Below are 65204 nucleotides of genomic sequence, written 5' to 3'. Positions count from 1 at the left end.
ACTACTACTATTTAGCATTTCTATAGCGCTACAAGGCGTACGCAGCGCTGCACAAACATAGAAGAAAGACAGTCCCTGCTCAAAGAGCTTACAATCTAATAGACAAAAAAATAAATAAAGTAAGCAAATCAAATCAATTAATGTGAACGGGAAGGAAGAGAGGAGGGTAGGTGGAGGCGAGTGGTTACAAGTGGTTACGAGTCAAAAGCAATGTTAAAGAGGTGGGCTTTCAGTCTAGATTTAAAGGTGGCCAAGGATGGGGCAAGACGTAGGGGCTCAGGAAGTTTATTCCAGGCGCAGGGTGCAGCGAGACAGAAAGCGCAAAGTCTGGAGTTGGCAGTAGTGGAGAAGGGAACAGATAAGAAGGGTTTATCCATGGAGCGGAGTGCACGGGAAGGGGTGTAGGGAAGAACGAGTGTGGAGAGATACTGGGGAGCAGCAGAGTGAGTACATTTATAGGTTAGTAGAAGAAGTTTGAACAGGATGCAAAAACGGATAGGGAGCCAGTGAAGGGTCTTGAGGAGAGGGGTAGTATGAGTAAAGCGACCCTGGCGGAAGACGAGACGGGCAGCAGAGTTTGAACCGACTGGAGAGGGGAGAGGTGACTAAGTGGGAGGCCAGCAAGAAGCAGATTGCAGTAGTCTAAACGAGAGGTGACAAGGGTGTGGATGAAGGTTTTGGTAGAGTGCTCGGAAAGAAAGGGGCGGATTTTACGGATGTTGTAAAGAAAGAAACGACAGGTCTTGGCAATCTGCTGGATATGAGCAGAGAAGGAGAGAGAAGAGTGAAAGATGACCCCAAGGTTTCGAGCTGAGGAGACAGGGAGAATGAGAGAGCCATCAACAGAAATAGAAAACGGGGGGAGCGGGGAGGTGGGTTTGGGGGGGAAAATGAGAAGCAATGTAAGGAAGACAGAAAGGGAGGGATACCTCGAATATGGGTGGCAAGAATGGGAAGAGATGGCAGACCACGGGGGCCCCCTGGAGCTGTGGTGCCCAGGGCAACTGCACTGTCCCCCCCCCCCCCCCCCCCTGGCTAAAATGCTGGTCCTGCCTCTGCCTCTGGCCATATGATTGTGCTTTCCATGGTTTTCATAACTCTGACTCCATTGGGCCATGTTTTTTTTTAAGCATCCTAATGTGTACCCTATACAAAGTATGTGTATTAGTCTGGAGAAAGCGCCTCTCTGTGGCTGTTGGTGCAATAGTACAAACCACATAGCCCCTGACAGACACTATCAAGTATATTATTTATATAGAAGATGCCTCAAACTCAAAGTATTATATAACAAACATTCTGAAAATAACTATTTTCAAAAGTATCAAAACTTGAAATAACTTACAGACCTTGATTTCAAATAGCAATTTACCCCAAATCCTTTGCTTAACCTTTTCATTTAATACATTCTTAACAGAGCAGCATGGATGTACTGTGCTGTATAGCATCAATAGCTGATTATTTTCACATAATCTGCAGATTTTTCCAGTCAGCTGAGGTTAGGCAAGAAACCACAATGCCTATTTATGCTTGCAGTGTTTTTCTCTGTGGTGAGCTTCTGGGATTTGATAATTGAGGGAAATCATAAATGATCTGAAGGGCTTATTTCATGGAGTGAAATCTAGCATTCTTTGTTTTATCTGACTTCCAATTAACCTTTTTTCATTCTAGGGGGCCAATGCAGAAAACGTACATTAATTGTGCACTGATGGCAGAGCCCATGGTTTATAACACAAACATAATGCCAGGTTTTGCTCACTGATTTAGTAAATTACTGTAATCCTATGTAAATCTGATGCACATAGAATTTGTGTACTAATCAGGGAGAGCACACTGAATGTATGTGTATAAGGATGTGTGCTAAGGGCTGCTAGTACAGTATGGAACTTTGGAAGGCTAAGTGCTTTGAAAATATGCCTCTATGTATGCCCGAGCAAAACAAAAAGCATTGTTACACGTCTGCTCATATGCTAGAATCTTGCACTGTTATTCCAACTGATAGGCAGGCTTTTTCAAACATATTCTGAAATTGGATGAAAGCAGTATATACTAAATGTACTGCTAAAGTAAATGGAACTGAAGATAGAAAGGGGGCCATCAGGCAGAACTATCTACTTTATCAATTTCTATTTTTCCACTGCCACAGAACATTTGACCAGTAAAATAAGAAACCTCAAGAATTCACAGAATAATAATCAGAGGCATGTGAACAAGGGATGCTGCAGCACTCCCAAGTCTGTGCTGGGCAGACTTATACGGTCTGTGCCCTGAAAATGACAGATACAAATCAAGGTAAGGTATACACAAAAAGTAGCACATATGAGTTTATCTTGTTGGGCAGACTGGATGGACCGTGCAGGTCTTTTTCTGCTGTCATCTACTATGTTACTATGTATGTATGTATGTTTGCTGGCGTGTGAAAACATTCTTGCGGCATGCATTGTTCTACTGAATCTGTGAAAAAAAACCATAAGCTTTTCCAAACTTGTCAGGCTGGCACTTCCTGGCTGTGCTAATCCTGTTATGCAAAAGATCAACAAAATTTATGCTAGCCTTCAAGTTTTGAAAATGTTTACTGTGCTTATGCACAGATTTAGTGGATGGATGTGGCATACTGTCAAGAAGCAGGTGTTGGTGCAACATAGGAAGTACTGTATTAATTTGCGAGGGCACTATTTACACTATAAAATTATTTCAACATCTTTGCTTATGATTACTGTAATAATACTTCCTTCTATGCAAATGATGTTCCATTGTTATTATAATCTTCATCTATCATGGGTTAGACCATCACGGCAATAAAATTCTCTTTAATGGAAATGATGTACTATTGTTATCATAATCTATTTCTATCATGGGTTAGGCAAGATGTTCAGCGTCATTACTAATTACCTTTAGTTCATCTTTTTCAGAGTGCTCTTCTGGTTTATGTCAAAATTTTGAAATGTATGTGAACAGGTTACCAGCCTGTTGCACAACCCTCAACAAAAGCAACGTAATTTGTCTCACCCATGACAAATTATTGACAGAATTAATCTATGAATTAAGCTATAAATCTGAAAGAGGAGTCTTCTCTTGTATTCCCCTCCCACAATTTCTTTATCAGTGTAATACACCAACAATAGGTTAAATATATGTATATAACCATTGATGCTCACCTCACCTGTAACAGATAATTAGGCACACAATGGGTGATGTTATCATACATGCCAGGACAGAACAGCTATTCTAAACTTAGAGCTCTTCTTTTTATTGTCCATTTCTCAGAAACAGCCTGCACACAAAAACATTGCAATTGTTGCAAGATCACACAAACAGATTGGTCACTACAGCTGTACTAAATGCTATTTGTCTGCCCTGAGCTGCTCCCGAAAGCTTCTTTGCTTTCAGCCTGTTCCCAAGGGCTGCAGCTGCCGCTCCTTCTTCTGCCTCTAAGAGTACTTTCCCTGCTTGAGTTCAGAGATTCCTACTCTTAAGATGACTATGTAACCCTCAAAAGCAGCATTTCCCCATTAGAGAGCTATCTCCCCTTCCAGCCAGCACCACCAGAGACAGTTTAGCATGAAACAAATACCCTCCAGAAGTAATCATTTCTCTCAGTGAATTCCCTTTGTGCCACCAATCTACCTCTCCCCTCAATTCCCTCATTCTAATTCAGCTCTTTCCATACAGTGTGTGTGCTTAGTTGGTCCCACAAGCTTTATTCCAAATGTGTGAAAAAGCTCCCATCAACCTGTTTGTCCTCATTTTCATGCAGGAAAAGCTGAAAGACCCATCTCCCCTCCTGCAAAAATGTAACAAAGTTCAATCAGCTACCTTCCTGTGTAGCTCTACTGCCATACCCTTATTTTAAAATGTACATTTGTGCTAACCTATTTTGGGCACTAATACTTTCATTTTTTTTTAAACAAGTCTTCTAGAAGGGAATTTGATCACAAGAATGTTGACTTAAAGTTTCTTTGCTTTTTCCCCCTATGTATGACGCCCTCCACATTTTAGACGCTTTGTTGGTAGATAGATGCTTGAGTTCTTTTGACTCACTCCCTTGAATTTATTAATTGTGTCTTTAGTATTCTTCCGTTTATTGGTATTCCTAAGCTTTGTAACAACAGAGCAACAAATGGCAAGAGAATAAAAACATCTATAATGAAGTTTGTTAATTTGCTAGTGTAGACTTAACAGAGTTTGCTCTCAAGAGCATTTGGACATGGCAGTACGTGTGAGAGAGAATCTAATGACGCGTGTCTTGGTACATCCCATGAACCAAACTTAAATTGGCACTGTTAGACTAAGTCATAACCTTAACAGTACCTTAGTGAGTGCAATAATCTGTGGGTTGTATTAGAAAAAGCAATGTTAATTTAAATAAAAATGGCTAGGAGACTAATTTTCATACATATTATAGAGATAGTGACAGATTTGGATATATTCATCGCCACCATAGGCACTGACCTGTGGGGTACCACAAGGATCAATACGGTCACCTATTCTGTTCAAAATCTACCTCAAGTCATTAGCTGAGCTGATTCGGTCAATGGACACTCAGCTCTACATCTACGTGGATGATGTGCAGCTACTCATACCCATTGCTGACTTACCTACAGCCTTGAATAAACTGATTCAATTCAAGAATTGGCTAAACACAACAAACTTTGCCTGAACCCAAGTAAAACTGAGCTTCTCTGGGTCCCCAACACAACTGGATACATACTTGACATCAAAATCTCTTTGGGGAAGTACGAACTCCCCCTCAAATCACAAGTCAGGAACCTTGCCATACAATTAGATTTAACACTTACTCTGATTCCCCGAATCCAAGCAACCTTCAAGAGCTGCTTCTACTATTTGCGACAGCTACGCTGCCTCTCTCCTTACAATCGAGAAGGTAAATCTTATCTCAGTTGTGCATGCCATGGTAACATCAAGACTGGATTACTCCAATGCACTATATAATGGTCTGACTACAAAGGGCCCACACCAGCTTCCATTGATTCAGAATGCTGCAGCAAGATTCGTAGAAGGTTGCAAACAGTGACCACATCACACCACTCTTACAAAAACTTCATTGGCTACCAGTACAATACAAGGCTACATTTAAAACTCTATGTCTGATCTTCAAGGCCCTTAAAGGAAATGTCCCCGAGTACTTGAAGAACAGGATGACCCTCTCTACACACTGCCAAGGACACTAAGGTCCTCTCAAACACTGTCACTAATCACACCCTCCCCAAAAGACATTACACGACGTGATACTTTCTTTTTAAATTAGTTGCCTTACTTTCTAACTCTGCTTACACCCTTCACTGTCAATTAAAATGTTCTATTATGTATTGTGTTGACATAAGTAGTATATTATACCATACTTTATATTATTTTAATATTTTTACTGCTGTAATTGCCTATTGCTCATGTTTGATCTATTCTTACTGTACACCGCCTTGAGTGAATTCCTTCAAAAAGACGGTAAATAAATCCTAATAAATAAATAAATACATACATACATGCTAAGGCAAGCAAACTGACAGTTCACCTTAGATAGAGTAAACATGTTTGTGTTTTTAAAAGCACTTTAGCAGGATTTCTTCTTTTTGCATTCCCTTTTTTTTTTTTCGTGCTCACCATCTTCAAACCAAGGTACAGCACTGTATCTCTCTAATTAATCCACTGAGGAATGTTTGCTTTCCATAAGCACCACCTAGATCATGTTTTTTTTCTTTATTTTTTTTAGAGATCTCCCGTACTAGACTGCTTTTCTTTATTCTTATCCCAATTTTTTTCTTCTTATAGACTGCTCCACCTTACCACTTTGTATTGCTTTTCACATAACATACAATCATTTACAACAATGATCTTCAAGTTTCATTCTTATGTCTGTTTTAAGAGTCCAAAATAATGTAGCCCTTTTCTGGAAATTAAATACAGTTTAAATTTATATCAGAGTTTCAGCTATAGTACAGATTTTTATAAGTGCACCATTCCACTGTCGTCTCCACATTCATGCTATTTAGATATTTATATAATTTGTATTTTTTTTTGTTGTTAGTTTGGCTGCATACCTAATTACTAATTTGTATGTATTTTGAAGATACTTTATTACTTATTTTGTATGTTTTTATAATTTAAACATTTTGTAAACGTTTACATATTTGTTTTTAGAGTCCTGGGGCAGGCACTCTTGCCGAAACAAGGTGTTGTGCCGAGTCTTTTCAGGAATAAACCTGTTGTTTAGTAATTTTGATCTCCCTCATCTTCTTGGAAACGTCCTGTTGGCTACACTGCTCCTTCGCTACTGTATTATAAAATGTTGGTAACTAAGGTGCCCTTTTACCAATGTGCCGTGCGTGTTTTTGCTACATGCCGAGGCCCCTTTTACCGCAGAGGGTAAAAAGGCTGAAAAAAGAAACAGCTGTGTGGTATGTTTGCATTTGTCGTGCGGCCATTTCAGGGGGAGCTCTTACTGCCACCCATTGAGGTGGCAGTAAGGGCTCCCGCACTAACCTGGCAGTAAAAATATGGAAATAAATTTCTGTAGTGCCGTAAATGACGCATGCTGGGGGTTGAATTACCACTAGGCTGCTGTGGTAGCACGGCAGTAGTTCCGGACTGGCACGTGGCAAGCCTATTGCTGCATGCCAACCCTTTAGTAAAAGGGCCCTAATTGATAGATTGTCAAATGTCCCTTTAAGTCTGTATTGTAAGCCACATTGAAACACCGCCTTTCTGTGGTTACAATCAAAAGCGAATTACATATTATTTTATGGAGCAATGGAGGGTTAAGTGACTTGTCCAGAGTCACAAGGAGCTGCAGGAGGAATTGAACCTGGTTCCCAAGCCACTGCACTAACCGTTAGGCTATGGTTATTCCTCCACTCCTAATGACATTGAGAGTCCTGCTTTCCAATCAATTCTAGTTTGATGACTACCTCCACTCTTTAAGATTCATAGAAGGGGTAGGGGGTGGACATGGTGGGACAGTCGGGCAGTTCGGTTAGAGGGTAGGGTAATATGAGTCCAACTCCTCCATAAGATAGTACATTCATGGTTGTTATAAAAGCACCATAAGCAGTGTGTGTGTGTCACTACCAGGTTGTTCTGGTTGGGGCAAGGTGAGAGATGGAGAAAATAATAAATTGTCTGGGGAAAAATATCTTAGAATATTGTTCTTTTTGTTTCCCATATATAAGATGCAGTTTTTAAGCACTTGTTTACTGGGTGTTTGTCTAAGCAACATTTTCAATAAATAGATTTCATATAACGTACCTCTGCTCCAGTCAAGGCCCTGGCCCAATCTCCTCTTCTGCTGTTGCCGCCCTTAAGCTGTGGTTCTATCGTGGCTGCGCTGCTGTATGCCTATGGGCGGTGGGCCCACCAGTCACCAGAGAAAGCAAAATAAGAAAAGAAAGAACACCTTGGAGCAGATTAATGTTAGCTCCCAAAAAGAAGGCCCTTCTTGGTCTCACAGATCCCACCCATTCTGACATGTGCTTCCCTCTGACTCAGGGCCTGGGCCAACCTGAGACCTCCCTTCCCTTAATGTGCAGTTGGTTATTACCACTACTGCAGCCCTTGCCTTAATTTGAGGTTATTACTGCTGCCTCTGCTCTGACTGTTCCACCTTTGCAGGCTGCAAACCAGCAGCCAGGGCCACCGAGAGACTGGGCCAGGCCCGGGACAAGGCCACCCGCGGGCCCCCCCCCCCCCCACCAGACGTCGCCGGGCCCTCTGCACTGACCTTAAGTGCCTCACCTTCGAAAGCGCAGCAACAAGCAGTGGCAGACCACTCCTTCCTTCTGTGTCCCGCCCTCGCGGAAGTTACGTCAGGAGAGAGAGGGACACGGAAGGAAGGAGTGGTCTGCCGCTGCTTGCTGCGCTTTCGAAGGTGAGGTGCTTAAGTTCAATTTGCTTACTTTATTTATTTTTTGTCTATTAGATTGGAAGCTCTTTGAGCAGGGACTGTCTTTCTTCTATGTTTGTGCAGCGCTGCGTATGCCTTGTAGCGCTATAGAAATGCTAAATAGTAGTAGTAGTAGGGAGTGACGGCGGGCGGGCCGGACTGCAGCAGCGGTGCCGGGCCGCCTGGGGAATTTTGTCCCCCCTGCCCCCCCCCTCTCGGCGGCCCTGCCAGCAGCACTCAAACTTTCAACACTTCCAGTGTGAGCACAGCAGCCCTTGTGTTCTTAGCTCCAGAAGTTAAGGCCCTGCTCATCCCATCCTCCTCGGGTGGGACAAGCAGGGCCTTACACCCTTCTGAGTTAAGAATACAAGAGCTGGAGTGCTGCTTCCGCTGGTAGTGTTGATAGTTTGAGTACTGCTGCAGTCCCACAGTGGCAGAGGTGGAACAGAGGCAGAAAAGCTGGGGGCAGCGGTAGTAACTGCAAATTAAGGCAGTAGCAGGAGTCGAGGTCAGCCACTCGGCCCACCACCCAAGCCCGATGTGCCATCTCTTGCAGCTACCCTTCAAGCCCATGCAACATGTGCCACTTGTCACTTAGAAGCCCTTTTCCTCATGACCATCATTTCAGCAACACGTCAACAAACTGTAAGTGCTCATTCCATATCATCAAGCTGATCAATCCATAGACTGGTGGGTTGTGTCCATCTACCAGCAGGTGGAGATAGAGAGCAAACTTTTGCCTCCCTATATGTGGTCATGTGCTGCCGGAAACTCCTCAGTATGTTCTCTATCTCAGCAGGTGGTGGTCACACACAGCAGCAGCTCTGGCTAGGCCTCCAAGCCTAATCCTTAGGTTTTGTTGAGGCCTGGGGTTGAGGGCTCTTTTGAGCAAGTGCAAACCTGGTGGTGCCAGGTCCCTCCTTTTCTCCCCCCTCCCGCTGGCTCCGTTAAAAAAAAAAAAAAAGAAAATTTTAAACGTCCTTAAAGGCGTTTATTTCGACGTTTATTTAAACGTTCATTGCAGCTACTCACTGGGACACCAGTTCGTTACAGCTCGGAGCGGCAAGCAGGTAATTTTACCTTTTTATAGCGGGCAGGGGGTTCCCCGATTCTTCTCCTCGTGGCATATGGCGTCGGAGGGCGAGGGCGCAAAGGGTCGCTCCCCGGATCGCTTGAGCGCTTCTAGAGGGGATGCGGGGGTCTTACAGCCTGATTCGCCCTTGTTGGGTGACAGTTTCGTGACCGAGGAATGTCCCGGTCCTTTCTCCGGCGTGGCGGTTTTTCCCGCCATAAACGCCCATCCCCCGCTCCTCGCCTCCGCCATCTTGGCCGGCCACGCGGCTCGGACGGCTTCTTCGTGGGCCGCCCTTGAGGTTGGAGACATTAATGCCATGAACGCCCTTAATTTGGGTGACGGCACAAAGCGGCTAAAGATAAGCGCCGTTCTTCCCGCGCGGCTCCTTCGCGGAGTGTCGCGCCGGACGCCATTTTGGATGCGCAGCATGTCTCTCCCCCGCTCTTGCGAGCGCCGGTTGAGGGTGCGTCTAGGGCTGTTGCCCAGGCTGCGGAAGTGCACAGTCTGGGGGGGTTTCTCCCCCGAGTTTGTTTTGCTGCTGCATCAGGCTTTCCTCATGCAAAACGCTGCCCCTGCTCCCTCTTCTGGTAAAGAGGTTGAGGTTCCCAGAGGTAAACGCCCTCTGGTTGATTTCCAGGCCTTGGAGGACTTTGTCTCCTCCGATGTAGATGAGGGCAGCGTGTCTGAGGTCTCCCAACGGTCCTTTGCGGATTCCTTGGAGGAGATGGATTCCCGCTCGGATGGAGCGGATGACCCCTCTGCAGCGCGGCTTTGTAGCTCAGAGGATTTGCCCAACCTGTTAGTGCAGGCCATGGGCATTTTGAAGATTTCCTCTCCGGAGGACGTCTCTCCCTCAGCCCCTGTTGGCTCTGCCATTATGCTGGGGACGAAGCGCCCGCCTAGAACCTTCCACGTGCATGATGCCATGCACACCTTAATTTCGGCTCAATGGGATGTCCCGGAAGCGAGCCTCAAAGTGGCTAGGGCTATGTCCCGCCTCTCTCCTTTACCTGAAAGTGAACGTGAGGCCTATCTGTGGCCTACCGTGGATTCTTTAATCACTGCGGTGACTAAGAAAACGGCTTTGCCGGTGGAAGGTGGCACGGCCCTAAAGGACGCCCAAGACAGAAGATTGGAGGCGGCCTTAAGGTCGTCCTTTGAGGCGACTGCTTTAAGTTTGCAGGCCTCGGTTTGCGGTGCCTATGTGGCCAGGGCGTGCCTGACTATGGTGCAGCGGGCTTCCCCCTCGGATCATTCCTTGAGGGCTGATTGGCCGGCCCTGGAATCGGGCTTAGCCTATTTGGCAGACTTGCTGTATGTTGTCTTGAGAGCCTCAGCTAAAGGCATGGCTCAGACAGTCTCTGCGCGGCGGTGGCTTTGGCTGCAACATTGGTCTGCTGACCACGCCTCTAAATCCCCGCCTGGCTAGATTGCCTTTTAAAGGCAAGCTGCTCTTTGGGGTTGAGCTGGACAAAATCGTGACCGATCTCGGCACGTCTAAGGGCAAGAGGTTACCAGAGGTCAGGGCTCGGGCTAGTACCCGTCCCGGTCCCTCCAGAGGACGGTTTCAGGAAGCCCGTCGGTACCGCCCGGGCAGGCCGGGCTCCTCTGCTCCCTCTTCCTTCAAGAGGAATTTCTCCCCCAAGCAGCATTCCTTTCGCAGAGACCGCCGTCCCGGAGCTGCTCCCTCCGGTCCTCCCCCAGGGTCTTGTACCCAGTGACGGGGCCTTGGTCCACGCCCCAGTGCAGATTGGAGGACGGCTGTCCTCGTTTCGGGGTGAGCGGACCACAGTAACTTCACACGCTTGGGTGCTGGAAGTCATCAGAGACGGCTACAAGCTAGAGTTCTGCCGACCCTTAAGAGACGGGTTTGTACTCTCTCCCTGCAAGTCTCCGGTCAAAGCTGTGGCAGTGCAGCAGACCTTGGACAACCTGATCCGCCTGGGTGCGGTCGTTCCGGTGCCAAAAGATCAGATTGGCAAGGGACGTTACTCCATTTACTTTGTGGTACCAAAGAAAGGAGATTCTGTCCGGCCTATCCTCGACCTCAAAGGGGTCAATTGGGCCTTGAAAGTGCGGCACTTTCGCATGGAGACTCTCCGCTCTGTTATAGCGGCAGTGAAGGCAGGAGAGTTCTTGGCTTCCTTGGGCATCAAGGAAGCGTACCTGCATATTCCCATCTGGCCTCCTCTCCAACGCTTTCTGCGTTTTACAGTCCTGAGACGACACTTCCAGTTCAGAGCCCTCCCTTTCGGGTTGGCTACTGCTCCGCGGACCTTTTCCAAAGTAATGGGGGTCATAGCGGCCTTCCTGCTAAAGGAAGAAGTACAAGTCCATCCTTATCTGGACGACTGGTTGATCCGAGCCCCCTCTTATGCAGAGTGCGGCAAAGCTATGGACCGGGTAGTTGCTCTTTTGAGCTCCCTGGGATGGATCATTAACTGGAAGAAGAGCCAGCTGCGCCCGACTCAGTCCCGGGAGTATCTGGGAGTTCGATTCGACACCCAAGTGGGCAGAGTGTTCCTGCCAGACAATCGGATTGTCAAGCTTCAGGCTCAGGTGGACTAGTTCCTAGTAGCCTCTCCTATTCGGGCTTCGGACTACGTGCAGCTGTTGGGCTCTATGACGGCCACGATGGAAGTAGTGCCCTGGGCCAGGGCTCATATGAGACCACTACAGCTATCTCTGCTGTTGCGCTGGACTCCGATGTCGGAGGATTATGCTGTGCGCCTTCCCTTGGACCCAGCAGTGCGCAAGCCGCTGAGCTGGTGGACGCAGACAGACAAGTTGTCTGCAGGAATGCCTCTGGTGACCCCGGAGTGGATTGTCGTCACGACAGACGCCTCCTCTTTGATGGGCTGGGGAGCCCAATGCTTGGGAAGGACAGCGCAGGGGCTCTGGTCTCCTGCAGAGGCAAGTGGTCTATCAACCTCCTGGAACTCAGAGCCATTCGGTTGGTGTTATTGGAGTTCATTCCGGTACTGGTGTTGAAGCCTGTACGGGTCCTGTCGGACAATGCCACGGCTGTGGCCTATATCAACCGCCAGGGAGGTACCAAGAGCGCCCCTCTAGCCAAGGAGGCTATGAATCTATGCCAGTGGGCGGCAGCGAACCTGGAGCAGCTTTCAGCGGCCCACATTGCCGGAGTCATGAATGTCAAGGCGGACTTTCTCAGTCGCCATACTTTGGAGCCCGGAGAGCGGCAGCTATCTGCTCAGGCGTTCTTGGACATCACGAAGCGCTGGGGCCAGCCGAGCCTAGATCTGATGGCGTCATCGGCCAATTGCCAAGTGCCGCGCTTTTTCAGCAGAGGACGGGACCCTCGATCCCTGGGAGTAGATGCTCTTCTCCAACAGTGGCCGACACAAGAGCTCCTCTATGTGTTCCCGCCCTGGCCCATGTTGGGCAGGGTGCTAGACCGGGTGGCAAAGCATCCCGGCAGGGTAATCCTGGTGGGCCCGGATTGGCCCAGACGTCCCTGGTATGCGGACTTGATCAGGCTCTCAGTCGACGATCCTCTGCGGCTGTCAGTGGAGCAGGGCCTGTTACATCAGGGTCCCGTGGTGATGGAGGATCCCTCCCCCTTTGGGCTTACGGCCTGGCTATTGAGCGGCAGCGTCTGAGGAAGAAGGGCTTCTCAGACAAGGTCATCGCCACTATGCTAAGAGCGAGGAAGCGCTCTACTTCTACTGCTTACGCCAGGGTTTGGCGTATATTTGCAGCGTGGTGTGAAGCAGGCTCACTTTCTCCCTTCACTGCTCCAATTTCTTCAGTGTTGGCGTTCCTGCAAGAAGGTCTGGAGAAAGGCCTGTCGCTCAGTTCCCTTAAAGTCCAGGTAGCGGCTCTGGCTTGCTTCAGGGGCCGCCTGATGGGTGCTTCCCTGGCTTCGCAGCCAGATGTGGTGCGCTTTCTCAAGGGAGTTAATCACCTGCGCCCTCCTCTGCACTCAGTGGTGCCTGCGTGGAATCTCAACCTGGTGCTAAGAGCATTGCAGAAGCCGCCTTTTGAACCCTTGTCAAGGGCATCTCTGAAAGACCTGACGTTGAAAGCAGTCTTTTTGGTGGCTATCACTTCAGCCAGAAGAGTTTCCGAGCTCCAGGCGCTCTCATGTCGAGAGCCTTTTCTGCAGTTCACTGAGGCAGGAGTGACTATTCGCACAGTGCCTTCCTTCCTGCCCAAGATTGTTTCTCGCTTCCATGTGAATCAGCAGCTCTGTCTCCCTTCCTTTCGTAGGGAGGTCTACCCAGAGGAGTACTCTGCTCTTAAATATCTGGATGTGAGGCGAGTCATCATCAGATACTTGGAAGTGACCAATGATTTCCGGAAATCGGATCATCTGTTTGTCCTGTGTGCAGGTCCTCGTAAGGGTCTGCAGGCTGCTAAGCCTACGGTGGCAAGATGGGTCAAGGAAGCCATTGCAGCGGCTTATGTGGCCGCAGGGAAGGTGCCGCCTATCCAGCTGAAGGCTCACTCCACGAGAGCTCAGGCGGCCTCGATGGCAGAGGTCGGATCCGTCTCCTTGGAAGAGATATGCAAGGCGGCAACTTGGGCTTCGGCTCATACATTCTCCAAGCATTACCGTTTGACGGTGGCTGCACGGGCGGAGGCCCGGTTTGGAGCTTCAGTGTTGAGGTCAGGGATGTCAATGTCCCGCCCTGGGTGAGTACTGCTTCGGTACATCCCACCAGTCTATGGATTGATCAGCTTGATGATATGGAAGGTAAAATTATGTATAATCATACCTGATAATTTTCTTTCCATTAATCATAGCTGATCAATCCATAGCCCCTCCCAGATATCTGTACTGTTTTTATTCTGATTGCATTTCAGCTGCAAGTTTAGTCTTCAGTTACTTCAGAAAGACTTCGTGTTCAAGTTTTTTCACTTGGATTCTTCAAGAGTTGAGACGAGTTTGTGTTACAGTGAGCTGCTGCATTCCTCTCCCCCCCCGTTTACGGGGCTGGATTGAGACATAAATTCTGCCGGCACTCCCTCCCGCTTCGTGCGGCTGTAGGGCAGCTTTGTACCCCTCCCGCTTCGGCGGTGTTGGGGTCAGTCAGCTCCTCCCGCGGTTGCGGTTGCAGGATAAGCCAGATCCCCCCGCATCGGCGGGTGTGGTGTCCCTCCCCCGCTCCGCGGGGATGAGCTGGACGGATTCCCCTCCCCCACTTGTGTGGGGATAAGCTGGGTTAATTCCCCTCCCCCGTTTCGGCGGTGGTGAGCTGGGCAGAGTGTCCCTTCGTGGGTGTAATTCTCTAAGTGCTGAGTCCTGCGGATGGAGCTTTGATATCGACATACTGAGGAGTTTCCGGCAGCACATGACCACATATAGGGAGGCAAAAGTTTGCTCTCTATCTCCACCTGCTGGTAGATGGACACAACCCACCAGTCTATGGATTGATCAGCTATGATTAATGGAAAGAAAATTATCAGGTATGATTATACATAATTTTACCTTGCCTATCCACCCTACACCCAGTTCTACTACAACCACATCATATTCAGAACGCAACCCAAATTCCTGCCAAAGGTGTTATCCACATTCCACATCAACCAAACGATCATGCTCCTTTCCTCCTACCCACAGCCTCACGCTACTCCAGAGGACTAACATCTAATTTATCAGGAAAATGATATATAAAAGCTAATAAATATATTTGATTGTACATGTGCCCTTTGCACCTACATTCACAAGACTAGGCCTCTCGCCCAAAACCTCTCAACTTCCATAAACAAAATATCTGCGTCCCATCTGTGCCAGCTTATTACATACCTGCCACACAGGGATGGTGCCGTCATCCTGAGTCATGGGCCCTTAGTCTCTATTAAATACTTGCATAATGTATACATTCAACAGATGTTTTATATTGCAACATCTGCTATATGGAATTAAAGTGAAATTATATAAGGTTTATGTCTTATATATATCATATACATGCATCTGCACACATCCTGCTGCTTTACTAAAAAAAATATATATATATGTATATATCTATCTATATATATATATTACTATCTATTACTAGAATTTCTGTGTAACCATTTTTCAACAGAATTTATAGCATGCCTGTTTTTTTTTTCATTGATATTTATAAACTGCATATTATGTAAAGGGTGTGGCTTGCTTTAAACATTCTTTCATTAACTGTGCCCTAGACAGGCTGACCCCACGACTGAAAATAAATGATCCTTCAACAGAGAACATTTTAAGATTCCTGTGCTAAGTTCTTGACATGTGTAAAGAAGCAACTGCTCCAACTGCATGGTTCTTACATTGTTTTACCAGTAAATAGGTGTTGATACTAAAATTGTGGTTTACACATTTTTTTCTTTTAGGGGGGGGGGAGAAAAATTATATATTTTTCAGTGCTTGTAAAGACACACAAAAACAAACACTGATCCTGGCTATGCATAAGGAAACACTTTCTTAGTGTCTCTTTTTTGTTAATATTTCCAGGTAAATGTATTGTGCATTTTCAAAATAACTCATTTTTTGACTCTTCCCAACTTTATATCTTTTTAGACACTAACACCACCCCCCACCGATTCTATATACGGTGCCGAGATTTGTGCACAGATCAAATATCCACGCGTAATGGCCAGAGTTAGCAGCCAGTGTTTATACCTGGTTTCAGCTAGTGTAACTACTGACGAACAACTTTTGGCACATAAATGGAGTTTGAGTACTATTCTATAAACATCACTCAACCCAGAGCATCATTTATAGAACAGCACTCTACACCAATTTTTTTCTGCACCAAAATCTCAGCACAATTTATAGAATTTTCCCTAACAGTATAAATAAGGTTAGAGTAGATGCCGTTAGTATTGTGGTCTATGGAAATTAATAGATCAGGTTTTTTTTTCCTTTATTCTATATAACTAGTAAAAGAGGCCCGTTTCGAACAGAAAGGAAATGGGCGCTAGCAAGGTTCCAGGGCCCCTCACCCCCTCCTTCTTCTCTGCCCCTCCCCCTCTTACCCCTCCTCTCCCTCCTAACTCCCCCCTCTCTCTCATCTCAGGACCCCCCACCCCCTCTCTCTCTCATCTCAGGACCCCCCCCTCCAATTTCCGCCACCCAGCGCCTCCCTCCCTCCCTCTGTGTCTGTGGCCTGCAAGTGCAAGGAGGACGTGTGCTGTTTAGGGTCGCAGGGGGCATGGAACTCAGAGGGGAAGGGGGCTGGAACTCAGAGAACAGAGAGGGATGGACGCGCAGGGGTGTGGAACTCCGAGGACAGGGAGGGGGGCCTAGAATTCACATGAGAAGGAGGGAGGGAGAAGGCCAAGCTGCAACTGCGAGGAAAACCTTGCTAGCGCCCTCTTTCATGAGGTACTTTATCAAATGCCTTTTGAAAATCCAGATTCATAATATCGACCGTCTCACCTTTATCCACGTTTGCTCATCCCTTTGAAGAAATGTAATAGATTGATGAGGCAAGATTTCCCTCGACTAAATCCATGTTAGCTTTGTCTCATTAATCCATGCTTAAATTTAAGACATTATTAAAAACACAGCTTTATGTTCAAGCCTGCCTTTGATATAGTACAGTTTTGGAAGCTATGACAGCAGCACTTTATATTTTGGATTATGTTAGCACTATTTTATGTTGAATTTATGTTAATTAAAGATGTTTTGTTTTACATTGGTGTGTTTTTATGTAAACCGACTAGTTTATAGGCAGGTTAGAAGTGTTTAACATAAATAAATAAATAAAATATATGCTCTGTAATTTTGTTCTTTTGTTTGGCACCGATATCAGTTTCACTTCTATAAATTTCCTGGATCACCTCTGGAACCCTTTAAAAAAATTGGCATTACATTAGCCACCCTCCACTCTTCCGGTACCATGCTTTATTTTAAAGATAAATTATATATTATTAATAGCTCTGCAAGTTCATTTTTCAATTCTATCATTACTTTGGTTTTTACTAAAGAGGATGTAAGAGATGAGGGGATCTACCTGTGCTAGAAATGGTTTTCAAGGTGACAATACGGAGGAACTGAAACAAATCATGCTGAACCTGGAAGATGTACCGAGTCAAATCAACAAGTTAAAGAGTAGTAAACCACGTGGACCAGATGGAATACATCTCCTTCCCACAAAAGATGGACAACACAGCCACCTGGATTATCAGGGAGCTCAAGGCATGTCCCTGCTGCAGAAAACCCAAAACATCAGGGACTTGAGCCCTCCAGAGACAGTTCCCCACATCAGGATTCAAACACACACCAGACCTTGACATAAGCCAGGGACGTAGAGGACTTCCTAGACTGAAGTACTGTGGGGGAAACCCTGCACTTCTCTAATCATCACCTCAATGGCTATACCATAAGAAAGGATTCAGATCCTCCACCTCTACAGGCCCTCGCTGGAGATCTCAACTCCTGGGAAGAGGAAGATGGTCCTCCACCAGTATATGCTGGAGATACACATACCAAGATCTGCGAGGCCAATCTGATGCCACCAGCAAGGCCAAATGAGGATGATGTACAATCCTGCACAAGTGGCCAATGAGAGGCTATGAAGACTTGGAGGGGGGGGGAGGGTCCACTACTAGCCAAGGCTGTAACGGGGCATCTATTCCATCAAAGGCAGGGCCCCTATAGTGACTAAAAAGCATTATGCCTTCACATTGGCTTTGGATACCATCAAGTCAAACTGAGGAGCTGGAAGGCCTGAAGCCCCAGCTCACATTCTCCCGGATCTAGAGAATGACTAGGAAAGTCCACCTGCATATTGTCTTTGCCCGCAATATGGACTGCTGAGACAGCCTGCATCTCTGCCCACTGACAGGTGCTCCCATCTCCAGGGCCATTGAAGACTATGTAAAATGCTCAATGAGCAAAAGGCAGACAGATTGAATGAGCCACATTTACACACTATAAAAATAATCCATCCCCTCTGAAGGGACACCACCTTGTAGTGGTGGAGGGGCTTCTGTGTTTCAATGACTCAAAGGGCTATGCTGAAGGATTACCCATATCAGACAGGCTGCTGAGGAGAAACCAGACAAAGAGTGTTCCAAACTGGGAGAGTGGCAAGATGGCGACCTGAAGTTCGTATGCCCAATGGCCCAGCTGCCCTCCGAAGTTTAGTATTCTTTACGTAAATTTCCTCTCTGCAATTGCAGTTACCTTAACTGAGAGGAAGGGTTCAGCCGCCGATGGCCAGCGTTTTGTCCCCTGAGCAGCAAGTGCGGGACCGCTGCACAACGAACTGCCCACAGATGAAAGGTCTGTTGGCGAGTCCTTTGATTAGCGCCAGCGAAGGAGCGTCGATGCTCTTGGACCTGGAAAAAACAACTCCATCGCTCCCGAATTATTCAACCACCATGTCCAAAGAAGTGGAGGATTGAGTTAGAGGCATATGCTGAAATGGAGGACATTTACAGCAGAACCACTCCTAAACACCTAAGAGAAATCAACTTGGAGTTCTTGGCTCCCATGGAGGTTACATTGAATACCATCTGGAAGGCGCCTTGGGACCTAACGGTGGCAGTAAATAATTTTGTTTCAGATATAATTTTGTTAGACAGTTACATGGACAATTTAACTGAACCCTTTGAGAGTGAAAAATTGATATAACAAATGATTCTACACAAGCAAGAAGTGGTTATGATTTTGAAAATGATAATAGACCAGAAACTTTGAATAATAAAATGAATATTATTATAGATGATTAATATCGAGATTATTGTTTTTCCCAGAGTTCTGGGTATGACTCCTAAAGTTTTCCTCAGAAATATTTCAATTATTACTTTAAAAGGAGTGAAGACTGGGATTACTTTAATCAGTGGGATTTGAATTAGAGACTTAAGTATACGTATTGTTAAATAACTTCTGGTTTTTAAAAGAGAAAGAATGTAATCAGATGTATTATTTCTAACTAATATTGGACAATAAGTATGTTTTCAATGAAATGATTTGACTATACACCGTATTGGCTTTGAAGAAGCCAACCAGATGATCAATGTGGAATAATAAATTAGACGAGTAATACCTGGGGATAATCAGGTTAATACCACTTTTTTTTTCTGTTTACTGTTTAATTGATCTAATTGTCTTGTTTCACTCTCCCTATTTAGTGGTCTACGGAAGAGAATAGAATTACCTGACTGAAATAATTCCTATATATTACTTTCTCTGTATTTCCGGCAAGTTGTTTTATCACTTGAAAAATTTTAAATGGTTATAAATAAAAAAAATAAATAAATAATCCATTACCCCTACTCAGCTGCTGGCTCTGAAGGCCACAGAGTGTGTCGACAGCGTGCCCTACCACATGGCAGACGTGCGCGCTGGCCTGCTCCACTGCCCTGGCTTCAGCATCTCTGCTGTTCCTGGCTCTCTCTGGGTGCGCCTAGAGAGAAATTCCCTTCTTGGTACTTTACACTAGCATTAGCCCCTGCCAAAGGGCATGAAGCTAGCTAGCTACGCCAATTGAATAAAAAATTTTTTTTTTGGTACATGTGCTGCCAAAACGAGCATTTTTGGAAAGTCTGGGAGCTAAAGGGGGAGCCTATGGAGAATACACCCAAACAGGGTGAACAGACAAGAGGGGTGGGAGGATGGGGACCCACACCCCTCAGGCAAGGCCCTGCAAGACCAAGCCACACAGTGGCACCAAGAAGTGTGACTGGGGCTGTGGAACCAAGCTCTGAGCTCAACCAAATACAGTCCTGAGACTGACTTGGGAGCAGCTGTTAGGCTCGACCACGCTGTGCGGCCGAAGCCAGCAGAGCAGGGAGCTAGGCAAGAGACAGATGTACCATCAGCATGACCTACCACCTACTGAAGGTAGAGAAAAATACTGAATTGTTCCAGGGAGCACCTCTGCTTACACTGGTGATATCACTGACAAGACTGTAGCTTTCTGTACCACCTGCTTGTAGGAAGGGATAATACTCATTGGTTCTGAACAGTGGAGCTGATGCTAAAAAATCCAAATCATAGTTACCTTATGTTATGTAGAGCACTAGCCAAAAAGCAAATAAAATGATAGTAACTATTAGGAAAGGGATAGAAAATAAGACAATTATAATGCCTCTGTATTGTTCCATGGTGCAACCTAGAGCGGTAGAGCGGGTTATAAATATTTTAAAATAAGTAAACAAACCTCACCTTGAGTACTGTGTGCAAAATCTCAAAAAAGATACAGCAGAATTAGAAAAGATTCAAAGGATGACATAAGCATCGCCACACTGGGACAGACCAAAGGTCCATCTAGCCCAGCACCCTGTCTCAGACAGTGGCCAATCCAGGTCACAATCACCCAACAAGATCCACGGAGCAAAGCATTTTGTACTGCTTGTCCCATGAATAGTGAATTTTTCCCTACGTTCCTTTAATAACATTCTATGGCCTTTTCCTTCAGGAAGCCGTCCAAATCTCTATTAAACTCTGCTAAGCAAACCGCCTTAACGACATTCTCCGGCAACGAATTGATTAAGGGGATGGACTCATATGAGGAAAGGCTCAAGAGATTAGGGCTCTTCAGTGTGGAGAAGAGACAGTTGAAGGGGGGGGGGGGGGATATGATAGAAGTCTACAAAATCCTGATTGGATTAGAGTGGGTGGACCTAAATCGATTACTTGGTCAAAAAAGTCCAAAGACCAGGTGGGAACACTCCATGAAGTTACATGGTACTTTTAGAATAAGAGAAAATATTTTTCACTCAATGAATAAACTCTGGAAAGCATTGCTAGAGGATGTGGTAACAGCAGTTAATGTGTCTGGGTTTAAAAAAAAAAAAGGTTTGGACCAGTTCCTGAAGGAAAAATCCATAAACCACTATTAAGGTAGGTGTGGGGAAAACTACTATTCCTGAGGTCAGTATCATGGAATCTTGCTACTCTTTGGGATTCTGCCAGGTGTTTGTGATTTAAATTGGCCACTGTTAAAAAGCTGGATTCTGGGCTAGATAGACCATCAAAGCAGAAAAAAAGCACAAGTGGACCTCCAGGAATAGGACAATGGGAGATTCTTTGTTGAGAAGACTTGACATGGGCTGTGTTTCGGTGACCAAGCGCTTGCAGCGGGGTTGCAACAAAATGCAGATACCTGTAATAGAGGGAAATAAGTAAATCTGCCACAAAATTGTACACAAACAGTGCGTACCCTCTTCTAATCAGGAGATATGCTTGTGTAAACAATGTAAATCCCTCAGTCCTGTAGTCTCGGGAATCGCTGTCAGAAAAGACTGCCAAAATATTCACCGACACCCTGTGCACGCTCATTTCTCACACAAACTAAGCATATGTAAAAACTGAGCATGCACAGGGTGCCAGCATTGGAAGCTCTGGAGCACTGTCATCTATTGCCAAACTTGGCTGAGGAGAGTTCTGGGGGCCTTCAAGTATCTTTCAGCTGACAGGACTTGGAGATCCCTGCCAGCTACAGCAAAGATGTTCGCTGTTGAGTGGGCCTGAGTCTAAAATGGATGGGCCCAAGCCCTCTCAGGCCCACCCATGGCTTGCTACACTCAACACTACAAGTACTGTATTTTTTCGGACCATAAGATGCAGCTAGGTTTTAGAGGAGGAAAATAGGAAAAAAAATTTGAAGCAAAAAGTGTGGCGGAGATCTGCTGGAGGACCACAGGTTGTGCAACACTCTTGTATGGGGACAGCAGTTTTGCACAACCTGTGTGGTTCTGCAGTGGAATTTGTCCTCCCCTGCCATCCATGTCCAACGATTCTCCTCTCTGCCCTGCCCTCCCCTCCATGTCCAGCAATTCATTCAAATCCCCGCCCACCTGCCCGCCCTCAGTTCCCTGACTTTCCGTTCGTGCAACCGTGCTCCCTGCCTTGAAATCTTTAATGTACATACCTGAAGTCGGGGCGAACCAGCAGTAAGTAAAAGCAGCAGGCAGCTTGCCTCCTCGTCGCTTCCCTTCCCTCTCAGCGTGTCCCGCCCTCGCGGAAAGAAAGTTACATCAGAGGAAGGCAGGACGCGCTGAGAGGGAAGGGAAGTGATGAGAAGGCGAGCCTGCCTGCTGCTTTTACTGCTGGTTCGCTACGACTTCGGGTAAATTAAAGATTTCAAAACAGGGAGCACGGGTGCACGAACGGAAGGGAGCGGGCAGGTGAGCTGGACCTCACAAAAAAAGCACTGGGCAGTGTTGAGGCGTGCCGCGCGATGCCCCTTTGAGCGCGAGGCCCTATGCAGTCGCAACGCTCAGCTCGGCATAAGACCGGCACTGGCCTCCCCCCCCCCCCACAGCGAGAAGGTACACTACATTCGGACTTTAAGACGCACCCACATTTTCCTCCCAAATGTTTTGGGAAAAAAGTGCGTCTTATAGTCCAAAAAATACGGTAATAACATGTGGAGGGGCATAATCGAAAGGGGCGCCTAAGTTTTTCCTGAGGACATCCTCGCAGGACATCCCGGCGAAGGGGCGGGGAAACCCGTATTATCGAAACAAGATGGGTGTCCATCTTTCGTTTCGATAATACAGTCGGGGACGCCCAAATCTTGAAATTTACGTCGACCTTAGAGATGGTCGTCCCCTATTTTCGGTGATAATGGAAACCGAGTATGCCCATCTCAGAAACGACCAAATCCAAGCCATTTGGTCGTGGGAGGAGCCAGCATTCGTAGTGCACTTGTCCCCCTGACATGCCAGGACACCAACCGGGCACCCTAGGGGAGCACTGCAGTGGACTTCAGAAATTGCTCCCAGGTGTTGAGCCCCCCAACCTCCCCCCCCCCAACCCACAACTGTACAACACTACCATAGGCCTAAGGGGTGAAGGGGGCACCTACATGTGGGTACAGTGGGTTTCTGGTGGGTTTGGAGGGCTCACATTTACCACCACAAGTGTAACAGGTGGGGGGTGGGGGGGAATGGGCCTGGGTCCACCTACCTGAAGTGCACTGCGCCCATTAAAACTGCTCCAGGGACCTGCATACGACATTTGAGGCTGGCAAAAAATATTTAAAAAGTTGTTTTATTAGGGTGGGAGGGGGAGTAAGGGGAGGTCATCCCCGATTCCCTCCAGTGGTCATCTGGTCAGTTCGGGCACCTTTTTGAGACTTGGTCGTAAGAAAAAATGGAGCAAGTAAAGTCGCTCAAGTGCTCATCAGGGATGCCCTTTTGTTTTTCATTATCGATAGAGGACGCCCATGTGTTAGGCACGCCCCAGTCCCGCCTTCGCTATGCTTCTGACACGCCCCCGTGAACTTTGGTCATCCCCACGACAGAAAGCGGTTGAGGAGGCCCAAAATCGGCTTTCGATTATGCCGATTTGGGCGACCCTGGGAGGACGCCCATCTCCCGATTTGTGTCGAAAGATAGGCGCCCTTCTCTTTCGAAAATAAGCCTGATAGTAACCTGAAATATATGTTTTTTCATTCAACAAAAATAAATATTTAAATAATCATGTCATAAGAAAATTTCAGAGGATTTAATGTCAAATCTTCTCCATAAACTGTCTAAGTTCAAGAAAAACAGTAAATTCTCACAAAAGCTATTCATTACACAGTGGATCATTCAGAACGTGTTTCTTTGAGCCCACGGTAACAGTAAAAGGGCTGATATTTTTTTTTAACTAATTTACAAGGGGTAAAACTTCCATTTTGGTACACCACTGATCATAACGGGGGGGGGGGGGGGGGGGGGAGGGGAAGAGAAGAAGATGACAGCCATTATATTTACAGGTGTTACAATAATGTCATTCCAAGCAGAAATCCCAAACCTATCAAGATCTAATTTCACCATGAGTTTCAAATGTCCCAAGATTATTTACAATATCACACTGAGGTTTGTGCAAAATGATTAGATTAAAACAAAAATTGTTGCTAGGGTCCTTTGTTGGACTGGATCCTGGCTTCTGCTCTTCAGGCTGGCTAAGGATGGCATGTTGTGGTGGCAGCGTTTGCAGTCTCTGGATGGAGGGCATCTCAGCTATCACAGAACAGTAACAGTTAATGCCAGTCTCAGGCTGTACATGTGTCAGTGCCTGGAAAGTGCAGTGACCCGTGGCCACAAAGGCTGATGCTGCAATGGCTGGGATACATACTGAAGATGGGTGTTGCTTTACGATATGGAGAGAATCCTTGGGTAGTTATGAATGAAGGGAGCTGGAAGCCCAAAGGAGCAGAAAGTAACTGCTGAGCAAAAAAGTAGAGTGGTTATGGGGCAGTTAAATAATTTCAGATAAAATCAAAGGAGATTTAGGGAAAAATGCATCCTATTTACAGCAAAGATATAGTCCTAAATGAACAAGCTGAACTCTAGTTGTGGCTTGCGAGGACATTGAAGAAATGGTACACCTCATCTTTGTCATAGACTGCCACTTCTGTGGCACATTCAGTGCACTTCACAGGGTGATAGATTTCTTGCACCTCATCCTGTGCCACTCCACTCTGCATTTTCTGCTTCTTGTACCGTTTCTTTTTCTTTTTCTGTGGTTCTTGGTATCTCAAGGCTTCCTCTTTCACAACTGTACAATTCATCACGAACATAGCTCTGTACTGAGTTTTGTAGGATTCATGCCTAGAAAAGATGGAAAGGAAAAAAAAAAATCAGTCTATACATTCTGTAGCTGGGAGTCGACATCATTCTGGGTAGGTCAGTGGTACTGGCAGAGGAGAGATTCACATCCTCCTACCAGCGAAGAAAAATCCATCTGGATTTGTGTAAGGGTCCCACAATCTTTTGGTGGAATGTGAAAAGGGAGGAACAAAGAGGATAGTTGGCAGAGGCAGAAGTTCACTTTAACATCGAGGCTCAGGGGAAAAGGGAGCTAATTGCTGGGCTGGGGGCAGACAGATAGCACCTAGATTGAGGCCAAATTCCTGTTACCTGTTTTAGCATCTAACATTCTTCTCCCTAACCTGGATAGCTGAATTTAGTAGTTGAGCTCCAGTGAGTTTTCATATAGACTGATAGAACTGCCTAATTCTCAGAGGGGCCGATGCAGAAACCTGTACAAATAGCTGAGCATGCGAGGACTTACTGCAAAATTAAAACCACATGATGCAGTAAGTTAATGAGATAGTAATTTCAAGCACACAAAACTTGCAAGCTAACTGGGGAAATTAGGTCTTACTTGATATTTTTCATTCCATTAGTCCTTCCCACTATTTCAGAACCTGTGGGGATAGTTGCGTCTATCAACCAGCAGGTAGAGATAGAGAATTGAAAACCGAGATGAGACATCTCTCTCTTGGCATCCAGTCCATCTCAGTATTTACGTAGACAAGCAGTAAGGAGAAACTCAGAACAAACACAACAACCTTAAACAACTCGCTAACCTAACACTAACCAGACGAGCAAACATGTGTGGACCTCTCTCATTTCTGGACAACTTGTACCGAACAAGAGATATGCAGGAAGCACCAATCGTTATCTGATCCATTACTCTGCACTGACTAAACATCTCAGAAACCTCGGGCCGACCCCTGGAATAGGGGGAAAGACTAATGGAAATAAAATTATCAAGTAAGACCTAATTTCTCCTTCCATTACGTAGCTTCCCACTATTCTAGAATCTGTGGAATGTTCAAAAGCAATCCCTAGAGTGGGCGAGATCCTGGCACCACCGCCCTGAAGACCGAAGCCCCAAAACTGGCTTCCGAGTATGCTGCAGAGTATACCCTGTAGTACTTGGCAAAGGTATGCAGCATCGACCATGTCGCCCTGCAAATATCCGCCGGAGACAGTAAGATAGTCCCCGATCAGGATGTTGCTGTACGCCTCATAGAATGAGCCAGCAAGGCCTGAAAAGCCTCCTTCCCTGCAAGCAAATAAGCTGATGCGATAGTCTCCTTCAGCCATCTAGCAATTGTGGGCTTGAAAGCCATGAGGTCAAGCCTCTATTTACCAAAAAGCACAAACATTCTATCCGATTTACGAAACTCATTTATGACTTCCAGATATCTAAATGAGGACTCTACGCAAATCAAGAAGCTTCAAGGAAGAATACCAAGCCTCTTTGTCCTCTCTGCGAAAGGATGGAAGTTCCACAGATTCGTTGAGATGAAATGCTGATACCACTTTTGGAAGAAAGGAAGGCACCATGCACAGGGAGACCCCTGCCTCCAAAAAGCAAAGAAAGAGATCCTGAAGCTCCAATCCCCTACGTACAGACACAACAGCCACCTAAGAACGCTGTCTTTAGTGTAAGATCTTCAAGGAGGCCTTTCGGAGTGGTTCAAAAGGAGGCTTCTGAAGAGCCTGAAGGACTAAATTAAAGGTTCCATTGTGGACATGGCACACAAAAGGGAGGCCACAAGTGGCCCACACCTCCCAAGAAACAACAATATCCGGGTGAGCCGCAAGAGAGGTCTTCTGTAGTCGGCCCCTGAAACAGGTCAAAGCCGCAACCCTGAACTTTTAAAAAAACAATGCTTTCTGAAGAGCTGCCTGGAAAAACGGTAGGATGTGCATGATCTGAGCAGAGAAGGGAGAAAGTCTGCGCTCAGAACACCAGCCCTCACACATCCTCCACACCCTCACATACACCATGAATGTAGAGCATTTCTGAGCCTGAAGCAAGGTAGTAATGACTGAATCAGAATAATTTTTGTCTCAACCAAGCCTTATAATGGCCAAGCCAAAGGGGCTTGGATCCATGAGCACTGGACCTTGCTTCAGTAGGCCGTGCACCTGTAAAAAAATGGGGAGGACCCCAATCCAGCAGTTGAATCAGGTCCACATACTATGACCTCTGTGGCTAATCCGGGGCTGCAAGGATTATTTGACACCAATGCAATGGAATCCTTTTAAACACACAGCCTACCATGGGCCAAGGAGGGAAGACATACAGTAGATGGTGTTTTCGGCCAGGGCTGAAGTTGGGCATTGATCCCCATCGAGCAAGGTTCTTTCCGACAGGGGAACATAGGAGGATTCTGTTGGAATATCAAACAGCGCTGAACACGCTTCTTCATCAGAGGGCCCTTATTGGTATATGCTTCCTAGGCACAGAAACAAAGCAGGAAGGTTGTTGGCAAGGTTGATCCGGCCTAAAGGGGGCCCACGCAAAATTCTTATGATTCAGGATACTGGAGGACGTAGGGTTCATTCGGATGAGGGGATTTGTGAGATCTTTCAGGATTATTATCGAGGTCTATATGCGGCTCCCCCAGATGAAGGTCTCCCGGGGAAATTATACTTGGATAATATTGCATTGCCTTCCATAGGGCAAACAGAGAGAGATCAATTGAATGCTCCAATAACTGTGGAGGAAGTAACTATGACAATCGAGCGTAGTCCCGTTAAAGGCTCCAGGGGTGGTAGGCTTTAGAGCTGAGTTTTACAAGCTGATGGGAGAGGTGGTGGTTCCTCCGTTAACTAACATGTTTAACAAAATTGTAGATGAGGAAGCATTGCTCAAAACCCTGGATTTAGCTCAAATTATAGTGTTACCTAAGCCAACCTGTTCGGCATCCTATCGTCCTATTTCCCTATTGAATTTTGAAGTCAAGTTGTTGGCAAAGATAATGGCGAATTGATTAGCTCGGGTCTTGCCAGGTATCCTTCATGATTCTCAGGTAGGATTTGTGGGGGGGAGGGGGGGGGGGGGTCGTTCAGTGGCAAAGAATCTGCGTACGATACTGACCACGTTGGAATATAGGGAGCGAAGGGAGTTCCAATCTATACTTATCAGTTTTGACGCCGAGAAGGCCTTTGACCGAGTAAAGTGGGATTTTCTATTTGCCACCCTAAAGGCATATGGGTTTATGGGTCGTTTTGTCTCGGTCATCAGGGCGCTTTACTCGGCACCCCGCACTAAAGTATTGGTCAATGGGAGGGAGTCTCAGCCCTTTCCCATGCTTCGAGGGACTAGACAAGGATGCCCTTTGTCGCCTCTCCTTTTTGTGTTAACATTGGACCCCCTTATAAGGGAGATTATGGCAAATCCTGACATTAAAGGCATTCAAGGTGGCGGCTTTTGCTGACGACTTGTTAGTTCATCTTGGTACACCATGGGAATCCCTTGAGGCGTTATTGGAGACATTTCGGGAATATGGAGATTATGCAGGGTTTCGCCTCAACTTCGATAAGTCGGAGGCTTTGCCGTCCTCACTGCAAGTTAAGCAATTGTGGAACTCAGATTTTCCATTACGCTGGGCAATTCATTTAAATATTTGGGGATTTGTTTGGCAATGGAGGTATGTATCTTATAGCGTCGTAATATCTCAGTCCTCATGGAGGCCACTCGTGGGCAGCTGGAATGTTGGAAGGTTCTGCCGTTATCGTTGTTTGGGAGAATAAACTTTGTACAAATGGTTCAATTCCCTCGTTGGCTGTATGTCCTCCAGAACCTGCCCTTGCATATGCCACAAAAAGATCACAATTTTTTAAATAGTATGTTGAACAGATTCTGCTGGGCAGGTAAAAAGCCTAAAATTAGACTGGTCAATATGTTGGAGTCATGGAAACAGGGAGAGATAGGGCTGCCAGATCAAAAAATATACAACCAAGCGTGTTTAATGCGGCATATGAGTGATTGGTTTGGGCAGACACAACTTTGCACGCCGGTTGTGTTGGAAAGCGCATTTTATGAATTCTATAATTTTTACTCCCTGCTGCATTGTAGGAAAAGTCAAACATCTGACCATTTGAAGGAGAGTGTATTGTTGGGATCTCTGAGGGAAGTGTGGAAGGTGTTGGTGCGCAAATTGGGGGGAAATGTACTAGTCTCAGATCAGCTGCTGATTAGGGGACATGGGACTTTTGAGCTGGGTTTGGATAGCCCTATCTTTAGGCTCTGGGAACAAAAGGGAATAGTTCTTCTAGAACACATGCTAACAGAAGAAGGGAAGCTGCTGCCATTTGAAACGTTACAAAATCAGATAGGCTCCACATGGGGCAATCGCTTTGCATATGCACAAATCAAACATTACATGTCCAACCTTGATGGGTCTTCTCTGGGGAACCTGTTGGGCTCACGTATACGTGAGTTTTTCCAACAGATGTGGAAAGTAGGAATATCAGTGTCAGTGTTAAGTAAGGCCCTTATTACAGGGAACCCGGCTAGGGACTTTTCAGGGTTAAAGAGGAGATGAGAGGAAGATTTGGGGAAGTCTCCCTGGGAGACTGGGATGTTACAACAACCCTTGGGAATATTCCCCTAATGACTAAGGTCGAAAGATTAAGGGAATGTGGAGCAAGGGTGATACTTCGAGCACACGCAGCTAAAGTACAGTTGGTGCATATAAATTCACAGGAGGAGGCCAATTGTTCCAAATGTAGGCAACATAGACATACTTTTTTTCACACTATTTGGGAGTGCCCCCAGGTATAGAATTTTTGGGAACAGGTTAGAAGGTTTTTGTCTCGCATATTGGGTCGGGTGGTACGGGGGTTAGTAGAGCAATTTGTACTCGACAAACCCAAAACATACTATCCTATGAGTAGACATGCTACCCTTTTGTGTCGCAAATTGACCCTAGTAGCTCAAAAAGTTATATTACAATATTGGACTTTGGCTGATCCTCCGGCATATTGGCAATGGAGAAACCAAGTGCATCTGTTGGCGACTTGGGAAGCTGGAGATGCTAGGGGGTCCCCCAGGCGTAGGAAGGCCTTTTGGCGACATGAAATCCTTACCTGTCCAGTTTGAGCCCCCGAGGGCGCAGCCTCATTGTCAATATTATGTGAAAGGAGAAAGTGATACCTCATCCTAAGAAAATTCTGGGTAGGGAGGGAGGGGTAGGAGTGCTTAATGTGCAACCATCCTGGGTGTCTTTAGGGGCTGCCCAGGGTGGAATTCTTTGAGATAGGGGGATAGTATGGAAGAGGGGGTGTGGGGGATAGTAGAGATATTGGGGTTTTGGATATTGGATAGTGAAATCAGAGGGAAGCTGGGGGTGGATGATGCTTTATTAAAATGTTAACTGAAGGCCAAGAGGGCCCATTGTATTAGTTTCACTGAGTGAGTGACGTGATTATGTTAATAATGTAGTAATATCTGTGCTCTGTTACTCTGTTATTGCCTTCAATAAAAGTGTTGAAACATAAAAAATAAAAGTTGCAGAAGTTCAATCACATAACTTTTTCAGACTGCTTATGGAGCCATGCCATGAAAAATTGGCCACTCTCAATATTTTGGATCCGCTACTTTATTCACCTTTTCCCAGAGATGGTCACAAATATTAGCCTCAAAAAAATTTCTTGTATATAAACATTTTTTGGGATGCTGATATTTATACACAGAATAACAGGTGCAGATGTGTGCTGGCATTTTCATTTTTATTCAGATACGTGCACATGAGCTGTTACCTCCCGTCTGTCTTTTAAAATTGCAGGCACTTGCTCTGGTCATGGAGCGGGAAGATAGATCTGTTATTTAAGCCCCAAAAACCGGCACTAAATCCTCTTGACCAACCCTTCTACGCTGGTCGGACCTGGTGAAAAATCTCTCTCATTCTGCACATGATAAAAGCCACTGTTTTCTTCTGTGCATTGTGGAGGAATACTTAATGGTCTCATTACCAGACATTTTAATGTGCCCAGGTGTACTTCATGAGTTTAACTCCACTCAACCTGTTTCTGTACTGTGTGGCCAATAACGTGTATGTACACCCCAGAGTTAGCCAGCTAGCCTCTTTAAAACCTGAAAGGCATGGGGGTCAAACACTTCATTTCAAGAGACACCTTTGGATAGATCAGGGGCGTAGCCACGGGTGGGCCGGGGCCCACCCACTTTGGCCTCAGGCCCACCCAGCAATGGTGCATGCTGCAGGCCTTCTTTCCCTCGGGCCCTCCCTCCCCTTCGGGCAGCGCCGCAGTCTACCTGAACAGGAAAGCTGCACGGCACCGGGTCGTCCTGCCGCTACGCCGCTGCCCTCCGCTCCAGTCATCATCTTTCTGGCACAGAGTTCTTCTGCTGCTTATCTGCAGCGGATCCGCGCGCTGCCAGGGCTGTATGCTGCTGAGACTGCTTCCTCTGCACTGGCCCCGCCTTCCACCTCAAGAAGGCGGGGCCAGCGCAGAGGAAGCAGTCGCAGCAGCATACAGCCCTGGCAGCGCGCGGATCCGCTGCAGATAAGCAGCAGAAGAACTCTGTGCCAGAAAGATGATGACTGGAGCGGAGGGCAGCAGCGTTGCGGCAGGACGACCCGGTGCCGTGCAGCTTTCCTGTACAGGTAGACTGCGGCGCTGCCCGAAGGGGAGGGAGGGCCCGAGGGAAAGAAGGCCTGCAGCATGCATGTCAGTGAGTGGTGTCTGGGGAAAGGGAGGGAAAAAAAACCTGCAGCATGCTGGCGGGTGGTAGGTTTGTTGTGTGTGTGTGTGTGTGCTGGTGGTGGGGGGGTCAGGGAGAGACAGGAGCACTGTTGGGATGAGGGAGTAAGACAGATAGGGGGAGGGACGGAGAGATGCTGCAAGGGAAAAGAGAGGGAGAATGGTTGGATATGAGTGGGATGGGGAGAGGGAGGGAAAGGGCAAGAGAGAAAAAAACGTGTTGGACATGAAAGTGGAAAGGAGGGAGAGATGAGAGGGGAAATGTTGAACATGGCATTGAGGTGAGGGAAAGGAAGGATGGAGAGATGGTGGGAGGGGGAGAGAGATGTTAAACCAGGGGCTCAAGGCAGGGAGCGGGAGAAAAGTTGGACATGAAGAAGGTGGAGAAGAGGAGAGGAAAGGAGAGATGCACAAGCGGGGGAGGGGAGAAAGAGGGAAGATGGATCCAGGAAGAGAAGATAGACAATGGATGGTAGGGAAGAGAAAGGGAAAATGCTGGACAATGGGGGAGGGGAGAGAGATGGAACAGGAAGATGCTGGTGGTGGGAGGTAAAAGGTATAGGGAAATAGGCTATGAGGGCGAGGAGGGTAGAAAGAGGGAACAGATGCTTGGCTGGGAGGGGGGGGGGGGGGGAGAGAAAATTTTGTGCCCACCCACATTGTGCTCAGGCCCACCCAAAATTGGCTGTCTGGCTACGCCACTGGGATAGATATACAGTATTACAGGACAAAAGTAAGCTACATAACCAAACTAATCCTATGACTCTTTTGGGGCAAACCCAGTCAACCGGGTTTTCAGGGTATCCAAAATGAAAATGCATGAGACAGATCTGCATACAGAGGATGCAGTGCATGCACATTTATCTCATGTATTTTCACTGTGGGTATCCTGAAAACCCGGTGGGCTGGGTGTGAGAACCACTGCTTTAGACTTTCACCTTGAGTGCAATCTTTGCAAGTATCCTTACCTCTGACACTCCAGGCACAGAGTGGTCATGCAGGCTGGACAGTTCAGCACAGCATCACTGTTTGGGGCTGCCTGCTGGTGCTGCTGCATCTGGTTTGTTCTGTGGTATCTATATACAAATGTAAGAAAGAAAATCCTCATTATGGAAAGACATACATGGAATAGAAATTTCTCTGGCAAGGAAAGCTCTGGGATACTAGTCAAGTGAGTTATGGTTTGGTTACTAGATGTAGTTTTCTGGAATTTTAACATTAGGATGTGCTCTGTCTGATCATTACAAATGAACTATATGTATTGAGAGGCAATAGGGCTAAAATGTAAGCAATTATGCTGGTCTCCCACATACTACACTGCAAAACTCCAAACCCTCCAGAATATAGCCATTCATCTCCTATGTCATGCTTGTCAGAACAACCAAATTACTCATCTTTTGAAAGGTCACCCTGGTTACCAGTCAAACAATGGATCATTCACAAAGTAGCGACATTTACATTTAAGGCCTTCCGAATGGGTACTCCCAATTACTTATCCTCTCTTACTATCCCATACTCTCCTGTTATACTCCTTCGTTCACTAAATGACCATCGCCTGGTTCTCCCTGGTCCTAAATCTGCTCAGCTAGAATCCACCAGACACTCAGCCTTCTTCTTCCTTGCACCTTTTGTCTGGAATGGGATCCCTTTTTCTCTCCGTGCAATCTTTCCTTTAAAAAAATTCAAAAGCAAACTGAAAGCCTGGCTTTTTAGAAAGGCCTGCAGTGAAGCTGCCTGATAAGACTCCCCAGTAATAGTCTAGCTCTCCTTCCTATATACGTCTGCTCCCTTGCCCCCCTCCCCCGTCCTTCTCTGACTTCCCCTGTACGATTGGTTTACTGTCCTATCAATATTGCAGTTTCTTTCCTTTTTCTTTTGTTTTTAACTAGCCTGTGCACCACTCTGCTCACCAGTTAGAGCGGTATAGCAAATTGAATAAAACTATAAACCCTAAGATTTGTAATCACTGGATGAAGTATACTCAAGGGCTTTAGCACTTTAACATTATTTCTATTGCTTTTCTTGACAGGATAATTTTGTGATACTACAATGCGATGGTTTTAGTGATCAAGCACCATACAAGTTGGAATAAGGTGCTGTGTCTACTGCAGCACTTCATGAGGGCGCACACTTCCATTTCATACGGGCCAAATGCAGTTTTCCACATCTTCACTCCCATTATTATTATTCCCACTCTACTGATGTAAAAGGGAGAGGATGAAGGGATACAAGAACTGGGGAGAGAACATTCAGTGGAATAAGTATCCACTTTCTCTCAACGGATGTGAGTGCACGGAATCATAAACATGTTTTTCATTTAATTACATATGAAGTGTGCTTTTTTTTTTTTTTACATTCCATTGTGGAGTGTCAATGGATCGAGTCTTTCTGTAGACCCATTACTAAGTTGTTTTACAAAAAACAAAACAAAACTGGCTGCTGGATTATTTTTCCCCAAAGTTCATATTCCCAGAAGTGGATGAGTTATAAAACATTTTTGTTTAAATAGCAATTAGTTACTCAGGGGGATTAGGTTGAAAGATGACTAGGGGCCCACAGAGTTCAAACATCTGGACTATCAAACCTCTACACAGAGACAAAATGTGCATCTGTAGCCAATTCTGCAATCGGGGGGGGGGGGGGGGGGGGGATTCTGCACCCCAAATATGGCAATTGGCTCTGCATTGCATGATTAGTTTTTCAGTAGCATGTAGCTATATAATCCTACCTATCAATATAGTTTCCATCTTTAAAAAATGAAAATGTCCAATTTACTTTTGGACTCTGATCGCCATTACTGGAGGAGTAGCCTAGTGGTTAGAGCACCGGTCTTGCAATCTACAGGTGGCCGGTTCAAATCCCGCTCCCAAGTCACTTAACCCTCCATTGCCTCAGGTACAAACTTAGATTGTGAGCCCTCCTGGGACAGAGAAATATCCAGAGTACCTGAATGTAACTCACCTTGAGCTACTACTGAAAAAGGTGTGAGCAAATCTAAATAAATAAATAATGAATATTCCCTTCCAAGTGGAGAGAATGTATCCTAAGCATCAATGGGAGAAACCTGGCCAGAGCGAACCAAGCAAACATTAAATCTCTATGATCTTTAGAAGTAGACACGCCCATTCTTCATTACAACCACCACTCTGTAGCTTCCGGCATGAAAAGGCTCAGAACTGATACAACAAAGAAACAGGACAAACCTGTTACTTCAAAACTCACATCTTAATGCTAAGCTCTGCAGGGATCGCCAAGTGCAAAGCACAGAAGAATCAAGTTTGAAATCTAATAGCATTTCACATTTACCCTATAGGCAGGAACCAAAACTAGAACACACATGCAGGTCTGAGCAGGGCCATTTCCCTGGAAAGCTGCCAGCAAACAACAGTATGGAAATCAGATGCAGTCAGCACTAGTAATAAAAATGTTGTATTTGTTTGGGTTCTAAGTTGTACTTTTGGAAAAGTGACACTGGTCCCATCAAAGCAGTCTAGGGCATGGATGTAGGAGTTCTGGCCTCAAGTGCTACAAATGACTCAGGTTTTCAGGATATCGCTAATGAAAATGCATGAGATCAGCATGGATACCACCTTTCTTGTATGCAAATCTCATATGCATATTCGTTAGGGATATCCTGAAAACCTGGCTTGTTTGCAGCACTTGAGACCTAAAACTCCTGCATCCGTGGTCTGAGAGAACCATGTCTCCTTAGGGCTGTAAACGTTCCCCTGAAATTAACAACTGGAAACAAAGGCCCAGCTCTTAAGGATTGAGATAACCTTGGCCATTGCTAGACTGCTTTCTCTCTCTGTCTTGGCCAAAACTAGGGGCACGACTCCCCTTTATTCAGCTGACCTAACAGCGAGTGGCAAGATATCCGTTTTAAAGCACATGTATGCCACTTTTCCAGATTAAAATTCAAGCGTTGCTTGCACTCTAAGTCCTGCTCCCTTGCTTTCCCCAGGAAAGCACTTCTTCTTACTGTTTCCATAACTTCCCCCTTCCAGGCTACATATTTGGGACACCAACCCTCATGTGTTATAATGTAATCAGTGATAACTGAACCCCAGTAACAGTAGCTTGAGTTCCTACTGTGAAATAACTCATGAGCCTGGACATTTGAGGAGCCCATGGATGCTGGTTTTATGCATTTGTATATATCGTAAGTCGGCTTCACTGTCCCAGGTAACCAGTGGTGTGCTGGAGCCGGCTCGCAAGATCCGGTTGTTAAATTTTCTTCGGATTTGTGACCCGGTTGTTAAAATGGGCAAGCCGGCTCTCCTCCCTCCCTCATGGCCGGTCCGACCCGACACGGTAAGCATGGCAGGGGGGCGCCATGCTTACCGCCACTTATCTGCCCGCCCTGGCGCCCTCTACTTCCCCCAAGGATCATTTTTATTTTAAATTTACCTAACCTCCGTCCGTCCGTCACTGGAAGCTCTCCTCCCCTCATGAGTCCCGACGTCTCTAGCAGAAGCTTCCTGATTCATTCATTCTCAGTGTCCCGCCCTCGAGGGACTAAAATGATAGCGGGGATGGGACGACTTCCCTATGAAGAAAGACTAAGGAGGCTAGGGCTTTTCAGCTTGGAGAAGAGACGGCTGAGGGGAGACATGATAGAGTTATATAAAATAATGAGTGGCGTGGAACATATGAATGTTCACGCTTTCCAAAAATACTAGGACTAGGGGGCATGCGATGAAACTACGGTGTAGTAAATTTAAAACAAATCGGAGAAACATTTTCTTCACCCAACACGTAATTAAACTCTGGAATTCGTTGCCGGAGAACATGGTGAAGGCGGTTATCTTGGCAGAGTTTAAAAAGGGGTTAGACGGTTTCCTAAAGGACAAGTCCATAAACCGCTACTAAATGGACTTGGGAAAAATCCACAATTCCAGGAATAACATGTATAGAATGTTTGTACATTTGGGAAGCTTGCCAGGTGCCCTTGGCCTGGATTGGCCGCTGTCGTGGACAGGATGCTGGGCTCGATGGACCCTTGGTCTTTTCCCAGTGTGGCATTACTTATGTACTTATAAAAGGTACCAGGTACACATCTCACCGTTACCTCCTTATATTTGTATGGGTTGACCTCCAAAACCCAAATACCTACTGTACCCAACTGTACACCACTGTAATAGCCCTTATACTGCAGGTGTCATCTATACGTAAGTTCAGTAGGTTTTTGGTAGGTTTTGGAGGGCTCACACTTTCCACCACAAGTGTAATAGAGTGAGATGTGGGCCTGAGTTCCCTTCTCTAAAGTGCACTACCCTGACCACTAGGCTACTCGAGGGACCTGCTTGCTGCTCTAATAGGACTGGCCATAACATCTGAAGCTGTCATGCAGGCTGGTATGTAGTTTTTCATGTTTTTTGGAGGTGGGAGGGGATCAGTGACCACTGAGGAAGTAAGAGGGGTCATACCTTAACCCCATTTGGCCATTTAGGGAACCTTTTTGTGACTTAGGCGTGACTGAAACAGGTCTAGAACCAAACGTTAACTTTTAGCCCTGGATGTTTTTGCTTTGTTCCTTTATGGCAGAAAAATGTCCAAATCCTGCCCCCAACACACCCCGTCTCAAATCCAAGTTTTGAAAATCATTATTTGGACGATTTTCAGAAAAAAAAAAACCCGTTAAAATGCCACTTTATGACTTTTTGAGATTTTCTCATTTGAAAATGAGCCCCTTAATCTCATCTGCTGTTGGAATGTATTACAAGGTTCCCTGAGGAACCTGGAGGCAAAGCAAATGGACCATGGCAGAACCTTCTCCTTATGTGGACTTTAATACATCGTGGACAAAATTCTATAAAAGGCGCCCAAATTGGACACCAAAAAAATGACACTAAGAGCGATTCTATAATTGCTGCTCAAAGTTGGGCGCCGTTTATAGAATAGCGCTTAGCGCTGGGATCAGCACCCAAATTTTAGGCGCAGATCTACCTTATTCTATAACATTCTGTGCAGATTCTAGGAACGTCCCAACCCGCCCATGCCCCTCTCATGGCCACTTCCCTTTTCAAATCTGTGTATAAAATTTACACACACATTTTTAAAGAATATAGACTACAAAGATTGTGCAAACTGTTGCCAATTAGCACCAATAATTGATTTTTAGTGCCCAATTATTGTCAATTAACTGCTCATTTGTCAATTAAGTTGAACACACAACTATGGGCAACATATATAGAATCTGGGGCTTATGTTTCACAGATAAGTGTTAATTTTATTTTTTATAAGTTCCTCTAAAAAACGTATTTCTACAATATGGATGATTCAGTGCTATTGATTAAACATAGTTGAGCTGCCTTTGATTTGTTTGATTTTGGCAGTCTCTCAATTTATCTGCACACACTTTAATACACATGTTTTTTAGTTGTATTGATGACTTAAACACTAATAGCTACAAGGTTTATTTTGTGTGTCCCTTAAGTTCAGAATATATAAAAAAAAAAAAAAAGATAGATCTTAATAAAGACACAAATGTTCTCCCAAAGAAACTGAAAAAGGCAGAGTCCTTGCAAGTTTCTCTCCTGTGTCTAGCAGGTTCTCAAGCTTGGAGGAGAACATTAAAATTGTGAAAATGCCATTACTGCATCTTACCCGCGTCTCCTGGCATCCACCCACGCCTGGTCACGGTCATCTTCTTTGGGATCATACAGCAGCTCATCATTAGTGAGGATCCGATGCTTTTGCTTCCGTTTATTTTTGGTCCGTTGTGCAGCTGCAAGAATGAACAAAATGCTAATAAACTAGAATTTTAAAAAATCAGACAGATGTCCTTTTGGTTAATAAAAATATTGGGTCTGATACTCAAAGCTGGTTCACGGAAAATAAATCTAACACTTTAAACTGAAAAAAAAAAAACTACTTTAAAAAGTTATTCTTTCCAGGTATGCCTTTGGTGATAAATTATCCATTCATCAGCTGCATTTCACAACTGAATACAGTGATCGACCCATACCAAACCACAACCCATTTTAAAATGGATATCGTTCGACCATTTAGCAAACTGAACATCTCAAGTTACCCATATAAGTGCTATGGACATTTAAAAAAAAACAAAGAACAAAAAAAACACAAACCTTTTTCTTGAACACTGCCTTCTTACGTAAAACAAAACCAGAACCCTGCACTAAGGGAACACATCAGATTTAGATTGCTACTCACGTTCTTTATCTTCATCCTCAGAATCTGAATCAAAATAAATCTCATCGTAGTACTGCTGCTGGCGGCCATCTTGTGAAGGAGCTGCTGTCCCCGCCTGCTCAGGGTCAGAGGAAGAGCCTGCTAGTAAACAAGGGAAAACCAGCCTTAGGAAAGAAGGAGCCTTGTACTGCCCCACCCCCCAGCCCCCTGACAGAAGACACAGTGAGACACATGTGTAGGGCAATTCTGTATTTGGGCACCTGCATTTACATGCCACTTAAGCAAGTAAATGTACAGAATTACTAGTACTTTCGCAAGCAAGAGTATACTTATGGGTGGGCATAAGTGGCATCAGAGCAGCTAAGTACTATTCTATAACAGCACATGTAAGTGGCACAATACATAAAAGCAAGGGGACATTTATATGGGCAGGGCTTTCACTTCCGCATATAAACTTACAGAGTATTGTAAAATTACACATATTCCCAGCACATTCACATGACTGCAGTTGAACCAGCTCTATGGCTCGTGTAACTGTGAACATGTAAGGTAAGCGATATCAGATTATGCTAGTATCCTACAATGGAATCTGGACACCTAGATGCTGTTATAGAATAGGCTCTCACTGCGCAATACTGGGGCACCTAGATAGAAGTGCCCAATTACAGACCCGACCCCTCAGTGTTGTGGTTTCAAGCTATGAGTTCTATTTTATTACACAGAACTGAACAAGAACATTGGATACCTCTAGAGTAACCCCAACAAAACCAGTTTCTGAGTTCTGGTACTAAGGCAGGAAGACTATCATTCACGTGACAGGAAGAAACCTAAACCGTACACAGTGGAAATAACTTGACTGAGATGTAGAAAAGATATTGAATGAAGAAGAAAAGCAAGGATTTTAATTCTACCTATGCGTTGTCTTTTTTAAATCCTAAGTTTGTTAGTTAAGTAGAAACTGTGTCTTATCTGATAATTTTCATTTCTTTTGTCTTACCTGATAATTTTCTTTTCTTTAGTCAGCATCACTGTTCTGAACCAGCTGGTGTTATCCATTGTCACCAGCAGATGGAGGTAGAGAAAACTGAATTCAAACAGTGTCATCACCAGTTAAAATCTGTGATGCTCTCTGGAACAATCCAGTATGCATCTGCCTAAGCAGCAGAAAGTCCCTTTCTGTAATGCACCCAGCCCCATCAACCAATGCAACTGCAATGATAAGCAAGCCAGTGAAACACCACAGAGTGGCACTCACTACCCTGCATATACCATGGAATAGCCATATCACGGGAATCCCGTAAGGCTGCCAATTAGAAGCAGATCTTACTCTTCTTTCACTACTTCCAATAAGAAAGAAACAGAGCATACCCAGAACTCCGGGCCGAGGTCTTCCAAGGGCAGTATTTCAGAACAGCAATGCTGATTAAAGAAAAGAATATAATCAGGTAAGACATAATCTCTCCATTCTTAGCATTAGCTTACACTGTTCTGAACCAGTGAGATACACTGAAGTAGACCTAATGGGCAGGGGAAGACAAGGCCCTCCAAATGACCACTCTGCCGAAGTCCAAATGAACCCTGGTCAGAACATCCAACCTACCCCAAGTCTCTAGCATGCCCCTTAGAAGCAGAGAAACGCCAAGAGCCTTTCTGCCGCAGTTCAGGGAGCTGGAGAGGCCATGCCTCCTTCATATCCTTCACCAGCTTCTCCAGGTCCTCTCCAAAGAGCAATCACTTCCTAAAGGGCAGCTGACAACAGCTTTTTGGAAGCTATATCCACCACCAAATTGGCAACTGAGCGGGAAGTTAAACGGACCAGATAGTATAGAAAGTCCGCCAAAAAAGGCTGTTCCCGACTCCAAGCGAGCCACCTCAGGGGACTCCAGGAGCTGCTGCAACCATCGTAGCATGGCCCTTGCCACATAACACCACAAATTGTGGCCTGAATACTGGACATCACCAAAGAAAAAGGCCAGGTGGAGCTCCTGCTCCACCTTCTCATGGAGGTCCTTCAGAGTCAAGCCCCCCTGGACTGGCACAGCAGTCACCGTGGTGACCACCTTGACCAGTGTGTCCACCTTAAGACCAAACCTTTCAACCTCTGGAGTGAAGGTATAAAGGTGATCCAGAGTCCTGGCACCTGTAAGGGAACCATCTGGATTTTCCCACTCCGCCATCATCATTTGGGTAAGAGCCTTTTGCACAGGAAAATGCTTTGGAGGCCCAGCGAGCCCCTCCAGCAGCAGATCTCCCTCAATGGGGTTCACAGCCAAAAGGTCTTAGTAACCTCATCAATAAGACAAGACAGCTCCTCTTGTTGAAAGAGACGATCACATGGGACCACTCCTCCTCAGTTTCCAGAGATGGGGGAGGCTCAGAGATTCCTGTGGACTAAGAGTCCAAGAAAACTTTGACACCTCAACCACCCTTCCAGCAGTCCTACGCTGCTTAGAACTCAAATCATGGACCCATGTCTATCTACAACTGCTGTTCGACCAGGGGCCCATTGGACCCCCCCCCCCCCCACACCGAAACGAACCCAAGGGGATAGGGGAGGTAGGCCCTCAACCCCCACAAGCCCCGATAAGGAAGGGACAGGTTCCTGCTGCTGACAGGCAGCAAGAGATGAAATCCCCAAACAGAACAGGCAGTTGTGCTGAGCTGCCAGTTCCTGCACACAGAGCGCTTCCCGGAGGGCATCCCCGGCCACGTGTCAGGCAACCTTGGGACTAATATTTCTGCACGTTTCTTTGTCTCTGACCTTTAGGGTAGAAACTTGATTTACATCCACACTTCTCAGTTTCACCTCTCAGCTTGCAACCCTACCTCTACATTTCCTCTTAAATGATATATCTGAAAAAAAGGAGAGGCCTTTCTAGTTAGACCAATAGGTGAAAACGTGGAAATAACAGCTTAAATTTCATTTTCACCACTGACCTGACTTGTGATTTTGGGCAAATGGAAGGACAATTTTCAAAGCAATTTCCATGAGTAAAACAATGTGGAAATGTGCTTTCTTCCCCCGATGGGTGTGTATATATGTATGGTTTTATACAGATGGTTGAACATTGGCGGTTCCAAGTCAGTTCCCACCTGGACAATTGCCATTCACCAATTACCCCCCTGGACAATTTCCAACTAGGTCAATTTCCCCCTAATTCCCTCTTCCCCCTCTCCCCCCAATAACATTTATGTTGGCGAATATACTTCTAACACAGTGTGTATTTAAAGAAAAAAAAAAACTATTTGGTAAACCATTAGAAAGAAGGAAAAAGGGTAGTTATAAAGCTGGTATCTCCAGTTTTCTTTTAAAATCTACTATTTATAGTGGAACCCAATATTCAATTTTAACAGTGTGAGGCTGTGTTATAGGCCCATGGCAGTGCGGTTGCTATGCCACAGCTATTTTCACCCCTCTTCTCACCCCGTGATTCTGTCTTCCACTCCCTGCCCCCCCCCCCCCCCCGGTTTCCTGCATATCACTCTTGCCCCACCCTCTGCTGTCGCTTCTGTCTCTCCCCTGATCCCTGTCATTGCTCTTACCGTAACTTCTTTCCTCTTCTCACACCGACACCAATGCTATGTGCAGTGCACAGCACATAACACTGGTGTCAGCATGAGAAGTAAGAGCAATGCCAGCTATCGAGGGGCTAGGGATAGAAGCACCAGTCACCATAGAGACAGTCGGGAGGCGTGAAATGTCAATAACCATTGAGGAGTGAGTCAAGGCAAGAATGGATAACTGGGGGGGGGGGGGGGGGAGAGAAAAGCTGGTAACTGCAGGGAGGGAGGGGGGAGAAGACCGAACACTTGAAGAGCAAAACAAGGAGGGAGTAAGCACTGAAATGTCAGCTGAAGGTGGGTGGGAACTGACACATGGGAGAAGGGAATTATACAGGGGGTAACTGGCCTAGATGGCAATTGTCCAGAGGGTACCTGGTGGGTGGGAACTTGCTGTACCTCTATTCAGGAAATCTAGACTGCCCCAACTTGACATTTCGTCCATTAGATTGTAAGCGCCTTTGAGCAGGGATTGTCCTTCTTGTTAAATTGTACAGCGCTGTGTAACCCTAGTAGCGCTTTAGAAATGTTAAGTAGTAGTAGCAGTAGATATCAACATTGGCACCACAGCATCAGAGAACATACAGTCTGTTTGGTATGCCACACAAGATTTATGTACAAATGTAATGGGAGATATTCAGAATATTAAAAAAAAAAAAAAAAGCGTAGGAAAGGCATTACTATTCAGCACTGCAGAGACAGTCCCAGAATGGGGTTAGGATGGTGGAAGAAGCACCATATGTAATAGTTTTGGATTTTCAAAACTAAATGTGTTGCTCTTCCTGGAAAAGTGCCTGCAGAAGGAAAAAAAATAAAAGATACAAAGCTCTGTGGATATTTTTTCCAGGCGCAATAATCATGTCGTTCTGCTTTACTGGGGCAAACCCCACAGTTAAAAATATCCACAAAGTTTACCAATGCAGGCAGTTTGATTGCTGTTCCCTTATCTCCCCATTGAATTGTAAACTCTTTGGGGCAGAGATTTACACATTAATACTTATTACCATTGTACACCACTATTATACATCAAGTAATGCTATAAAATAAATACAAATATCATTACTGTCTTAAGAGCCCTTTTATACTAAGCTGCACTAAGAAATGACTTTAGCACAGGCTTACACAGGCCTTTCCTGCACACTCACCCATTTCTAGTGTGGCTGTGTGGATTTGTGCTAATGTTAGTATTAGCAGCAGCCATAAAAAAAAGTTTACTGTGGGAGAATTATCACCTCCTATTTAGGAAGCACTAAGGGCTCCTACGGTATGGATGTACTAACCAATTAGCACAGCAGTTATGTCAGAACGCTAGCTGATTAGCACATCCACACCCATTCTCCATCCCTGACACAACCTCTCCCATAAAAATACACATAAATAGCACACACTTAGCACGTGTGGATGGCAAAACACAGAACACTTTAGCACTCCCTGTGTTAGGCCATTTTTGTTGTATCAGGCATGCGATAGCACTTAACACAGCTTAGTAAAAGGGCCCCATTAGCTATTTTGACCTTTGTTTGCTCCTCTGCAGACTTGACTACCTTCCCAGGTATTCTTCCAGGTCCTAAGTCCTTTGGGCCTTATGAATGCTAATCTTGTTGCCCATTCCTTTTCAACTACCCCCACCCCCCCCAAAAAAAAAAAAAAAAATTCACTGGTCTTTTTTTCCTCGTCCTTTCATTTCCTCTGCCCCCCTCTTGGCTCAGCCCTCTGTCCTACTTCATCTAAAAACTTCCCACCCTGCCACTGCTTCCCTTAAGAACACCATCTTAACACCAAGTAACTTAGATCAGTTCCTCATATCTTGTTACATAGAACCTGCCTTGAGTTTAGCCATCCATCTATTTAGCCCAATTAATTTTGTACCACCCATCTTGTCCATTTTATATATCTGCACTTGGTCCCTGGCTACATAGTATGATGTCTCATTATAACAGTCTTAGCATCATATCTATGTTATTCAAATGTTCCCATGTAGACTTATTAGGTGCTTTATTGATATTATGCTGACATTGTATTATATCTATGTTATCTGAAGTTCCTCTATGCTATTATATCGTTTGTATTGTACATTTACTATATTTCTATAGTATGATTATTCTACAGTGTTAAATGCGTATATTTCTGATACTGCTTTATGTTAGTCCTATTGCTGAGTTTCAGTCTGTCACTTCCAAGTTTACCTCATTTATTATATTTATGCTTATATTTGGTCATTTTACTATTGTTGTTCTGTTAACAAAATTGTAAGTTTTATATTAAACTGTACATTGCCTTGGGTGAATCTGTTCATAAAAATGGGTTAATAAATCTCAATAAATAAATACATAGCATTCAAGTCCAAAATTCGGATATGCTTTTCCTTTAATATTAAACCACAGTAACAGGTAAGATTATTTTCATTTCTGTTTGGTGTACCACACAAGATTTATGTTCAGACATAAGAACATAATAGCAGCCATACTGGGTCAGGCTAATGGTTCATCTAGCCCAGTATTCTGCTTCCAACAGTGGCAAATCCAGGTCACAAGTACCTGGCAAAAACCCAATTAATAGCAGCATTTCATGCTACCAATCCCAGGGCAAGCAGTGGCTTCCCCCATGGCTGTATTTATTTATTTATTTATAAACATTTGTATCCCACATTTTCCCACCTATTTGCAGGCTCAATGTGGCTTACATAGTTCCGTAATGGTGATTACCAGTTCTGGAAAAGATAAATACACAGTTAAGATAAAGGAGACAGAATTGATTAGGTATTGAGGTAAGGAAAGTTCACCTTATAATAATAAATGAAAGGTATTAGATTAAACTTCATTGGTGATAAATTAGCTTGAACAATCAGAAACATTAAACTTCAAATCATGATAAAAATGAACAAAAAGTATGAACAATTAGGAAATAAAGAATTACATTTTGTGTAGGTCCAGTGTATAGCATGACTTAGGCTAGTTAGCCCAACAAATGTTGGTAAATCCTAGTCTGATTTTGAGGAAGGATCCATTTGTTGGCCTCTCTGAGGAGAGCAAGAGGAAGCTAAGTAATTTTTGAAACTGAGCACTAGGGAAATACCCTCAAAGATTGAACCTCTCCATAGGCACACTTTGAATCGGTGGTTCTCAACCATAGTAACATAGTAAGTGACGACAGATAAAGACCTGAGTGGTCAATCCAGTTTGCCCAACATATTATCAATTCAAGATTAAATCAACAGTGAACTGAGCCTATATAATAAAACGCACCTCCAACATTCTGAAGCTGACTGCATGGCTGAGGCATTCCTGCTCTCTGTATCCATCTCCTGAATTGACATCAAGTACTTCCGGGTTCGTCACAAGCAGAAGTGACCAACCACACGAGGTTTCTTGGCTTCAGAATGTTGGAGGTGCATTCTGTTAAATAGGATTGGTCAGTTCCTTGAAGCACAGCCAGAGCTCAGCGTCCTGCGAGGTATCTCTGTCACACACACACTCTCTCTCTCACTGTAACACATTCACTCTCTATGTGCAACACAGTCACTCACACACTCTCTTGGTCTCATACACTCAGTCTCACAGAGAGTCTGTCTCACACACACTCTCTCTCTCTCACACTGTGTCTCACATTCGCACTTGCACACACTCTCATTCTCACACACACTCTCTCTCACAGACACACTCGCACCCAGACTCACTCTGCCTCACACACACTCGCACATTCACTCTCTCTCTCACACAGTCACTCTCACATACATACACACTCTGAGGAAAACCTTGCTAGCGCCCGTTCATTTGTGTCAGAAACGGGCCTTTTTTACTAGTATTATATATTTGATCTTGGTCTTTCTTTCTTGCTTCTGGAACACAGACCGTAGAGGTCCGCCTGCCTCTGTCCTTATGTTCAAACTACTGGAGTAGCTGTTAAAGTCCACTCCAGCCTATCTGAATCCGTCTTTTCATTTGTGGGACACAGACACTGAAAATCTGCCCAGCACTGTCCTCGTTACAAATTATTGGAGTTTCTGTCAAAGTGCTCTCCAGCTCATCCTACAACCAGGTTGCTACACTTATCCCTTATTTGTCCTGTCTGTCCTGATTTAGATTGTAAGCTCTTTTCAGCAGGAACTGTCTTTTCTTCATGATAAATTGTGAAGCGCTGCATATGACTGGTAGCGCTATAGAAATAATTTATAGTAGTAGTAGCTGTTAACTGGTAATTAGGATGAGTTATTGTGGTATGCTTTCTTGAATAAATTGGTTTTCATTAATTTACGGAAATTGTGTCGTGGGTTGTTTTTATGGATTTTGGTAATTCATTCCAGATTTGCATGCCTATATAGGAGAAACTGGATGCATATGTTAATTTATATTTTAGTCCTTTACAGTTGGGATAGTGGAGATTCAGGAACGTACGTAGAGTTCCTGGTTGGTAGGTCTATGAGGCCTGACATATCCCGGCGCTTCACCGTGCATGATCTTATGAACCAGGGTGCAGACCTTGAATGCAATGCGTTCTCTTTTTTTTTTTTTTTTTAATTTTTAACAAGAAGCTTTATTGGGTGAAACCACAAAGTACAATTCAAAACTGTACAGTCACTTATCATACAGGTTCCTCTCACATTAATTTCCAAAATACATAAAGACTCCTAGTGTAATTTCCATAAAAAGCAAAAACATTTCTTGTCACATTTAAACCTTTTATAACCCACCAGTAACCCCAAAGAACTCCCCCCCCCTCCCTTCACTTCTCCATGTCTCATCCCAAAAGATGACTCCAAGATCCATATCTATGATAACGATGTGTTTACTGGTGCCCAAATCTGTTCCCATTTTGCTAGGGTTTTACGCTCCTTAGCCATTAGTTTTTCCATATTACTTATATACCACACCAAATTGTACCATCGCCGTATTGAGGGACAACCATTCTGTTTCCACATCCGTGCTATCAGCAATCTAGCTGCATTGATGCAGTGTTTTGCCAGCTGGCTCCCCTGGTTAGTGAGCCCCATGATTGGTCTATTAAATAAAAACACTGCAGGGTCCCATGGTATGTTACCCTCCACCCATCTATTCAACCTGCCTCGTACCGATTTCCAAAATGCTTGTACTTTTCTACAGGACCACCAAATGTGTCCCATTGTGCCAATCTGTCCACAGCCTCTCCAGCATAATTTCGATGCCCCAGGGTACATATGATGTAGCCTTGCCGGGGTGAGATACCAACGGTATATTACTTTTGTACAATTTTCTTGGATATTGACTGCTCGAGAGCTGTGAACTGAGGCCCGCTCCATCTGTTGCCACATTTCAGGGGTATATGTCACTCCCAATTCGCTTTCCCACTTATCCCGATGTCTACAACTAACCCCTAGGGAATCCCTCAAATGGCTGTATAACTTAGAGATCAAACCCTTGGATTTTTCAGTTTCCACACATAGTTGCTCTAAAAAAGTAACTTCCCCACATAACTTACGCTTCAAACCCGCTGTCTGAAGGAAATGAATAATCTGATTATATGCATATTGGTCTTGCTGAGGTAAGTCATATTCACTAGCCAACTCCCCAAATGTAATGAAGCGCTCATCTTTCATTAACTGCCCCCACCAAATCAATCTAGTTTTCCGCCATTTAATAAAAGGAGACAGTGTGCATCCAGGAGGGAATGCTGCATTGTAAGCTATAGGTGTTAGTCGTGATTCATAGAATCCTTTCATTCTCTCTAATTTGTCCCAACAAGAAAAGGTGTATTGAATGATTGGATTTAAGGGTTGAGGTAAATATCGATATCTAGGTGCCAGCCAAAGTAATTGTCCCAACCTTAGTGGGCTCTGTATCATATACTGCTCTATCCGAATCCAAAGCTTATGTTCTGATTCATGGAACCATTCTACTGCAGCTTTCGCTTGGGCAGCTCTGTGATATAGCCCCAAATGTGGTACCCCCAGTCCACCCTTACTTTTCCTAGCTGCATATAAACGGGACCTAGGGAGACGAGCCCTATGACCCTGCCATATAAAGTGTTCTATTCTGGTTTGAAGCAAATGAAGCATACGATTATTAATTGGAAGCGGTATAGACTGAAATAGATATAGCAGACGTGGGAGAATATTCATCTTCACAGTTGCCACTCTCCCAAACCACGAGAGATGCAAGGGATCCCATCTATCTAGATCTCTCCTAATTTCCTTAATTAAGGGCAAATAATTGGCTGTACTCATGTCATTCAATTTACTGGTAAGTATCACCCCCAAATACCGTAATCCCTGCTTGACCCAAGTCAACGGATATGTCTGACAGCAGGTCTGATAGTCTCTTTCCTCCATCCCCACTGCCATGGCTTCAGTCTTTGTATAATTAATTTTAAATCCTGATACTTGGCTATATGCCTCAATCTCCGTAAATACTGCTGGTAGAGATGTTAAGGGTGAGATTAAGGTCAGCAGAATGTCATCTGCAAAAAGAGCAATTTTTGACTCCCATCTCCCTGCCTTCAGCCCTTGAACAACCGGATTGGATCTGATATTATGAGCTAAAGGTTCCAGTACTAGAGCAAATAATAAGGGGGAGAGTGGGCAACCCTGACGAGTTCCTCGAGATAGCTCAAAAAAAGGGGAAGAGTTACCATTAATCTTAACACAGGCCCTAGGTGCAGTGTATAATTCCTGCACCAACCCTCTAAACATAGGTCCAAACCCAAACTTTTGTAAGACCGAGTGCAAAAAAGACCAATGCACCCGGTCAAAGGCCTTCTCAGCGTCTATACTTAGCAAACAGCATGGGGACTTTTGCTGCTGCGCCAAGTACATGACGTCCATCGTCCTTCTAATATTATCAGAGGCTTGTCTGCCCATTATAAAGCCTACCTGATCAGAGTGTATTAGGGTCGGTAAAATACCCACCAACCTAGTGGCCATTACTTTAGCCAGGATTCGTACATCAACATTTAGTATAGAAATCGGGCGGTACGAAGCACATTCAGTTATCTCCTTATTGGGTTTGGGAATAACTGCTATCCATGCATCCTTCATGGTTGGAGGCAAATTCCCTCCATCCCTAACAAAATTCAAAACCTCTGTCAATATAGGCGCAAGATATGGGGCAAATGTCTTGTAATATTCTCCAGTATATCCATCCACCCCCGGAGATTTGCCTGTCTGCAGTGTCTTGATAGCTTTAAGGACCTCCTTAACCTCTATCGGAGCCTCCAATGTGCTCCAGTGCTCCGGGAGCAGGACTGGAAGATTTAATTCCTCTAGATATGCTTGGATAGCAGTATTTTGTATAGAGGAATCTTTAGTATATAATTCAGCATAAAATTCCCTAAATCGCTCCCCAATAGCCTGAGATGTGGAAAGAGTTGTGCCCCTTTTATCTTTAACTCGGAATATGTTCCTGTCCATCCTAAGTTTACGTAAACGTAGGGCCAGTTGACGGTTAATTTTATTTCTTCCATTGTACGCATGAAGACGGAGCTTCTCATTAATAAACTCAAGGTCTCTAAAAAGCAGCTCATCTAATTGGAGCCTCGCTTCCTGAAGAGATCTATATATCCTAGGTGAACCTGTTTGCTTATGAATAATCTCAAATTCTTCAATCTTACCCCTCCAGTATCTCTTTAGCGATTCCCGTTGCCTCTTAAGGCGACCCGCCACTTTCATAAAGTGGCCACGGGATACCGCTTTCAAAGCGTCCCAGACAATAGCAATGGAAGGGCCTGAATCCAGATTAAAATGTAAATATTCTTTAAGCATCTTCACATAATCTGCACAGATGTGTTCATCTTTTAGCATAGTGTTGTTAAAGGTCCACCTTTTATGTCCATCAGCTATCCCAGAGAGGGACAATAATACCTCACAGGGTGCATGATCTGAAATAGTAATATTTCCAATCTGTGTATCTTTCACTTGTCCCCCCAGTAATTTATCTAGAAAAAGAAAATCTATACGGGAATATGAGGCATGTACTGAAGAGTAGAATGAGTAATCCCTATCCAATGGATGCCCATCCCTCCATGTATCAAAGAGACCCATTTCTTCCACCCATGTAGCCATCTGACCCGCCAGTGTTCTATCCGTTCGGGAGACAGGTCCCGATCGATCTAAGTTCGGGTCCATGGTAACATTAAAATCCCCTCCCAATATGAGTTGGCCTCCTACCATAGGTCTAATATTCCTCTTTAACGTTTTTAAAAAGGAGGTTTGGTTTGCATTCGGCCCATATATAGATCCCCAAGTATATTCCTTAGCTTCCAGCATTCCCCTAATAAGAAGGTACCGCCCTGCTGGGTCTCTCTTAATTTGCTGAACTTGTATTGGTATACTATCATGAAAAAGTAAAGCCACTCCTCGCTTCTTACTATTGGTAATATCAGAGGCAAAATAGATTTTTGAATATGAGTTAGGGTGAAACAAATGTTCATGTGCTCGTTTCAAATGTGTTTCTTGTAACATTACCACCTGTGGATGCAATCTGGCTAATTCTTGATATATCAACTGTCTTTTTCTCGGAGAGTTTAAACCCTTAACATTCCAGGTTATTACTTTTAGATCTGGTAGCATCTAACTTCCTTAATTAGAGATTGCATATACCAGCACCTATAGTAGAATCTTTCCCATTTACAGACATAGAAGAAGATTAAGAACCCCTCCCACCCACCCTCCCCAACCCCAGCCCCAACAATGTATTCCATGTGTGAAGTGTAGAAAACAGAAAAAACTCTTCCCACACTCACCCACATGAAGCTCCCAACAAGGTCAACCGCCTCTCACACCGCCCGATTCCCTAACCTCCCTTCATCCCTGAAATACGACTCTTCAGTTCAATACAAGTGCACCTTCCTTTTCACTTCTCTGGGTGCGCTCTTATCATGAATAACAAAATCTTAGTGTTGTCCCAGTTCAAGTCACAGATCGTGTTGTCGTCTTACGCAGCTTCTTTGCTGTATTGAAGACTTGTTTCCATTGATGAACTTTATCCCGCGCCTTGCTGGCCGCGATTGTCTCCTCCGCTTCCAGTTCCATTAGGCCTGCTACTTGAAGAAGTTGTTTCGCATCTGCTACAGTGCGTGCTCGATATGATTTGCCTGCTATAACAAAGCAGAGGGCAAATGGGAAGGCCCAGCGATATTTGATATTATGTTTATTCAAAGTGTCCAGTATTGGTTTCATCTCTCTACGCCATTGCAATGTATTTGCTGACAGGTCTTGATATACTGTTATCAAAGTCTCATTATACATCAGTTCTTTCTTCTGGCGTGCCAAAGCAAGTAATTGCTCTTTTTCAGTGAATTTCCAAAACCGAACAATAATGTCTCTTGGTCTGTTATTTTGCGAATTACCCAGCGCTCTATGGGCCCTCTCGACCTCTGGTAAAGGCGTATCTGGCTGTGCCGCTAGAAGCTGTCCACAAACCTCCTGCACAATTTTCAAGACCTCTTCCTGGTTCCCTCCTTCTGGCACCCCACGAAATCGCAGATTTTTACGTCTACTGAGATTTTCAATGTCATCTATCTTATATTGTAGGTCAGATATCTGCGTTGTAGTTCCTTCCTCACGTAGGTGCATTTGTTGTACTACTTCCACGTGCTCATCCATCCGCACTTCTAGATCTTCTATACGGGTACCTACTTCTTTAAGTTCACCTCGTAAATTATCAATGCGCTCTACTATGTCCGCTTTCATATGCGCTAAATCTTTTTTCAAATCCATAAGCAAACGAGCAGAATGTGAGTTCCTCACACTGCCTGTGTCTTCTTCCGATCTTTCCGACTCAAAATCTGAGGCCTCTTCGAGGTGTGGTGAGACATGGCGCGAGGGCGTTTTAGATGTACGCTGGCTACTGCGCATCGCGCTTTTCGCCTCTGAGTTCTTTAACTTTTGTGCCATTCTACCTTCCTACCTTTCAAACGAGGTTCGATCAGCGGGAATGAGTCAAAATGCGTCGTATTTACTGCTATAGTTCGCTATTTTAGCTGGATTACTCGGGAGCCACAAAATCAGGCTTCCATCGAGGACAGTGACGTCACCGGAAGTCCGCCGCAATGCGTTCTCTTAATGGAAGCCAATGTAGTTTTTCTCTTAAGGGACTGGCGTTTTCATATTTCATTTTGCCAAATACGAGTCTGGCTGCCGTGTATCAATAACAGACTATGGACTTTTACTCCAGGAACTTGTCCAGACCTTTCTTTTAAAACCAGATACACTAACTGCTGTTACCACATCCTCCGGCAACGCGTTTCAGAGATTAACTATTCTTGGAGTAAAAAATTATTTCCTATTTGTTTTAAAAATATTTCCATGTACGTTCGCTCCACTAGAACTCTATTCTATGTTGGCCTGCCAACTTTCAACTCCATCTGTTCATCGCATGCATCTCAAATCTACTTGCCTTTCTGCCTTCTTTTGTATTGCTCCTGCCTCTGGAATTCTTTGCCTTCTGCAAGTCATGCAGAGCCATCATATTTGAGGTTCAGAACACTCCTTAAAGCCTATTTATTTTCTCAGGCTTTTTGAGGTGCATGAAGGCAGTGGACAACCAGGAAAGCTCTGCTTTCTCTATTCTTTTCTTTCTTCCTTGCTTTTCTTTTGTACTGTAGTTTTGTAAAACGCTTAGCTTGCCCCAACATAAAGGCGGTACAACAAGTACCAAATAAGCAAACATTCAGTTGTTTGCCCTTACTACCACCCAGTCCCTGAGACCTCATTCCTACCATTCCTAGGTCCCCATTCAGTTATCCCACCAAATTGTTGAGTCCTCACTTTAATCCCGGAGTCTCTGTTCTCCCTTAACCCTAACACCCAAACCTAAGTCTCAATCTTGAAAGCCATGGGGGGGGGGGGGGGGGGGGGGGGGTGGCGGCAACTGCTGTCCCAAGGGTGCCTCTCTTGTAGCTATGTAATTTAACCAAGCTCATCTCTTCTCTCTCATGCTCCCCAGGCTTGCCCTCTCAGACCCCATAATCTCCCCAACCCATGCATTCCTCTTTTCAACATTCCTCCCCCTCCAACTCCTCCTTTTAAAACTCACCCTCTTTTGATGGGTTGGATTAACTTGTTTCATATGGTCCTATTTGCCATGTGACTATATGTTCTCCAGATTCTTCCTCTGAGGTTGCTGAATAAGGATTTACTTAGTTTAACCCGGCTGCTTTCCGGTAAGAAGCCAAGGATCTATTTTAATTGGCTTGTGAGTAATTGGGCTCTGGGGGGACTCGGGCTTCCCAATCTTCAGTTATACAATCAATGTGTGTCTAATCCAACATCTGTACAATTGGTTGACAGGATTATACAACTAATTCTTATGAAGCTTTTTTTTTTCACCATACCATTTTATTTCATTTTGAGACAGAGAGGTATATCAAGTCTTTTAATAAACATTCACAAACATTGCCACCATTGTGGGCATGAAGTGTACTTCTTAGACCGCTGCGGGAGATGTGGCGGCTTTGGTTGGCGTTCGGGGGGGGGGGGGGGGGGGATCCATCGGTCAATGATCAACTGTTAATTCGTGGAAACTTGGAATTCTTACCAGGACTGAAAAATAGGGTCTTCATCAGATGGGAGGCCTGGGGCTTGATCTTATTGGAGCATGTGCTTACACAGATTGGGGCTCTGAAACCCTTGGATGAGCTCACTGGTTTAGAGACCAGGGAATGGGGATATCAGGTTCCCTACTGTCAAGTCAAATGCTATCTTCAAAGTGAGTAGGAAGGCCCTGGGTCTTCAGGTTGGGGATCACTTGAGAGTTAAATTGTTCATATGAGGTTTTCATGGGTGGCGAGGAAGATGGGAACAGGATTTGGAGCACCTGTTGCCGGATTGGGATACGTCCTTAGCTATAAAGGAAGTTCTCAAGGTAGCTGCAAATACTACTTTGCAGGAAGCATATTTCAGAATCTTGTATAGGATTCTGTTTCCCAATTACAACTTTTTGTATGCTGGGCTGCTACCCTCTGCTTAATGCATTAGGCTGCGGAGAACTCGTTCTTCCATTCTCTTTGGAGTTCTGCAATGGTTCAATCTTTTTGGACAGCCTTGGTTCAATCAGTTTTTGCAAATACCTGTCTTCATCACACTGATGGTGTGCTTGCTGGATAGGGTAAGACGGAAGTCTTTGCTGTTTTGGAAATTGAGGCTCGTAGCTCTTAAGTGTAATATGAAGGCCTGGGTTCAGCTGATCCCCCTTCCTATTGAAGTTGGAGGAATTAGATTCATAGTTTGGCCATTTGGGAAGCTAGGGATACCTCAGTTTCTTACAAGCGTACTCAGCGTTTCTTATCCAATTTGGGATTCTTATATTCAGGTTTTATCTCCTTCAGGTCACAGCTTTTTGTTGAACAAACTGAGATCTACAGTAACATAAGGGGAAGGGGCTTGAGATTTGGACTGGGGTCTTCTGCTGGCTGTTGCCTATGGGGGAGGTTCTGTGGGGGAGATCTGTTGTCTTATCTAATTAGATTTTAGATTGTAAGCTCTGTTGAGCAGGGACCGTTTCTTCATGTTCAAGTGTACAGCGCTGTGTATGTCTAGTAGCGCTATAGAAATGATAAGTAGTAGTGTCCAGGAGACTATAAGGAACAAAGTCTCTTGGGATATTCTTATATTGACTGTAGGGGGTTTGGTTTATTTGCATTTTTCTTCTTTAGGGGTTGGGCGAGTTGGGGGTTGGTTTTTGATAAGGGGGGGGGGGGGGGGACGGTTGGTGATTTGATTGTTCTTTCCTTTGGCTGAGTTTCCATTGCTTGGATCGCTTCTGTCTTGTTGTTTCATGGCGATGTTCCAATGTTTCAATTAAGTGCATTTTCACCCTCGTCACCCAATGATTAGAGCTGGCAAATGAGCTAAGAAAACACCTATGCTTTTTCTCCTCCTCTGCAGACATAAATGGCAGCGATCATGCCCACAGAGGAAAGAACAGAACCCTACATTACTGGGCCCATCAGTGGTTGGTGGCCAAATGGAGGATGCAGAATGCAGCACTTCTAGTCCAGGCTGAAGGCAGCAGTGATTCTGCAAGATGCATTGGTAACTGACTGCCGGGGGCATAGGAGATGGAAAACAGACCTGCAACATTTCTACTACTGCAACTGTCCCCGACACTTTCAAGCATGCCGTAGTCACGCCACTCCTCAAAAAACCATCACTAGACCCTACCTGTCCCTCCAACTACCGCCCCATCTCCCTCCTACCCTTCCTCTCCAAGATACTTGAGCGCGCAGTCCACAGCCGCTGCCTTGATTTTCTCTCCTCTCATGCCATTCTCGATCCGCTTCAATCCGGTTTTCGCCCTCTTCACTCGACAGAAACAGCACTCTCTAAAGTCTGTAATGACCTGTTCCTTGCCAAATCCAGAGGCCACTACTCCATCCTCATCCTCCTCGATCTATCCGCCGCTTTTGACACTGTCAATCATGACTTACTTCTTGCCACACTGTCCTCATTTGGGTTCCAGGGCTCTGTCCTCTCCTGGTTCTCCTCCTATCTCTCCCACCGCACCTTCAAAGTTCACTCTCATGGATCTTCCTCCACCCCCATCCCCTTATCTGTTGGTGTTCCCCAGGGATCGGTCCTTGGACCCCTTCTCTTCTCAATCTACACCTCTTCCCTGGGCTCCCTGATCTCATCTCATGGTTTCCAGTATCATTTGTATGCTGATGACAACCAACTGTATCTCTCCACACCAGACATCACCGCGGAGACCCAGGCAAAGGTATCGGCCTGCTTATCTGACATTGCTGCCTGGATGTCCAACCGCCACCTGAAACTGAACATGTCCAAGACCGAGCTTATCGTCTTTCCACCAAAACCCACTTCTCCTCTTCCTCCACTTTCTATCTCAGTTGATAACACCCTCATCCTCCCCGTCTCATCTGCCCGCAACCTCGGAGTCATCTTTGACTCCTCTCTCTCCTTCTCTGCGCATATCCAGCAGATAGCCAAGACCTGTCGCTTCTTCCTCTTTAACATCAGCAAAATTCGCCCTTTCCTCTCTAAACACACCACCCGAACTCTCGTCCACGCTCTCATTACCTCTCGCCTGGACTACTGCAACTTACTTCTCACCGGCCTCCCACTTAGCTATCTATCCCCCCTTCAATCTGTTCAGAACTCTGCTGCACGTCTCATATTCCGCCAGAACCGATATACTCATATCACCCCTCTCCTCAGGTCACTTCACTGGCTTCCGATCAGATACCGCATTCAATTCAAGCTTCTCCTTCTTACCTACAAATGCACTCAGTCTGCTGCCCCTCACTATCTTTCTACCCTCATCTCCCCTTACGTTCCCGCCCATAACCTCCGTTCAAAGGATATATCCCTCCTCTCAGTACCCTTCTCCACCACCGCCAACTCCAGGCTCTGCTCATTCTGCCTCGCCTCACCCTATGCTTGGAACAACCTTCCTGAACCCTTACGCCAAGCCCCCTCCCTGCCCGTCTGCAAGTCTTTGCTTAAAGCCCACCTCTTCAATGCTGCGTTCGGCACCTAACCCTTACCGTTCAGTGAATCCAGACTGCCCCTATCAGACCGACCGTTCACTTGTCTATTAGATTGTAAGCTCTTTGAGCAGGGACTGTCTCTCTTTGTTAAATTGTACAGCGCTGCGTAACCCTAGTAGCGCTCTAGAAATGTTAAGTAGTAGTAGTAGTAGTAGTACTACTAATCATTTCTATAGCACTACCAGATGTACACAGCACTGTACACTGAACATGTAAGAGGCAGTCCCTGCTTGACAGAGCTTACAATCTAATCAAGACAGACAAACAGGACAAATAAGGGAATTACTTAAGGTGGGAATGATAAAACTGACCAAGTGAATAGGAGTTAGGAGTTAAAAGAAGCCTCAAAAAGGTGGGCTTTTAGCCTAGATTTGAAGGCGGCTAGAGCTGGAAATTGACGTGGAGGGGCATAATCGAAAGGGGTGCCCATGTTTTCCTGAGGGTGTCCTCGCAAGATGTCCCGGCGAAGGGGCAGGAAAACCCGTATTATCGAAACAAGATGGGCATCCATCTTTCGTTTTGATAATACGTTCAGGGACACCCAAATTGCAAAATTTAGGTCGACCTTAGAGATGGTCGTCCCCGATTTTCGGCAATAATGGAAACCGAGGACGCCCATCTCATGGGAGGATCCAGTATTCGTAGTGCACTGTTCCCCCTCACATGCCAAGACACCAACCGGGCACCCTAGGGGGCACTGCAGTGGACTTCAGAAATTACTCCCAGGTGCATAGCTCCCTTACCTTGTGTGCTGAGCCCCCCAAACCCACTCCCCACAATTGTACATCACTACCATAGCCCTTATGGGTGAAGGGGGGCACCTACATGTGGGTACAGTGGGTTTGTGATGGGTTTTGAAGGGCTCACATTCACCACCACAAGTGTAACAGGTGGGGGGTAGGGGGGGGGGATGGGCCTGGGTCCGCCTGCCTGAAGTGCACTGCACCCACTAAAACTGCTCCAGGGACCTGCATACTGCTGTCATGGAGCTGGGTATGATATTTGAGGCTGGCAAAAAATATTTAAAAATAATTTTTTTTGAGGGTGGGAGGGGGTTAGTGACCACTGGGGAAGTAAGGGGAGGTCATCCCCGATTCCCTCTGGTGGTCATCTGGTCATTTAGGGCACATTTTGGTGGCTTGGTCATAAGAAAAAAAAAAGGACCAGGTAAAGTCGTCCAAGTGTTCGTCAGGGATGCCCTTTTTTCCATTATCGGTCGAGGACGCCCATGTGTTAGGCATGCCCCAGTACTGCCTTCGCTACGCCTCCGACATGCCCCTGTGAACTTTGGTCGTCCCCGCGACGGAAAGCAGTTGAGAACGCCCAAAATCGGTTTTCGATTATGCCGATTTGGGCGACCCTGTGAGGACGCCCATCTTGCGATTTGTGTCGAAAGATGGGTGCCCTTCTCTTTCGAAAATAAGCCTGATAATGATTCAGGAAGTCTATTCCAGGTATATGGTGCAGCAAGATAAAAGGAACGAAGTCTGGAGTTGGCAGTGGAGGAGAAGGGTACAGATAAGAGAAATTTACCGAACTGGCATTAGGGGTAGTGGGAACCAGTTATAAGGATTTGAAGTACCTGACTCCTTGGCTGTCTATTTCCTCAGTCTGCAGGAACACACAGTTATTAAGGAAAACATGATCTTGGTGTCAAATTTTGGGTGACCAGCAAGCTCTTGGTAACACTGGTTGGAATGCCCTCCCGAGGGATGTGGTGGAGAAAAAAAAAAAACTGTGGCGGAATTCAAAAAGGCGTGATATGAGCACAGAGGATCTCTAATTAGAAAATGAATGGCATTAAAAAAAAAACAAAAAACAAGGGTTGCATATTTGTTTACATATTGAGTGGTGCTTAGATGGCAACTCTGGCTGTATCAACTAAGGTTGGTGCTGGGCTGGCTTGTACGATCAAAGTCCCACATATACCACTACTATAAATCATTTATATAGCGCTATCAGTCGTACGCAGCGCTTCACAATTTATCATGAAGAAAAGACAGTCCCTGCTGAAAAGAGCTTACAATCTAAATCAGGACAGACAGACAGGAAAAAATAAGGGATAAGTGTAGCAACCTGGTTGTAGGATGAGCTGGAGAGCACTTTGACAGAAACTCCAATAATTTGTAACGAGGGCAGTGCTGGGCAGATTTTCAGTGTCTGTGTCCCACAAATGAAAAGACGGATTCAGATAGGCTGGAGTGGACTTTAACAGCTACTCCAGTAGTTGGAACATAAGGACAGAGGCAGGCGGACCTCTACGGTCTGTGTTCCAGAAGCAAGAAAGAAAGACCATGATCAAATATATAATATCAGTTCACGGTTGATTTAATCTTGAATTGATAATATGACTGTTGGGCAAACTGGATTGACCACTCAGGTCTTTATCTGCTGTCACTTACTATGTTACTATGGTTGAGAACCACTGATTCAAAGTGTGCCTATGGAAAGGTTCAATCTTTGAGAGTATTTCCCTAGTGCTCAGTTTTAAAAATTACTTAGCTTCCTCTTGCTCTCCTCAGAGAGGCCAACAAATGGATCCTTCCTCAAAATCAGACTAAGATTGTACCAACATTTGTTGGGCTAACTAGCCTAAGTCATGCTATACAAAACACACATAATTGATGTACCTGCTACTGGTGACTTCCAGCTGCCTTCCATAGCTTTTATTGTGCAGGTCAGTTCAGCTTCCATTTCCTTTTCAAATTCATCCCCACTGGAAGATTCACTTTCACCAGTAAGGTATTCACGGATCAGTTTACGCTTCTGCTCAGGTGTGCCATGTAACAGTATATCCACTTCATCTTCAGAGCTGTACAATGAAGAGGGGGAACATACAGCACTTTTATTAAATATACCCTGAAGTTCATAGAAAAATATATAAAAATAAGTGATACAGAAATGTTAGCCACAACTGCTTAGTGTACCATTTCCCAATCACGGTACCCTCAGACATGATCAGGTGAGTGATGGAAAAGTTCACCAGACTAGCACCTCATTGCTGTGATATGCTGAAAAAGCAAAATCAAGAGGTATGAGCAGTGGCTCTTAAAGGTGCAGCAACTCCTTCCTAAGCACATGTGTAGTCACACGTGCCTCTTATTGGGTCATTCCATGCCAAGTGGTCTAAAATTAAAAAAGTTCCCACTCCAATTTTGTTCAAAATTTATCTGTTGCGTGAGTCAGGTGTTAAAGTTTCCCAAAATTTGAGGTCTCTAACTGCAATAGTTGCAGATCTAGACCCCCTTTTCTGAAAGGTTATCAGTCCATGAGCGCGCAACATTTACCAAAATGCCATTTTTGGGGTCTAATAAAATCCAAACACATTTATAAGAATGGCTAAAAAATTCAAATCCTGTACAGTTTTTGATGCTAATTCTGATGAAATACATTTTAACATTATGGATGCAAAATCCAGTCAAACAAGTTGACTCAAAGTGTGCATCAAAATTGGTCGTGACTCATCGGAACATATTTGGACCAATATTCAGACTGCAACAACTTCTATGCAAACAAAGATATAGACTTGAAATTTTGAACAAGCATTATGCTTGTGCTGGACATAATACTGCCAGATTTGCAACTAACCAGCATCTATAATCGCCCTGCAGGATCTCTTCAAAGTTGGCACTGCCAGCGCAAATGGTAAAATATACCAAAGTTCAAAGCCAATTATTAAAAAAAGAGTCTGCCTGAATCAGCTTGTGAACAGTATCAAGAGAAAATTGTGCTCTACAACACTGATATGTTTTTGTTTTGCAATGCCACCATTAAGTAGCCATTTACTCAGGTCAAAGTATATTTTGTCTGCGTGATGTATTGCGTTGGTCCATGATGGCTGAGCCATTACTGGTTATCACATTGAAACCAACATCCCCATCGCCATAGGGGCCATGCCCGATAGCCATGCAGTAACAGCCATGGGTGGGTATCTTTACTGCAGGATCCCAAGCCTGATTGTGGGTTTCTTTACTGTAGGATCCCAAGCCTGATTGTGTGTTTCTTTACTGCAGGTTCCCAAGCCTGCCTTCTTCAGTTACTTCACTGCAGGTTCCCAAGCCTGCCTTCTTCAGTTACTTCATCATTCTGAAAGCATCATTGATCTGCAAGAGAACAGTTTCAGGGAAACTATATTGCCGACCAGATGATGTCACTTATGGAGCTGGAATAACAGCAATGATAAGTTGTTCTGGGATCCAGCAAGTATCGCTTCTTACCGGCCAATAAAATGAAGTAGCAGGACCATGAGGATGCATAAAGCTTATGAAAGCATCTTTCTGCTCAACTGACGTTTCACAAACGTTTCCAATCCACCATAAATGCAAGCAACATACTGCCCAGGCTGAAGATTTGTGACTTTATCTATTTGTTCAGCATCACTAATTTATTAAGCTGGAATATTCACCTGAGATGGCACGACCAAACTGATAGCAGCGCACAATAAACGATTGGACAATCAACGAATAAAATACGAATGAATAAATAATTATATCAATACTTTAAAGCGACTATTAAGACTCAATTTCCTAGAAATGAAGAAAAATTAGCGCATCAAGCGTACTAAATATAACATACTTTGACCTGAGTAAATGGCTACTTAATGGTGGCATTGCAAAATAAAAACATATCAGTGTTGTAGAGCACAATTTTCTCTTTCAGATGATACTGTTCACAAGCTGATTCAGGCAGACTCTTTTTTAATAATTGGCTTTGAACTTTGGTACATTTTACCATTTGCGCTGACAGTGCCAACTTTGAAGAGATCCTGCAGGGCGGTTATAGAGGCTGGTTAGTTGCAAATCTGGCAGTATTATGTCCAGCACAAGCATAATGCTTGTTCAAAATTTGAAGTTCACATCTTTGTTTGCATGGAAGTTGTTGCGGTCTGAATATTGGTCCAAATATGTTCCGATGAGTCGCGACCAATTTTGATGCACACTTTGAGTCAACTTGTTTGACTGGATTTTGCATCCATAATGTTAAAATGTATTTCATCGGAATTAGCATCAAAAACTGTACAGGATTTGAACTTTTTAGCCATTCTTATAAATGTGTTTGGATTTTATTAGACCCCAAAAATGGCATTTTGGTAAATGTCGCGCGCTCATGGACTGACCACCTTTCAGAAAAGGGGGTCTAGATCTGCAACTATTGCAGTTAGAGACCTCAAATTCTGGGAAACTTTGTTTAACACCGGACTCGTGCAACAGATAAAATTTGAACAAAATTGGAGACATGATAGTGGGAAGGTTTAGACCACTTGGCATGGAATGACCCTATTCCTAGTTAGAGCATAAGCAATGGAGTGTAGGAATTAACAGGTAACATGTACGGCATAGGTAGCCAGATGCTGTTTTGCATAGCACACAACACTTCTTTTTCTTCTCTCTCCTAGACCTCTTCCTTTGGCTCCTTCCAACCTCTAGTGACCTTTTTGGTGTTTATCTAGTTTTTCTTTTGGATATATGAGTCTTTCCATGTCCATACTGCCTTCTGTGTGGAAGTGAGGGTTACTCAGTAGATTTATTTATTGGCCTACCAAACCAGATTCTGAAGGGAGATTTGGCAATTCCTGGTTTCTGAACTGCATCCTATGGCATTGTGATGTAACAATTACCAAAATACATCAAAGGGGAGGAGGCTTAAGACTTTTGGTACTCCCAATTAAGAGGGTCACAGTCATAGGCGCCGACTCCGTGGGTGCTGTGGGTGCTCGAGCACCCCCAATATTTCACCCACCAGAAGTTCGTTCCCTCCCTCCCTCCTCCCATCGAGTTCCAGGCCCCCTCCCTCCAAATTTTAAAAGTCATCTATTTTACCTCGTCGTGGTTAAGGCGGCAGCAGCAGTGAAGCATGCAGGCTTGTCTCGGTGCTTAGTTGTTTTCCCTTCTCTCTCTTTCTCAGCTCTGGTCCCGCCCTCATTTCCTGTTTCCGCAAGGGCAGGACCAGAGCTGAGAGAGAGAGAAGGGAAAACAACTAAGCACCGAGCCGAGCCTGCATGCTTTTTACCGCTGCTGCTGCCGCCCTAACCCCAACGAGGTAAGATAGATGACTTTTAAAATTCGGAGGGAGGGGGCCTGGAAATCGAAAGGAGGAAGGGAGGGAGGGATGGAGAGGGGACCCTGGAACTGGGAGGGAGGGACGGAGGGAGGGAGGGGGGGGACCGACCCTGGAACTGGGAGGGAGGGAGGGAGGCCAGGGAGGGGGGCCTGGAACTCAAAGGGAGGGAGAGGGGGAGGGGGGGGAATGCACCGCCTGTAAAAAAAAAAAAAAAAATTCAGCACCCCCAATCATTTTGAAAAGTTGGCTCCTATGTTCAGTTAGTGTCTCTGTTTTCCTCATTGGCATTTCACTAAACGAGGGAAGGTATTTCAGAACAGGAGCTCTGAACTCAAGCCACCAAAGTAAGCAAACACAAAAAAACAGTGGTGCTTCCAGATGCACCAGGTACTGCTGAGCAGTGTTCAAGGACACTAGAAGAAAGATGTCCCAAGTTATTACAACAGCAACATCTCCCAAGTGGCTGGTATTAACCCAGGAATACAGGGCGCAGCAATGACGGAACAAAGTGGGCTTGAAAGGGTCCTATTACAAAGGGAAGAAAAAAAAATCCAAGACTAACTGCACATGAAGGATCAGGGTACCATAATCCAGTAAAAGCTAATTCAGACTGAAATTGAAGCCCAAATGAGAAGAAAAACTGCAACTATTGCCCCTCCTTCTTTAAAGAAACAGTTCATTATTCTTATTTAAATCATTAACAAACACATCATCTGCTTTAGAATCCCTGAGTAGCAACACATTTTTTTGGTTCACCATCAACTTTTGAGTTATCAGACTGAATAAGTTTAGTCCTCAAGAGTGAAATCCACTTGAGTTTTTAGGCCATCCCTAATGAATACCCACAAGAGAGAGATTTACAAACACAATACCACAACTGTATATGCATGACACAGATTTGCATTAGAGGCCAAATGAATTTCTGTTTTAGTGCTGCTTCTGCCTATACCAGCTCCAACCCCAAGCGAGACTGCTGCTGAAGGTCTAGGCAGACATTTGGATGGTGGAGATGGCCGTGGGGACAGCAACTGTGAATCACTCTTACCCCAGATAGGCCACTTGACCACCACGGTGCCTAGGGTAAGCCCGGGGGAAGTGCTGACTGATGGGTGGCTCCAGGAGGTGGGAAGGTATGCTGTGTGCAGCAGCAGGAGACCGTATGTGGTGGCGGAAGGGGCCTAAGCTGGTTTCATTTTTAGCTCAGTTTCTCCCAAATCCGAGGGGTCAATTTCAGTTACAGATTCAGTATCAGCAGAAACCAAAGATCCTGGGTTTGGTTGGGATCTAATTTGCTTAAATTATGACTAATTCACTCCTGCACCTACACCAACATTTCAGAAAGATGCTATTTATAGAAGTCTATTTTGTGGGGGGCCCAGAGGTAAACATGGAGCATGCATTTCCTTTTTGCTCTCCACCCCACCAAGCGGGTCCAACATCTCTCTCTGCTCCTCCCCCTCCCTTTCCTGGTGGTTCTCCAGTCCTGGCATGTGACCAGCACCAGGGCCTTTCGTCTATCGTGTCCCACCCCCTGTAATGTAACTTCCTGTGGGCAGATGAGACAGAGAAAATACCCAGCAGGATCAGCCACAGGCTATCTAACTTCTTCTGCAGGTCACACACACTGTGGAGGGAGGAAGGAAGGAAGGGCCACTGGATCCACAAGGGGAGGGGAACAAGCAGGAGCCAGCAGCTGCAGAGATTGATGATGGACCCGCACAGTGGGGTATGGGGAGAAACTACTATTTTAGAGATGATCAGGCCCCATCCATGGCTACACCACAGGTTGCAATGTATGAATTCTGCTGATGCTGCTGAAAAATTCTTCCAGTCTTGCAAAGGAAAAATGCCTTAAAGAGATTAGTAGATATAACGTCTTGTTCTCCATTATAATATAATGTGTCAAACGTACTTTTTCCTACAAACAAATAAGAAAGTGAGAGAAAACACTTTGTACATTTGGTTCACTGAGTCTATTCGCTATGCGAAGTAGCTCATCAACTTCATAAGAGAAAAACTAAATCAACAGGGGCAATAGCACATGTCCGAGCTCTGGAACAACTTACAAATAGCTCTACACAGACCATATAGGATCAATCACTGTTCTGGTGGATGGGGGCGGGGGAAACTGCTCCCATTAGGGTATGTCCTCTGGAAAAGAACGCTGGCAGGGCCTCTCACCCTCCCCTGGGTAAGCAACTCCTGGCCTCTTTCCAATACCTGCTTTCTCCCCGTTCCTCATCACTTGGCTCCTCGATTTCATAAGGATCATAGTCCAGGAGTCGGTCCATTGCGTTACCTCCTTACCCTAAACATCCAAACACTAAACTTCCGTCCCTCAACGTACGACAATGGTACATCGCGCAAACCTTTCCCCTCAGAAACCAAACCTAAGCATTTCATTTCCGGTTCCAGCGCCTGTCCTGTTTGTTCTCACGTGATGTAGCGTGCTGAGCAGAGTTGCCAGTTGGGTGAATTTTGTAGTTTTTTGGGCTGCTTTCTTGCAGTATGCGTATAGTTTTTTTTTTTTGAAAATATTCACTATTCAACCAATGACCGTTCCAGACTTGTCTGCATTTCCGGTTAGGCGCTCTCTGTGAATACCATACCAAGGCTCATTCTGCTGCTGCTCCAGTAGCGTCGCTCAGTGCACGCCAACAAGCCTCATTCTGCTGCTCCATTAGCTCATGTTGTATATCAAGCCTCAAATTTCTGGTACTCCAATAGCTTCTCTTAATGCGTCTCAAACTTTAGTCTGGCATCTTTGCTTAGACCTACTGTGTA

General features: G+C 45.0%; 1 protein-coding gene across 2 annotated transcripts; it reads right to left on the bottom strand.

Moving 5' to 3' along the window:
• Positions 1-23362: 23362 nt before the first annotated feature.
• EAPP (E2F associated phosphoprotein) lies at positions 23363-64944 on the bottom strand. 2 transcript variants are annotated; one of them, XM_030215108.1, is made up of 6 exons: positions 64641-64944; positions 58991-59172; positions 38343-38459; positions 37776-37896; positions 32135-32242; positions 23363-24467 (listed from the first exon to the last, which is right to left on the bottom strand). In XM_030215108.1, the coding sequence occupies exons 1-6, from the start codon at positions 64709-64711 to the stop codon at positions 24206-24208; spliced, it is 861 nt and encodes a 286-aa protein (XP_030070968.1). In that variant the 5' UTR covers positions 64712-64944; the 3' UTR covers positions 23363-24205. The 2 variants fall into 2 exon arrangements, with proteins under 2 accessions (XP_030070968.1, XP_030070967.1); XM_030215107.1 differs by having other exon boundaries at positions 38343-38462; positions 64641-64943.
• Positions 64945-65204: the final 260 nt, after the last annotated feature.

This window comes from Microcaecilia unicolor, chromosome 9 (assembly GCF_901765095.1).
Source record: "Microcaecilia unicolor chromosome 9, aMicUni1.1, whole genome shotgun sequence".
In the NCBI taxonomy this organism is placed as follows: Eukaryota; Metazoa; Chordata; class Amphibia; order Gymnophiona; family Siphonopidae; genus Microcaecilia; species Microcaecilia unicolor.
Note: the sequence above shows the minus strand (reverse complement) of the source record. Positions and strands in the feature narration are given on the sequence as shown.

Excerpts from the sequence above, each read along its gene's own strand:
- EAPP (XM_030215107.1), bottom strand. The coding sequence starts at position 64,711 with ATGGACCGACTCCTGGACTATGATCCTTATGAAATCGAGGAGCCAAGT. Across the intron at positions 59,173-64,640 it reads GAGGAACGGGGAGAAAGCAG|CTCTGAAGATGAAGTGGATA; the intron begins GTATTGGAAAGA and ends TTCATTGTACAG. Across the intron at positions 32,243-37,775 it reads GTGGATGCCAGGAGACGCGG|ATACCACAGAACAAACCAGA; the intron begins GTAAGATGCAGT and ends ATTTGTATATAG.